This window comes from Salarias fasciatus, chromosome 4 (genome assembly GCF_902148845.1).
Source record: "Salarias fasciatus chromosome 4, fSalaFa1.1, whole genome shotgun sequence".
Taxonomy (NCBI): Eukaryota; Metazoa; Chordata; class Actinopteri; order Blenniiformes; family Blenniidae; genus Salarias; species Salarias fasciatus.
This window is the reverse complement of record NC_043748.1, coordinates 25,088,345-25,145,929: the sequence shown is the minus strand read 5'-3', so window position 1 is coordinate 25,145,929 and position 57,585 is coordinate 25,088,345. Positions and strand designations below refer to the sequence as shown.

At 52.8% G+C, this 57,585-nt stretch overlaps 6 protein-coding genes across 7 annotated transcripts; 5 read left to right on the top strand and 1 right to left on the bottom strand.

Annotated features, from left to right (window-relative positions):
- The first annotated feature begins 5,411 nt into the window (after positions 1-5,411).
- scaf1 (SR-related CTD-associated factor 1) lies at positions 5,412-11,901 on the top strand. The gene is given in 21 exon segments (XM_030090393.1): positions 5,412-5,584; positions 6,926-7,237; positions 7,270-7,365; positions 7,368-7,592; positions 7,595-8,245; positions 8,248-8,309; positions 8,312-8,631; positions 8,663-9,535; positions 9,537-9,687; positions 9,689-9,768; positions 9,770-9,835; positions 9,837-9,938; positions 9,940-10,122; positions 10,124-10,170; positions 10,173-10,475; positions 10,547-10,629; positions 10,776-10,880; positions 10,882-11,017; positions 11,020-11,066; positions 11,138-11,266; positions 11,371-11,901. Coding segments are annotated over 20 exon segments (4,044 nt in total). The 5' UTR covers positions 5,412-5,584; positions 6,926-7,011; the 3' UTR covers positions 11,530-11,901.
- A 1,621-nt stretch (positions 11,902-13,522) lies between these two features.
- Positions 13,523-20,291, top strand: snrnp70 (small nuclear ribonucleoprotein 70 (U1)). The gene is given in 11 exon segments (XM_030090392.1): positions 13,523-13,646; positions 13,649-13,671; positions 13,748-13,810; positions 14,468-14,519; positions 14,613-14,677; positions 15,010-15,072; positions 15,193-15,265; positions 18,859-18,960; positions 19,061-19,160; positions 19,236-19,371; positions 19,373-20,291. Coding segments are annotated over 11 exon segments (1,389 nt in total). The 5' UTR covers positions 13,523-13,525; the 3' UTR covers positions 19,964-20,291.
- Positions 20,292-24,152: 3,861 nt separating this feature from the next.
- LOC115387609 (actin-related protein 2/3 complex subunit 1A) lies at positions 24,153-27,619 on the top strand. Its single transcript, XM_075410415.1, is given in 12 exon segments — positions 24,153-24,270; positions 24,685-24,764; positions 25,601-25,705; positions 25,780-26,002; positions 26,192-26,299; positions 26,486-26,553; positions 26,556-26,594; positions 26,597-26,690; positions 26,787-26,862; positions 26,948-27,138; positions 27,305-27,392; positions 27,509-27,619. Coding segments are annotated over 11 exon segments (1,062 nt in total). The 5' UTR covers positions 24,153-24,270; positions 24,685-24,700; the 3' UTR covers positions 27,515-27,619.
- Positions 27,620-29,027: 1,408 nt separating this feature from the next.
- Positions 29,028-36,529, top strand: LOC115386964 (WD repeat domain phosphoinositide-interacting protein 1). The gene is given in 14 exon segments (XM_075410413.1): positions 29,028-29,324; positions 30,630-30,712; positions 30,806-30,972; positions 32,020-32,057; positions 32,059-32,111; positions 32,199-32,296; positions 32,386-32,478; positions 32,558-32,628; positions 32,734-32,841; positions 32,923-33,105; positions 33,482-33,589; positions 33,808-33,950; positions 34,430-34,530; positions 35,656-36,529. Coding segments are annotated over 12 exon segments (1,134 nt in total). The 5' UTR covers positions 29,028-29,324; positions 30,630-30,712; positions 30,806-30,885; the 3' UTR covers positions 35,707-36,529.
- A 1,037-nt stretch (positions 36,530-37,566) lies between these two features.
- Positions 37,567-45,358, top strand: slc16a6b (solute carrier family 16 member 6b). 2 transcript variants are annotated; one of them, XM_030089439.1, is made up of 6 exons: positions 37,567-37,608; positions 42,550-42,805; positions 42,894-43,037; positions 43,498-43,626; positions 43,719-44,588; positions 44,663-45,358. In XM_030089439.1, the coding sequence occupies exons 2-6, from the start codon at positions 42,559-42,561 to the stop codon at positions 44,893-44,895; spliced, it is 1,623 nt and encodes a 540-aa protein (XP_029945299.1). In that variant the 5' UTR covers positions 37,567-37,608; positions 42,550-42,558; the 3' UTR covers positions 44,896-45,358. The 2 variants fall into 2 exon arrangements, with proteins under 2 accessions (XP_029945299.1, XP_029945298.1); XM_030089438.1 differs by lacking the exon at positions 37,567-37,608 and adding an exon at positions 40,680-40,905.
- Positions 45,359-46,998: 1,640 nt separating this feature from the next.
- On the bottom strand, positions 46,999-57,089 carry gna13b (guanine nucleotide binding protein (G protein), alpha 13b). Its single transcript, XM_030089440.1, has 5 exons — positions 56,762-57,089; positions 51,763-51,992; positions 51,355-51,405; positions 50,249-50,449; positions 46,999-48,384 (listed from the first exon to the last, which is right to left on the bottom strand). Exons 1-5 carry the CDS (start codon positions 57,045-57,047, stop codon positions 48,013-48,015), a joined length of 1,140 nt encoding a protein of 379 aa, XP_029945300.1. The 5' UTR covers positions 57,048-57,089; the 3' UTR covers positions 46,999-48,012.
- Positions 57,090-57,585: the final 496 nt, after the last annotated feature.

Genomic DNA, 57,585 nt, shown 5'->3' with positions numbered 1-57,585 from the left:
TGTGTGAGGTGTCATTACTAAAACAAACAGCGCTGACTTGTGGCCTGATGTGAAAACTACAGAATTTCAGAATTTCAGTTGTCAGGATTTCATGTCAGCATCAGTTTGAAGGGCTGCAGTCCGGTTGAATGGTATCTACCAATGACTCCTTTTCACACAGCAGAGGCAGTTCAAGAGCTTTACCTGGACAAATGCACACAGATATTGATGAGAATCTTCATACTGCCCTATGTTGGTTATTGGATCGTGGTTATTTCTTTCTGCCAACCAAAGTTGCACCTTACACTGACATATATGTTTGATGAAATACATAAGTGTTAACTTTCTCAAGAAACTACATATTGTCATTAGAAGTAGACGTTGAAGGGGAAGAGAAACACACAGAATACTCCTGATCTATGGAAAAATGGGATAAAGACCTGTAATGCATACAAGTTCTCATGAGAAAGACAAATTACAAGACCAAAAAAAAAAAACCAACAAACAAACACTGGTTCATTCAGAGGAGGAGAGGTTATCAGTAGACTGACAGTAACACAGATTGGTGCAGGTGTGGACACTGTGGTGATGAACAGCGATGTGAAGTGGTGTGTGTGTGTGTGTGTGTGGGGTGTGTGTGTGTTGTGGTGTGTGTGTTCTTGTATTTCTATCCTTGTCGGGGCCAAATGTCCCCACAGGATAGCAAAACGTGGAACGACGTGCCTTGTGGGGACCTTTTTTCCGGTCCTAAGTAGAGAAACAGTGTTTCTTGACCATGTGGTTGTTACTGAAAAAAGTAAAGTGCAAAAACATTTCTTTAGGGTTAGGCTTGTTGGTGTGGGGTTAGGGTAAGGGTAAGGGTCATGGTTCCCCACAAGGATAGAAATACAAGACTGAGGCGTGTGTGTGTGTGTGTGTGTGTGGTGTGTGTGTGTGTGTGTGTGTGTGTGGTGTGTGTGTGTGTGGTGTGTGGAGATACATGAAATACAAAAGACTCATCCATGCCGTCGGTTCAACCTGAATCACCCGAATCTCACAACCCTGAATCTAGACACAACACTTCCAGATGTTTTACTCTTAACACACACCAGGACTGAGGGCTGAATCCTTGGTCTGACCAATAGCTAGCAGGTGTATGATATATTGTGGGGTCGCACAAAGATCAGATGGACACAGGAATAGAGTCGAGTGGGGTTTATTATCCACACACAAGTGACAGCTGTCATTCCAGGAAGCAACCCCCTGACAAACCGCTTCCGCCCTTTTAACCCCACCATCAGTGTGCCACACCCCCCCACGTGACTAAACCCCGCCCCTTCTAATGTGAGGCAAAATCCTCTTCCAGCAGACACCACAAGTACATATATTTAATGTATACAAAAGTACTCTGTAATTATGCTGATGACCTCCTGTTATTTACAGTATGTCTAACCCAGCTGCCTCCCTCCCCGTAGTTCTAGATATATTCGACAAATCTGCGCTATACTCAGGCTGTAAACTTAACCTCCACAAGAGTGAGCTTCTTCCTATTAATTCTCTGGCTAAAAATATTCCACCATCCTTTTTCCCTTTCAAATATGCTACAGATGGTTTTAAATATTTAGGGGTGCATATTACAGATTCGATCAATTGTCTTTTCTTCAAAAAATTTCACGAACCTCTTAGGCCCTGTCCACACGGAGCCAAGCTCAGACAAATCCGCACAAATGTTTGTACTAAGTCACCCGTCGTCCACACGGAGCCAGAGTCTCAGGGCTCTGAAAACGACAAAGTTTGAAGCCGGGTCCCAGAGTGGAAAAATCTGAAGACCGCCTGAGACGTTCTCTGCCGTTACGCCTTTGCCGCATATATTTATTGGGAGGATTGCGTCATCGCCCCGCTTCTACAACAGGACGCATGCGCGGAAGTCCGACAGAACCACAACAACAATGAAGCTCTACAGTATCGTGTACGTGCTTCGGACGCTCACTTCGCTTTTATGGCTATTGATGCAGAATCTCCGTCTGCTACACCACCACCGACGATCGTCCGTCCACACCAAACTTTCCTTAACTTTTGCTCCGGAGGTCGCCGTCTTTTGTGTTGCACTGCAGCGCCTTGGCATATGTATTACAGCGTTTACATGCGTCTTCAGTTCACTAATGTGGACGCTTTTTTTTTTTTTTTGCTGACTCCGTCTTTACGCAATTCATTTTGTAAAATATGACCGTTTTGGCTCCGTGTGGACAGAGCCTTAGAGAGGTGTAAATTAGACTTTGATAGATGGTCTGGTCTCCCACTATGCCTAGTAGGTCGTGCTAACTTAGTTAAAATGGTTGTTTTACCAAAGTTCCTGGATCTGTTTTCACATATCCCCATCTTTCTTAAAAAGAATTTTTTCAAATCACTCGATCAGCTCATTGGTTCTTTTCTATGGGTTAATAAAAATCCACGTATCAAAAGATCAGTGTTACAGCTTCCTAAACATCTTGGTGGTTTAACGTTGCCCAATCTCTGGCACTACGACTGGCCATGTAATATTCAGAAACTTTTGTACTAGATCACCGACATCAGATGAAGAGCGCCCTGCATGGGTTGTTGATATGGAGTTGGCATCTTCCAAACTTTCTCTTAATTCCCTGGTCTGCTCCCAACTCCCGCTGACTGTCTCCAACTTTCCCTCAAACCCAATGGTAACTCTATTAGAATCTGGATTCAAATTAGAAAAAACCTGGGCCTCCACAGGACCTCAGACCTTTCTCCTGTTGCAAATAATCACCTATTTCTGCCCTCTTGCACCGATTTAACCTTCCAGATCTGTTCTGAAAAAGGGATATCTAAATTTAAGGACCTTTACAACCAAGGGACCTTAATGTCTTTTTCAGAGCTCTCGGAGAAATTTGATTTGCCTAAGTCTGACCTATTTCGTTTTTTTTTTTTTTTTTTTTTCAGATCATACATTTCATTCAGAATCAGAACCCCAAATTCCCTAGTCGCCCTCCAGAAACTCTAGTTGACTCACTGTTAACTTTCGATCCTGAACAAAAACGACTAGTTTCCAGCATTTATAACCTCCTCAGTTCTACTTCTGACAGTCCAACTACTGGCCCCAAGGCCTCGTGGGAGCAGGAGCTTGGAATTATGGATTATTGGCAGCAAGTTTTACGGTTGGTTCACTCTTCGTCAATCTGTACTAGGCATGGCCGTTTACAGTGTAAAGTTGTACACAAAACTCACTACACTAATTAAGACCATCTCGGATTTACCCCAATGTAACTGATTCCTGCAATAGGTGTAAACAATCTCCAGCCGACCATTCCCACATGTTCTGGTCCTGTCCCAGGCTTGCCACATTCTGGTCTGAAATCTACAGAATTCTCAGGGCAGCATACAACATTACTATCTCCCCTGAACCTCTCTTGGCTTTGTTTGGAACCCCTCTGGAGCCTCTGACTTCTAAAGTTATACAAACTGTTCTCGCCTTTACCACCCTACTAGCTCGGCGACTCATACTCCTCAACTGGAAAAACCCTCACCCCCCGTGTCATGGCAGATAGATGAAGGAGGTGTCAGGTTCTTTTCCGTAAAGAAAATTAGGACACGAAAACAGAATGAAACAGGCAGAAATCGAAGACACTTGCAAGGACAGGAGAATCCGTTCGCTCAAGAGCTCACTTCATTTCACTCTGCCTGAGCTCAGTCTTCTCTCAGCTTTTATTCACAAACTCAGGGTGGGGCTTACAAGTGTTTGGGATAACAGTGGTTTCAACATCCTGCTTGTATAGAAACAATGCAACAGATGCATCAGTGGCAACAGGAAAAGGGTAACACACACTCTGTCAGCACAGATAAGATGCTCTCAGTCAGCATTCTGGAGAATGCAGGTAAGTCCCTCATCCTGCTGAGTCCACTTTAGCTTCCTGTGCAGTTCAAGACAACATTTAACAATGAATGCATTTAGCAATGATAATCAAACAGAATATTTCCAACAGGAGGTGTTACTGTCCATTTTCTGTTCATGGTTCCCCATATTTGTTTGAGAAGACTTGGAGACCTCTCTTAAAATACACTGAATCATTGACATCCATGCCTGATCGTGATGACTGAGCCCTCCCTTCATTTTATGCTAAGTTTATTTATTTTACTACTTATTTATTTTGATTAATTTATTTGATTTTTTTAATGTCATCTAGGCAATCTTTGCTGTTTTCTTTTGTTTTTGTATTTGTTGAATATTCTGTGTTTACATTGGACATACACATTCATTGAGAACCTCTCTCCTTTGGGGTGGGGCAGGGGGTGGGTGGATGTTTAAAAATATTGGAAAAAAATGATATTCTGGAAGTTCTGTCAATCACACTGTATCATATGTTTTATTGATATTGCTTCCAATAAAGATAGTTAATAAAAAAAGTACTCTGTAATGATCATCCTGCTCCCAGCCAGGGACAGGATTATGTTTTTGTTTTGTTTTTTGTTTTGCAAGAATTCTGTAAGACATTCCGTAAGTCACCCAAATTGTGCCTCATACTTACTTTTATTAAGCCAAATTGTGTGTTGAGGGGAACTGTACTTTGTTTTGCGTGTTCTCAGCGCCTGAAGACTGCCCTGGGGGCAGAAACGTCGGGCGGCAAAACACGCGATTTAACTTTCACTTTCATTTTTGCCATATTTGCGCTCCTTATTTCAATTTGTGCCTCATACCAGCCTTTCCCCCGTGATTTTTATGATAATTCGGCCTGGTTTAATATGGCAAATAATGAGGAATGGACCGTGTTTCACTGCTGAAAGCGCCGTGGCCTGTGTGCTTTTCTGACGCTCAGCTGGAGCGCGGTGTGGAATGTTTGCTGGCGTTTCTGGAAGCAGTGCGTTAACGTGCCCAGCCCGACAATAAATAATATATATTTAAAGAAGTGACAAGGTTTTGGGGAAAAAAGTAAGGAGTATAAAGTATCAATATTTAGATTCAAAATGTAGTGAGTAAAAGTAAAAAGCTGTCAGAAAAATAAATACTTCTAAAAGTAAAAAGTACCTGAAAATTTTACTTCAGTAGAGTAACGAGGTATTTGTACTTCGTTACTTGCCATCACTGGAGATGATTAGAGTGGACTTGTGGACCCGGTTCCTCCTAGCAGGACCAGGACTCCATCCTGATGGTATTGGTGGACTATTGCTGCCGATGGGCTCCCAGTGTCTGGAAGAGTCTCATGAGATCTTCACCACTGGGAGTCCCCACGTACCTGGACTGGGATCAGGGTCATGTATGAGTCACCTGGTGTCCCAGATGTGTGAGGACTGACCCGAACACTCTCTAGGGCAAATCACCCCCTTCTTCTTTTAAAAACTCCTTTTGCTTCAGTGCTTCACCTTGTGCTCCCAACCTGCTGAACCCTGACTGTCGATGTTCCTTGACCGGGCCTGGACTCAGTTTCCCACAATGCTTTGCAGTCCGGCTTCAGGGGAAGGAAGATGGCTGCCACTGATGGAGCACGGCGCGAGCAGCGATTTTCAGACGTCTAAAACCATCCGGCGCTCCCGGTGCTCCCCGATCTGACGTGTGAGAGAGCAGGTTTCAGTTCATGTGCGCCCCGGGCTCGAACCTGACGCGGAGATCCCCGGACTGAAGGTACTCCCGCCCGCACTCCGCTGCTCCGGCTGCAGGCTAACTAGCAGGCTAGCTAGCTGGACTCCTGCTGCCGGGAGTGTTTTCGCTGTTCGAACCTCCGTTAAAGCACCAGATGTCTCCGTGAGCGCCGCGAGAAGCGGGGGGCTGCAGCCCGGTCGGTGGGCACCGGGAGAGCCGCGCACCGGGGGAGGCGTGGAGCCGGGATGCGTGAGGCTAACCGGGAGGCGTCAGCGGGATGCTAGCAGACACAAGCAGGGAGCCTGGCTCAGTGTGGGGCAGAACCAGACCTGCTCCGGCCCGGGAGCGGGCAGCTGCACGCTGCACCCCGGGAGCTGCAGCAGCTCTGCGGGACGCAGGCTCAGGTAGAGGCAGGGCCGGGTCAGGACCGGGTCAGGACCACCTCCTCCAGCCGGAGCCAGACTCAGGGCTGCTCTCTCAGCCAGCTGCAGACATGATGGTGATGATGATGATGATGATGATGATGGTGTTTAGGAAGATCACTGAGGAGCAGGTGGGAGATGTAGGTGACTTTGACAAGCATTGGAGCTTCTGGGATGGTTTGGTTCTGGGCTGACAGATGAAGAGCCTGGTTGTTCTGATCAGGACGGCTTCAGGTTCCAAACCCTCTGGGCTGTTTTCTCCCGCCTTGCTTCTTGTAGGAAGTCAGTGGAGTTCTGTACTGAAGCCAACCTGCTGCCTCCTACTCCTCTTTTCCTTTAAGCACTCAGAGCATCGGCTCCACCAAACCACAGCTTTACGGTCACCAAATCCAGCTCCACTCTGCAGGAGAGGTTTTCTGAAGCCTGGTCACAGGGTGACGGGAAGAATCACCATGATGCATCAGACAAACTCAGAGGGATGAAAATGCTTCCCGAGGACACATATAACCAGGAAAAACCACGCAGAACACCATTAGGACTCATTTCTACTTATGCACGCTGTGGTATTGATTTCCTGTTGCCATCGCGGGGCGTTGTGCAGCTCCGTGTCTCTGAACACGTGAGGCTGTGATTGAAATCGGTTTCATGCAGTCTACCTGTTGTTTTACTTGACTTTCTTCATTTTTCTTTTCACATAAATCGTGCTTGTCGGAACGCTCTTGTGTTGGTTAGCATCGCTGACATTTGCTGCCTGGAAGAAGTGTGAGTTTGATGCAGCGTGGGGATCTCTCTTCAGATGCTCCTTACTGGGGTTTGTGGAGAACAGTTTGCTGTTATTACATTTTAATTCTAATAGCAGACAGAGTGGGAACTGTGAAACTCAGACGTGAAGCTGCAGGTTGAGTCGGCCTCTGTGACCAGGATGCTTCTCAGTCTTGCACATGATGTTTTGTCTCCCCAGGTCTTCCCCTGGACCCCCTGGACCCCCTGGACCGCCTGCTTCCCGGTGCTCCACCCTCCGCCTGCAGCCGCCAGCCTTTCTGGCCCATGGACTTGATCCCAGCGCCGGGCTTCAAACGGAGGCCCGCTGCCTCCTCCTCCCCGCCGGGAGGAGCCGGGGAAGCCGCCAGGAGCCCCCCTCCTCGCTCGCCCTCCTCGTCGGGGTCGTCTCCGTCGTCCTCGCCGTCCTCGCCGCTGTCCACCTCGTCCTCGGTCTGCGGCGTCGCGGCCGGCCGGCAGAACCATGTAGCCGCCGGAGCAGAGGTGTCGAGGTGTCGTCCACGTCCCGCCTCTCTGAACACGCAGCCCAGCACCCCCCCCTCAGACCGCTAACCCCCCACACCGCCATGCAGCCCAGCGCCGACTACGACGAGGGACGACAGAGAGACATGTACGATCCCTTCATCCCACCGAGGGAGAGAAGGAGTGTCGGGGGACGGTGGAGGAGGAGGTGGAAGGGGAGAAGTACGACCCCTTTGACCCCACCGGCTCCCCCGCCTCAGACGCAGACGACGACTGTGGAACAATGGAAGTGTCCCTTAGAAATGCTTCAAGAGAGGACGATGAAGAGGAGGAGGAGGAGGAGAAGGAGGAGGAACCTCCCGACTCCACAGACGCCCTGAGCGAAGCCCCCCCCCCTGCCTGCCCGCCCCGCTGCCTCTGAGGAGGAGGGTGGACTGCTCGGCCCGGGCTGGGGGGAGGCGGGAGAACGACTCGGAGCACTCGGAGATCGAGGAGGGGGAGATCGTGGGGGCCGCCGACAGAGACCCCAACAAGAAGCGTTCTGCCGAGGACGGCCTGGCCCTCAACTCCCCCAGCGTCACCTTCTTCGGCTCCAAACCCGAGCGCATCCTGCGCGTGCTGGACGGCGACGGGTTCGTGTCGGTGTGCACCGAGGGCAGCTGGGAGGCGGAGCGGGAGCTGGAGGACGAGCCCGTGGTGGGAGTGGAGGACCTGAGGAGAAAGCTGGTCAGCAGGAGGAAGGAGAGGTACCTCTCCTTCCCTGCTTCCTCTCCTCTCTCTCCTCAGCCGCCGCCGCCCGCCCCTCATCCCCCGGCCTCCGCTTCCTCCTCCCCCCTCACGCCTCCCGCTGAACAAGGCGGCAAGAGCCGCAAGTCCTCCAAAAGCTCCAAAGACCGAGACCAACGGAAGAGCAAAGAGAGGAAGGTCGGGGACAAGGAGTCCCGGCGGAAGAAGAGGAGGAAGGACAAGGAGGGGCTTCCGGAGAAGAGCAAGGAAAAGGAGCGAAGCCACAAAGCCGGGAAGGACACGAAGGAGAGAGGAGCAGCAGGAGCAGCAGCCGCAAGAGGAAGAAGAGACGGCACAGCAGCCCCGAGGCGTCCCGGTCCGCCACCTCCTCCGCCAGAGGACGACGTCACGACGCTCCTTCTCCAGCCTGTCAGAGGAAAGACACAGAGACAGGGACAGAGACCAGGACCGGGACAGACACAAAGACAGGGACCGGGACCGGGACCGGGGCAGAGACCGAGACCGAGACCGAGACCGAGACCGAGAGAAGGAGCAGAGTCGCACCAGCAGCCATCGAAGAGAGGACCGCGACGGAGACTCCGGCTCCAGGAAGCGGGAGCGGGAGCGGCGGGGGCGGGGCCGCTCCAGCAGCCGGGAGCAGGGCGCCGCCAAGAGGGCCAAGAGCAGCCACGAGAAGCGGCGGCGACCGCGACCGGACCCGAGCGGGACCGGAGCGGGAGCGGGACCGGGAGCGGGAGCGGCGGAGGGACGGGCGTCCCGTCGTCCCTCCGTCCATCCAGGACCTCAACGGCGCCGACCTCTTCGCCATCAAGCGAACCATCACCGTCACCACCACGACCACCACCACCACCGTGCCCGGCTCCCCCCGCCTCGCCCCCGCCTCGCCCTGCCGGCCCGCCCCGGACGCCGACAAGCCCCACAAGAGGAAGAAGAAGAGGAAGTGGCACTCAGGCGGAGAGGAGGAGGAGGAGGAGCGGCGGCGGCGGAGCGGCGCCAGCCGGTCGCAGTCCCTCTCGCCTCCCAGGTACCACAGCTACGAGTCCGACCGCTACTCCGACAAGCTGGAGATCGACGTCCTGTCTCTGGACGGCGAGGCTCTGGACTCCGACTACCCGTCTCTGGAAGACACGCCTCCCGCCGCCCTGCCTCCGGAGCCGGTCGTCCCCAGCCCCAAAAGTAAAGCCGCCTCCAAGACCGGGCAGCATCATCCCAAAAAGAAGTCCCGCACGCTGAAGAAGATGGTGGCGTCCGAATCCTCCTCCTCCTCTTCGAATCGGACTAAAAGCAAATGCCTTTCCTCTCTGACGGTGACTTCGGGCTCCGCCGCCGTCCCACCCGGCCTCCAGTCCACGAAGAGGGCCAGGAAAGCGGGGAAGGAGAAGGAGCGGGACAAAGGCGGCAGGAAGGAGGTGAGCCGCACGGGCAAGTCCAAGAAGGAGGGCGGAGCCGGCCGGAAGGGCAAGCTGCAGTCCAAAGTGTCGGTGCTGGTCCGCGAGGGCGTGAGCAGCACCACGGGGGCCGCCGTCGGCTCCGGGAAGCTGGGGATGGACCTGCTGGGGCCCGGCGGGGCGGGCGCCGGCGCCGGGCTCGGTGGTGGGCGGGTCCATCGCCGTGGTGTTCTGCAGGGACAATGAGAGCAGGTCTCCGTTCCTCAAGCCGTGCGCCGAGCCGCTGTCTCTCGGCGGCCGCGGTAAAGAGCTGAGCGCTCTGGGGAAGCGGTCTGGCCGCTCCGCCGCCGCCGCCATCTTTAGCCAGTCCCGCCGGACTGAAGGCCAAGAAGGCCAAACCCAGCTCCATCACCTCCACCTCGTCCTCCCTCCTCCCCCTCCTCTTCCCTCGCCACCAAGCGCCGCCGCCGCCTGGCCAAGAAGACCAGGGAGAAGGGGGGCCTCGGCGCTGGCCGCAGGAGACGGCCAATCGAAGGGCACGCCCGACGGCTGGACCGCGGCTGCCGTGGACGTCCAGTCTGGAGTCGGAGACGGCGGGGTCCGTCAGTCCTCATCCTGGCCCAGTTGGACCCCCTCCCTGTTCGTCCTCCTCCTCCTCTCCTCTCGTCCACCAGCGTGCTCCCCCCTCCTCCTCGCCGCCGCACACCCCTCCACCATCCGCCGCCCCTCTGAGGGACGCCAGAGAGTCCTCCCCCGACTCTCAGACCGTGGACAGCAGCTGCAACCCCCGATCCCTCTTTCCTGGGGGACTGTCCCACTCAGACCAGCCCCCCCCGCCCACGTCCAGTCCGTCCAGCCTGTCCACCCCGCAGGGCGCGGGACTCGGCAACGCCTTGTCCACGCCCGCCGCCAAGCCCCCGCCTCCGGACGACACCCCCAAGTCGCTGGCCTCGCCCCCCTGCTCGTCCTCCTCGGCCCTCTCTCTGCCTCTGTCTTCATCCGACCCCTCCTCGTCCTCCTCCGTGTCCTCCTCGTCTGCCACCAAGCCCCTGCCCCCCCGCCGCCCCCGCCGCCCCCCCCCGCCCTGGAGTCTGCAGACGGGAGTGGACTGCACCACCGGAGGCGTCCTGGCATGTGAGTACCTGCTCGGCGGCTCCTGGGGGATGTTTCTGTGTTGTTCTAATGTCCTGGTGGGTTTCCCTCAGTGACCGCCCTGCTCTTCAAAATGGAGGAAGCCAACATCGCCAGTCGAGCCAAAGCACAGGAGTTCATCCAGGCTACGAGCCAGGTGACGCTCCCTCCGCTGCACTCTGCCTTCACTGTCCTAAAACGCTCTGCAGCCTTCAGGCTGATGCTTCTCTCTTCCACCTGGTTCTGTGCTTGATCGGGGTGAAGTGCCGACGGCGCCGTGACGTCTCGTTTCTCCCCCCGCAGATCCTGTCGCAGGCCAATCAGAGCCAGTCTCAGCAGCTGCCCCCGCCGTCCTCCGCCTCCTCCTCGTCCTCCTCCTCTCAGATCCCTCCCCCTCCGTCCCTGCCGCCCCCCCCCCGGGCTGAGTCCGGCTCAGTTCCTCCTCCACGGCTCGCTGCCGCCGGCTCACCTGCACGCCTCCATGGGCGGCGTGTGTGCGCAGACCCCGCCCCCCATGCTGCCGCCGGGGCTGTCGGGGCTGGGCGGGGCTCGGGCGACTCCGGCTGGGACGGCGAGAGCAAAGACCCCGATAAGGTGAGGCGAGCGGCTCAGAGTGAGGGCTGCGAGCCGCGGGTCTCCTCTAACGCCTGCGCTTTGTCGTTCAGTACCTGAAGAAGCTGCACACGCAGGAGCGAGCGGTGGAGGAGGTGAAGCTCGCCATCAAGCCGTACTATCAGCGCAAAGACATCAACAAGGACGAATACAAGGACATCCTGAGGAAAGCCGTGCACAAGGTGAGGCGGGGGGCTCGGATTTTCCTTCAAAATAAAATACATGATGTCTGTGTCTGATACAGTTTTCAAACTGAACAAACATAAATCTGTCTTCTCCGTTTCAGATCTGCCACAGTCGCACCGGAGAAATCAACCCGGTCAAAGTCAGCAACCTGGTCAAGCTGTACGTGCAGCGCTACAAATACTTCCGGAAACACGGCCGCAAGATGGACGAGGAGGAGCGGGAGGACCGGGAGCCGGGCCCTCTGCACTCCTCCTCCTGATCGGACACTCTGCTTTTTTAATATATATAAAATGAATATATTCCCAGCACCCAGTGCTCCAGACGCGAGCCGCTCGTTCGTTTTCTTCTCCTTCTGACTGTAAATACGTCTCCACACTCCACAAAACAGGCCTGCAATAAACACAACCTGTGTTCACACACATCCAACAGCTGAACTGTGACTGAACGAGTGCACACACACTCCTCCGTGTGTCTGTGTGTAAGTGTGTGTGTGTGTGTGTGTGTGTGCTGTGAGCTGATCGTCTGCATTTCGCCTCTCAGTCCTCCCCTGTGTATTGTGTGTGCATGTGTTACGCAGGTTGAAGAAGTTGCTAAATCTCTTTATTAAAACGACCAACGGTATAAAAGTTCATGCGATTTCTTCAGTTTGCTTCTGTTTGTGCTCTCTTCATTGGTCTGTAACATTCTGACACCAGTCCTGCAGGGGGCGTTGACGAACCCTGATCTGCTCAAGTTAAAGGATTTTGAGACTGCATTTCCACAAGTCAAAGAAAGCAGAACTGCTTTTATTCTGAAAGCTCCTGCTTAATGTCAGTATAAGGAACTTTTTTAAATTCTCATGGTCTAAAGGAAATATAGCAGGAATGTATAGCTGACATTCTTCCACAGTTTAGAGTCAAAACTGAAGAATGTATCAGCATGTTGTTAATCAAACCCAATAATTGTTTATTTGAAAGCCCTCACAATGACAGGAGTTCTGAGCATTAACTTGATAAAAAAGGAAAACAATTTTTTATCACAGTTATTTGAGGGTAGGATTTTTCCGCAGTCGATGTGCTTGTAAAATCAGAATTTAGATGAAAAATGTTTCCAAATGAACAAAAACACCCACACTGACGCCCGAAGGTTAGAAAAATTGATGCAGTAAACTTCTGTGCCGCGAATTTATGAATGGATGTGGGCGTGGCCCGCTCGTGCTTTCTTCTTCCGGTTTACGTCCGCTGTCACGGGTTTACGTCCACCCGCCATTTTCTTTCTCAGGAAGCCGAACACGTTCAGCAGCGACTCTTCTCGCGTCGATAAAATACAAGCTTTTTAAAAGTTTTCAGCTGTTTTTTCTGCCCGAGCGAGTTGGTCCAGCAGACCCGTGTGAACCGTCCGCCTGTTTTTCCAGTCCATGGTTTAAGTTTCAGCCCGCCCTGGAGGAGACAAGGTGAGGCTCCTTGTTAGCATCGTTAGCTCGGTGGCTAACTCGCTGTGTTTCGTTTAGGTCTAAAGTGAGAGGCACTTTATTGGATTTATAGCAAGCAGACTTCACCACTCACCGACCAAATCCACCCTCGCAGTCGTCTGTGCGTTTTCTGTAGTGTTTGTGAGTGAGGGAATAAAATGCACAATAGGGGAAGTCGAGTCAACATAAGCTAACTATGTAGCATGCTAACAGTTCCGCTAGCCTCGGGCTGCCCTTTACCGTGCCTGCACGATTTATCTTCAACATTCTCTCTTATTTACCTAGAAAGATTGCACCAAAACATCTGTGGGGTTTTTAGACAATGTTGATAAGCAGATTAGATCCCACAGTCTGACCAGCGTTTCAATTCCTTATTGAATCTGTGATATTAAGAAAGTCCACTCCGATTCCTCCAGGTAACCACAGAATGAACAGATTTTGTTTTAAACATTCATGCTTTGCACGTTAACATTTTCTAATCAAAGGTAGACATGCTGCATGTTTCTTGACCATGATTCACATCATGATCACAATAATTTCCTCAAACCTGGTGGCAACAGGCCAGAACTAAAAAGCAACAGAGAACCAAACCTCAAACAAACATGGTTTAAAATCAGAACATCCAGTTTTATCTTGTTACAAAAGGGGAGCAGTGTAATTTTGAAATTCCAAAGCGGAGATGTTGGCATGTACGAAAATGATGACAGCCCTCTGGAACATCCTCTCATGTAACGTCTTTTCACTGGTCCTCATGGTGCTTGCTTGATACTAAATGGCTTGGTGCGCTACTTTGTTCAGGTGAAAGATGACACAGTTTCTTCCTCCGAACCTGCTCGCCCTGTTCGCCCCGCGGGACCCCATCCCCTTCCTCCCCCAGCTGGAGAAGCTGCCCCATGAGAAGCATCATAACCAGCCCTACAGTGGCATCGCCCCTTCATCAGGCACTTCGAGGTGAGCGCCTGCTCCGTTCTCCGGTTAGCCTTCTTACCGTGGCGCGTTTGTTTATTTAGCCTGTGTGTGTTCCCAGGATCCCAGAGATGCTCCTCCACCGCCACGAGCAGAAACCCGCGAGGAGCGGCTGGAAAGAAAGGTGAGGAGACATTAATTACACCATTTTGAGGAGTTAACACACATCAGCACAGTAAAGGTTTATTTTCATTATCTGTGCACATTTCCCACCACCTCCAGATCTTCTTGCTGTAACTGTCCATTTCTTCATTTTTCAACTCGGTCCGAAACACTTCTAATTAAGTTGGACTCCATTTGTTCCCTAATTTTGTTGCTGACTTCTTTAATGTTGGCAGTAGTTCCACCACGGAGCTTTCCTCCTCTGAGTTTTGCTTCTATCTTCAGAGAATCAAGTGTGGATTGAAGTGGGGCTGCTGCTCCATCCTGAGTGGGGTTAATGCTAAACGACTGCTTTCCATTGGATCCACTTATGGAAGTAAAGTAAATATTGGATTATTTGCTAAAGATTAGTCTGACAGACATCTGCTGTATATGGATTTCTTCCCAGGTGCAGTGAAGTCAGCTGATGTAAATTCAGACCATATCATGAGGTGGTCTCAGAGTTAGTCTGTACTTGCAGTCGCTGTCTGTCAGGGTTCGTTTCTCGAGGGTGATGTCTTGAGAGGTGTGTTGTTGGCTCTCTGGGCTGCAGGTGGGTCAGCCCTCCGGTTCCTGACCTGCTCGCATGACCCAGCTGTTGTCTGTGACTGCAGAGGTTTCACTTGTCTTCCTTTTGCAGAGGCGAGAGAAGATTGAGAGGAGGCAGGCCGATGAGACAGAGCTCAAGCTTTGTAAGTCCGCCACATTTTGAAGACTTCACTCTGTATCTGCTGTATTGGTTCAAATTGACCCCGTTTTTTTTTTTCCCCCTCTCTTGATTCCAGGGGATCCCCATAATGACCCCAACGCTCAAGGAGATGCCTTCAAGACGCTGTTTGTTGCTCGAGTGGTCAGTTTGCTGACATACGACCATTTTTACCTCCAGCACTGCACTCATGCAGAGAGACGTTCCCTCATCAGAATTCTAGCTTCTAAATATTCTTTGATTTGTTTAATTTAACAAACGGCTTCAAACTGGACCTGATTAGCAGAAACTATGACGTGTTTGGGAACAGTTTAGAAAATGTTAGACCGCTAATTCAGCAGAACTCTGACGCTACTCATCAGTTAGTCGCCAATGCTTTTAAAGATTTTGCATGAGTCGCGTGTGAAAGGAGGGAGATCCTCCCCCGCTGCTGTGCGGTCATCAGAACCAGTAACTGAACTGTGTCCGTCCTGCAGAACTACGACACCACCGAGTCGAAGCTTCGCCGTGAGTTCGAGGTGTACGGCCCCATCAGACGGGTACGTTCAGCCGCCGAACCCTGAAAACCGTCAGAATGTCACCAAGAGAGTAGAGATGGACACGTTCAGGAATATTCCCTTCGGTGTGTAGTTGATTTGTGCTGCGTGTGTGTGTTGCAGATTTACATAGTGTACAACAAGAGGACGGGGAAGCCTCGGGGCTATGCCTTCATTGAGTACATGAACATGCACTGAACCTGACCTGACTGACCTTTCCTTTTCTCTGTGTGTGTGTTTTTGTGCGTGTGTGTGTGTGTGTTCAGTCTGAACGCTCACATTCAAGATGGAGCCTCAGTCGAACCCACATCCCTGTTGTTCCCGTGTGTTTGTGTGTGTGTGTGAGCGAGAGAGAGAGACTGTTCTGTACTGTGACTGATGCCAGGGTGGAATGGGTGGCGCTTCACGTGTGTGAGGCATGCTGGGTAAGTGGGAGGAGCCAGAGGGAGAGCTTTGTGTTGGATGTGTGGAGCTGAACATGTCGGCCCGTCACAGGGCTCATTGTCTTTTAACTGTCAGGCGTGGTAGCTCGGTGGAGAGCAGCTCCGCCGGTCGGACTCTCATGGTAAGCAGCAGGAGCTGAGTGAGGGGGGGTCCACATGTGTCCACGCCCACTGACTGTGTGACTTGGTGCGCAAGTAGATTGTCTACATTTCCATTGGTGGTCCTCAACCCTGGTCGTGGCGAGATGAGTTTAACCCTTTATTGGACAGCTGACGGTTTGATCGGATGAGAACTTCTCTCATTCATGTCAGTATTAAAACCTTTCTGTTCCACTTAGAGCAAAAGTTCCTCAGAAAACAAGAGGTGATAGACTTTATCTGAAATGCCACATTGTTTCAGGACAGTCGAGGCTTATTGACTTCTTATAGCCCCACAATGAAAACATTTCAGAGCTGAAAATCATGAAACAGGTGCATTTTTTGTCAGTCTTACTCTTTCCTCCTGAAGTTTTTAACAGAAGTCAGTGGTGCCTCGTGTTAACTTACATGGCATATCAAATTTTCACTTTAATGGCAGCTTTTTCTTTTAATTGATCAGTTATATGGACTCATTACACTTTACTCTTGTTTAGGGTAAAGGAGTGACGTCTCCAGAGTGCTCTCTAAAGGGTTAACGGCCACACACTGCTCGGTGGTTTGAGTGCGCAGTGTGTCGCTCTGAGTGTTTTTGGCAGAGCGGGCGGCTCCTCAGGACCAGAGTTGCTGAATCACAGCTGTGTAGTGACAGCAGGGGGTGGACTGAGGGGGGATGGGGCTAAACGCTATATTAACTGTGTGTTGTTCTCATTGCCACTGCAGCCGCCAATCTGTGATGGCTATTGGCCAGAGCTGGCTGGCAGATGATGATGGTTATGATACATCTACACCCTACTACCACAGCTCAGTATATGGTTGGTATAATGGGTTTGTATGATGGGTAAGATTTCTTTCCACCCTCCATCTCCTACATAGGGACGAGGCGATACGTTCAATGGGTAAAGCATCTCAATGCAGGCCCCAAAACAGAGTCCTGGTGGAATTCCAGCCACTTGCTCCTTGGGCTTTGACCATTGAACGCAGCCTTGATCACTAGTCTGACGAACAGCTGCCCAGTGATTCTGCCCTTTGTGTTAAAGCCACCTCATGCTACTCGGGGCACGTTGGCACCGGGTCAGATCCAGACGGCGTGGAGCTGGAAACGTTGAGGTTCTTTAAAATCAAGCGTCATGAGACCGATGGTGACGATCGCTCCGTATTCTTAAATGTGAAAGGCAGATTGAAGATCTGCAGCGTGTGAGCATCAAGTGTTTAAACCAGCGACAGGTCCGCAAAGTTACAGACGAGGCGACCAGAAACTTTCTTCACTTCCACGGTTGTTTTACTCCAATATTTAATGTGGCGAAAACATGAGTTTAGATCATAACTTTTCATTTCCTTTTTGTTTTTCTAGCAGATTCAGCACATGGCTGAAAATAATCATTAAAATCCAGAAAGTCTACCTATTTGATCAGAAGGGCTGATCAGTCTGAGCTGGCTTTAATAGAAAAGGCTGATGAGGGGAACTCTTGGTAATGTTGCTCCGGGCTACTCATACATTTACAACATAATTAATTGGAGACTCACTGAATCTTCAGATATCAAAGCACTAGTTGAGAGGTCTGCAACCAGCAGCTCTGGAGCCACTCCAAGGCTCCAGTAAACTGCTGAGTTTAGATCCAAATAAAGGCACAGAGAGTTTCAGTGACAGCCTGCTAGCACCAAGAGGAGAGAACAGCTGGAAGAGGACAAAAACGGTCAAATGGCGAGTAAAGGTTAAAGAAAAACGAAGGTAGAACGAGCTCACACGGCTAAAAACAGCTTAAACCAAAGTAAAACAAGTGTTGAAATAGATGAAATCACTGGAAAAGGGAACAAACTCCTGAACTTTACTATATTTTTGTACATACTTTCAACTTGAGGATTGTTTTTTTTTTTGATGAGTATAAATGAACCCTGTGTTCAGTGGCTCCAGCCGAGCTGGACGCCTGGACAGGTTGCAGACCTCTGTAGCAGCTCAGTGTCAGATGTGAGTGTGAGGAACACGACTCCATTGAGGGCGGCGGGCCGACGGTCCGGCCCCCCGTAGCAGAGGAAGCCCCACGCTCCGTCTGTTCTGTCTCCATTGACCTCTCTGCTTTTTGTTCTGTTTGTTCTTTTCACCTGGTGTGTTTTGGTAGGACTGGTGGGGGTTTGGTAAGGCCCTGTCATTGGAGGGGTTGCTGCTGAGTGAGTCCAGGGAGTGGGGGGGGGGGGCGGGGGGGTTCCGGTAAGGCCCCCGGTAGAGCTGTGGTGACAGCGCTGTGGCGAGCAGGTAGAGACGTGTGCCCGTCGGGGACAGAATGGTAAGAGCAGCCACTGTTCGGTGGGGGGGGGGTGTCTGACAGGGGCTGGTAAGGCCCTGGACGGGGAGGTGTGTGTCCCTGTGGGAGCGGTCAGGACAAGCCCCCCCGGATCGGAGTGTGTGCTGGAATGGGCTCAGGTGTGGGACGGTCTGAATGCACTCCATGACTGCTGCTGGGAGCTTCATGTTCTTTCCTCTTGAGCACCACACACACCACACACACACACACACACACACACTGCAGTCACAGGGGTCCAGTGAGGGTCGGACCAGCTGCTCCTCACTGGTCCTCTGAGACACCGCCACTGAGCAAGGCAGCTGCATCCTAACAAAGACCCTCTGTTTGTTTGACTTCTGCTGTGGTAACGACACATGCTCTCATTACAAACATGAAAATGTGTCTGAACGCTGAGCATTTAGGATTTAGTAGCACTCTAAACTCAGAGATTCATCAGTTCTCGGGTCTCTGGGAGGCCAAACTGATTAACGGCCCTGAAGTGGAGCCAGAGAGACTGGAAACAGTCGCTCTTTATCTTTTGGAGAGTAAAGTCTGAGTTTTTAACCAGATGATTACGTGGCAGACGACACATGAGCAGGTCAGCTGATATCATGGTCCAGATTAAATGATCCATATAGACTCCGTCTCCAGCTTTGACAGACTGGTAGAAGGCGGAGGTCAGAGGGCGTGAGAGCTGCTGCAGCAGAGCATGTAGAGCGGTTAGCCGCTGCGGTCTTATTAAACGTGTCAATCAGTCGTCGGGTGGAAGGAAGTCTACTCCCGTTATCCCTCGGCTTTTACCCAGAGAGCAGCCATCTCGGCCTCGCCTGCTCCTGGTCAGTATGATGAAGCACCGTCTGTTTGCTTGGCCACACGGATGCAGCCGCCGCCGCCTCACGGCCGTCTTCCCTCTGCCCGTTCCTCCCCAGCCGCCTACAAGCACGCCGACGGCAAGAAGATCGACGGCAGGAGGGTGCTGGTGGACGTGGAGCGAGGACGCACCGTCAAGGGATGGCATCCCCGCAGGCTGGGTCAGCTGATCAGTCCTCACCTCAACACACACACACAGCTGGCTTCCCCTCCCGGTGGAGCTTCAGTGTGACTGTGTAGTGACCTTTGACCTGTGTGCAGGTGGAGGCCTGGGAGGAACCCGGAGAGGAGGAGCCGACGTCAACATCAAGCACTCTGGACGAGACGACGCTTCACGCTACGACGACCGTCCTCTGGGGGGGTGAGGACGCCACACACCGCCTGTCTGTCTAAGTGTGTGTGCGCATGTGTCTCACGGTGTGTTTTCCTCCCGCAGTGGTGACCGGGATCGTGGCGAGCGGCGGGAGCGGAGCCGGGAGCGCGACAGGGACAAGGACCGGGAGCGCCGCAGGACCAGATCCCGTGAGCGGCGGCGCCGCACCCGCTCCAGAGAGAGAGAGGGACCGGGAAAGGCAGGTGGCGCCCGGGGAGGACGGCACGCCCAGCAGCCGGCGCCGGGAGAGGGAGCGGGAGCGGGCGCCGGTGGCGGGCAGCAGGAGCAGGGAGAGGAGTCGGGACCGCAAGAGGAGGACAGGAGCCGAGACCGCAAGAGGACAGGGACAGGGCCAAGGGCCGGACGGGGAGGAGGCGGGCCCCGGAGACGGAGCCCCCGACGGCGGGGACAGGATGCTGGAGGAGCACGAGGGGGAGGCGGGGGAGGGCGGGGACGAGCGTAGAGACAAGGACAGGGAGAGGGACAGGGACAGGCGGCGCAGCCACAGGGACAGGGACCGGCGCAGAGGGGACCGGGACAGGGACCGGGAGCACAAGAGGGAGCGCGGGGATAGGGAGCGGGGCGAGCGACGGGAGGAGCGCCACGGACCCCCGCGAGACGACGCGCCCCCCCAGGACGACGGGGGCCCCGAGGACGACGGAGCGGCGCCGCCCAGCATGGAGGAGTACAGTCAGGACGGGATGATGGACCAGCAGTCCCTCCCGTCGGGAGACGGCTACGGCTCCGGGGAGAACGGCTACAAGGTGGAGGCCGCAGGAGATGAGTATTGAGACGCCCCTCCCCCGACTGAAGACCCCCACACACACAAATAAGTTGTCTGTTGTACCTTGACCCCACCCTCACTCTGTTGGCCCGGCTGGCTTCCTGTCTGTCCCCCGGGTCAACACTCAGTAGGACTGTAACGCTCATTCTGGCCCTGCAGTAAAGTTTAGTGTGAAAGAATGTGAAGCTGAAGGAACCGTAGTAACTGACAGGTGAGGACTCTTCACGCTCCTTAATCTGGATCTGTTTTTTTTTTTTGTTTGTTTTTTTTAATTTGATGGGCTGTTTGTATGTTAGATTTGCAGGTTCATTTAATAAAGATGTGACTCAAAGCCACAGCTGCTCTCTGCTCTTTATTTCACACCACCTTTTACTCTTTAAACACTCTGGAGTGTCACAGTAACCATGTCGTCACACTGTCGGTCTGTTCCGAAGCCTGCAGCCACATGTGGTTCCATATGGCTTCAAAGTTAAAACGACCACTGAAGGCTTTAAATAATCTATCAACTCACTTTTAGAAAAAAAAATCTAACTGAAAATGAAATCTGAAGTGAAGAACTGAGGCTAAAATGACTTCTGAGGCTATGAATGTTTGATTAAACCAGAAAGTTTTCTAATGTTCTTTTGGTTTTGTTTTACAATCATTACCCATCAGATTATAATAGAAAACTTAATTTTTCCAATTTCATTCAAACGTATATTTTACATTTACTGGAAATGAATGGGAACATATGCATTAAAAAAAAAGGTTCAACATTTTGACCGAAAAGTTCTGAAAATGTTGAAACGAAACTGTTCAAATGTATTTTCCCCCTTCTACAGGAGGCCCAAATGTTCTCAATTCAGATAACTCATAAGAAAATAATGATCTATCGGTGAGAGATTTTTACCCTTCTGTGAACCAATACACCGAAGCTGAACATCAATTCAATTGAGTTCAGCTTTAAATCAAATCAAGAGCTTGAGTTAAAACTTCAACACGTTTTTGACAAACACGACTGATTTCCATCCATCCATTTTCCATGGCTTATCTGGGCCGTGGGGACAGCAGTCTAACAATAATAATAATGCATTGGTTTTATAGGACACTCGAAGACGCTTCACATTGCGTTATTCATTCTGTGGTGGTAAGCTACTACTGTAGCCACAGCTGCCCTGGGGTAGACTGACAGAGGCGAGGCTGCCAGTCTGCACCATCGGCCTCTCAAACCACCACCAACCATTCATTCACACTACTTTCATACTACATACATACACAAGGTGGGTGAAGTGTCTTGCCCAAGGACACGACAGTTTTACGCCTGCGGGAGCAGGGATCGAACCGCCAACCTTCCGGGAATGAGACGACCCACTCTACCATCTGAGCTACTGTCGCCCCTAAGCAATCTCACTTCCATCCGTCCCTCACTCGTGAACAAGACCCCAAGATACTGAAACTCCTCCACTTGGGCCAGAGTCTCTCCACCAACCTGGAGGGAGCAAGCCACCTTCTTCCGGTCGAGGACCATGGCCTCGGATTTGGAGGTGCTGATCCTCATCCTTGTCGCTTCACACTCGGCTGCGAACCGCCTCAGTGCATGCTGTAGGTCCAGGTTCGATGAAGCCAACAGGACAACATCATCTGCAAAAAGCAAAGATGAAATCCTGTGCCTACCAAACCGGACCCCCTCCGGCCCCTGGCTGCACCTAGAAATTCTGTCCATAAAGATTATGAACAGAACCGGTGACAGTCCACGGAACACATGGTTGGGCTGGTTGGGTGAACTCCCACAAACCCTCTGGCTCCCTATGGAGGGTATAGAGCTGGTCCACTGTTCCGTGACCAGGACAAAATCCGCATTGTTCCTCCTGAATCCGAGGTTCGACTATCGGTCGGATCCTCCTCTCCAGTACGCTGGCATAGACTTTCCCAGGGAGGCTGAGGAATGTGATCCCCCTATAGTTGGAGCACACCCTCCGGTCCCCCTTTTTAAACAGGGGCACCACCACCCCGGTCTGCCAATCCAGAGGAACGACCTCCCGACTGTCACGTGATGTTACAGAGATGTGTCAACCAAGACAGTCCCTGCACATCCAGAGACTTAAGGTACTCAGGGCGAACCTCGTCCACCCCCGGTGCCTTGCTCCGAGGAGCTTACCCACCACCTCAGTGACTTCAGCTTGGGTGATGGGTGAGTACACCTCTGAGACCTCAGCCTCTGCTTCCTCCACGGAAGACGTGGCGACGGGATTGAGGAGGTTCTCGAAGTATTCCTTCCACCGTCCAACAATATCCCCAGTTGAGGTCAGCAGCTCCTCCTCCACTATAAACAGTGTTAGTGGAGACCTGCTTTCCCCTCCTGAGGTGTTGGACGGTTTGCCAGAATTTCTTGGAGGCCGACCGATAGTCCTCCTCCATGGCCTCCTGAACTCCTCCCAGACCTGAGTTTTTGCATCCACAACCACTCGGGCTGCAGTTCGCTTGGCCTGCTGGTACCTATCAGCTGCTTCTGGAGTCCCATGAGCCAACAAGGCTTGATAGGACTCCTTCTTCAGCTGGACGGCAACCCTTACTTCCGGTGTCCACCACCAGGTTCGGGGTTTGCCACCATGGCAGCACCAGAGACCTTCCGACCACAGCTCCGGGCAGTTGCTTCGACAATGGAGGTGGAGAACATGGTCCACTCGGGCTCAATGTCCGAGGTTCCAGAGCTCTTGCTGTGTGTGGAGGTGAGCCCGCCTATATCTAGCCGGTACCCTCGACCTCCCTCACAAGTTCAGGCTCCTTCCCCCCAAAGGAGGTGACATTCCATGTCCCTAGAGCCAGTCTCTGTGTCGGAGGATTGGGTTGCCGGTCACCCTGCCATTGGCCGCCACCCAATCCACATTGCACCCGGCCCCTACGGTTCCCCTGGCAGGTGGTGGGTCCACCGAAGGGTTCGCCCACGTCGCCTCTTCGGGCTGAGCCCGGCCGGGCCCCATGGGCAAAGGCCCAGCCACCAGGCGCTCGCTTACGAGCCCCAACCCCAGGCCTGGCTCCAGGGTGGGCCCCGGCTGCGCCATACCAGGCGACGTCACGGACCACGATTGTAACTTCATCATAGGGGCTGTTGACCTGCCCTTGGTCTGGCCCATCCCCCAGGACCTGTTTGCAATGGGAGACCCTGCCAGGGACTTAAAGCCCAGGACAACATAGCTCCTGGGATCACACGGGCACTGAAACTCCCCCACCACTTTAAGGTGGCAGGTCAAGGAGGGAGCAAATGATTTATTTAGACAAAGTAAATGAATACAAATTATTTTCAAAAAGTTTCAAGATTACATAACAGACTGAAATAATGACATTAAACAGAAATCTGAAAATGAAGCAACTCTGTCCAGATCCAGACTCTGGGCTACCTGAGGTCCAGCCTAACATCCAGATCCAGTATTTGGACCTTCTGATCTCTTCCTCTCAGCTGCCTCAGTGTCTCACAGTGTTTCTTACTAACATCTCGAGAGAAAATCACCAGTGACGTCCTCATCATCTTCTCTTTTCTTATTATCAATGCTAATAACTGCAAGTCCACCGAGTCTCACTGGTGCCTTGATGATCTGAGGGAGGGATTTTCTGGAAAATTTGAGTTTGAAAATCTCGTCTGAGCCGAAGCAACTGATACAGGCAGGGTGCAGGTGATCCTGAGAGCAACCAGAAAATTTGGATAAAACCCACATGTGTAATTTGAACAGAAGGTAAGATGGGAATTCAAATGTAGAATACTGGAAGACTGTCCATCCCTACAGCCATCAGCGTCCGCCTCCTCTCCTCCAGTCCTCACATCTCCATTCTCTTTGTAGCATCAGCGGTGGATCTGGAAACCTCTTCTCTTTCAGTACAGCATCTGTGTTCTTCTGCTCACTCCTCCTTTGCAGACACCTGTGAATCCCCGAAACCTGTAGAATTCACTCCTGTTTTTGATTTGCTTCAACGCAACATCAAGTTGCATGCTGGCTGACCTGGAGAAGCTGGTTCGTGATGTGACAAAAAGTCTTCGACTAAAATCTGGAATCTGGTCCTCCGGTGGTCCTCCGGTGGTCATTGCGCCCCTTCAGTGGTCGCCATTCTCCTGGTGTTTCAGATGCCCCCTCCCTCCCGGCCCCGGTCCTGGCCCGGCCCCCTGGAGTTGGAGATGTAGAGCCGCCTCTGTGCAGACACACCCTCCTCCTTCAGTAAATACCACAGGCACTTCCTTCAGCTGCTCACTGCACAGCTTCATTCGTGTCGACTGCCCAGAGTCCACGAATACGGCCCTGCAGCACCCCCGCCATCCTCCACCCCCCCACACACACCGCCAAGGTAAGAACTCACTCCTTCTCCTTCATCTTCAGCATGGCACAGAGGCCTCAGAGTGCAGCATGCGTCGGTGTTTAGGACGGCGCTCTGGTGCATCGTTCGGTTTGGATTGGCTCTGCTCTCGTTCTGGTACAGTCTGAACCGGATCACTTTAACAGAACGACAGAAAACTCACACCTCTGTGCAGAAAAACTCATAAAGCAATCCAGCACCACACCTGATAAAGGTGTACTTATCTCACAGTGAAGACACACACACACACACACACACACACACACACACACACGGTTAGTGAGCCTAAACTGCTATTACCACATGTTAATGTCACAGTTTGTACTGTACTTTGTGATCCATAGTGTGTGTGTGTGTGTGTGTGTGTGTGTGTGTGTGTGTGTGTGTGTGGCTACATTCCTGCAGCCTCTCCTGCTCAGACATGTCGCTGTACAGTTTCGGCCTGGAGCCGCTCTCCTGCCACGCCTGGAACAAAGACAGGAGCCGTAGGTGGAACACACACACACACACACACACACACACACACACACACACACACACTGAACCCACTTTCAACTCGGTAAAAAGTTGTGATTTCTTCTGCTTTATGAACATATGCTCGATAACAGAAGTGGTGAACAAACTGAGAAACAGTGAAATGTCTTGCGTTCCTGCTTCATTTGGTGAATCTGATCAAAGATCTCTGATGCTGTTACTGTTGACCTCATTGCTGCCGTTGCATCAGCTCTTCCTGAAGCAGTGACATCCACTGTGCCCTGGTGGGCCAGTTTTGACCCGCAGGCCACATGTTTGACACCCTCAAGAGGAGCATGAAAAATCTTCCAATAGAAACATGTAGTTTTTTCTCAGAAGACATCAAAGATTAAATATATGTATGACGATCAACATTGAGGACTCCAAAGGTTTTCTTTTGTTCAGTGCTAAAAAATGTTCTGAAAACAATTTAGAAGATTAATTTTCTCAAGGTGAAAGACAGTGAGTAACTTGAACCTGAGTGAAGGATCCAGTATTGCAGTAATGCCAGTGGCTGTCTGTGATGGGCTTCAGGTCTGGATGGATCACTTCCTCTGCCTCTAACTGCATTAACACTGCCTGGAGAGTCTCACACAATCTCATTATAACACAGGAAATGGACTCAGAGCGCTCTAGAGCTCTAATGCACCTCAGACTGAGGGGAGGGATTTCTAATGCTGCACGACGCCAAACCACTTCTGTCCAGATTCAGAGTTCTGTCATGAGGATGTTGATCAGAGCTGTAACAACAGAGAAACTCTGCTCCTGTGGTTTACAGTCCCACTGTGGTCTGACTGTTTCCCTGCAGAGATCGCTGTGAGCCACAACAACAATGTGGCCATCGTGTACGAGAAGAAGGGCAAGGAGTGGGTGAAGATCCACGAGCTGGCCGATCACAGCGGGAGAATCACAGGTACCCAGAAGCAACGCAGTGAGACAGGTCCAGGCTGGGAGGACGACAGAATACAGATCTGACTCTGTCTGCAGGCATCGACTGGGCTCCAGAGTCCAACCGCATCGTGACGTGCGCGTCGGACCGCAACGCCTACGTGTGGACCCTGAAGGACGACGTGTGGAAGCCCACCCTGGTCCTGGTGCGCATCAACCGTGCCGCCACCTGCGTGAAGTGGTCTCCGCTGGAGAACAAGTTCGCCCTGGGGAGCGGAGCTCGGATCATCTCCGTCTGCTACTTCGAGAAGGAGAACGACTGGTGAGCCCGGCCCGGCCGGCGGGACGCTCACAAACCACCACAACCCACCGAGCACCATGCCGGGGCTGCACCATCGGCTGCACCACTGGATGCAATGCGTGTCTCAACGTGTTTTCTGAAAATGATTTCCTGATGAAGACAGACCTCTGCAGTCAGGCAGAATGAAGCTCCAGTGTCTGATTCTTCCAGGTGGCTCAGTAAACACATCAAGAAGTCTGTCCGCTCCACTGTTCTGAGTCTGGACTGGCATCCCAACAACATCCTGCTGGCAGCCGGCTCCGCAGACCTGCACTGCAGGTGAGAAAACGTCCATCTTTAGCACCCGCTGTGTCTCATCTGAGGCCACTGGAGCCGCCACATGACGTCCTTCATCACGGGGCTACCAGCTGCCTTCACTCACACTATCCTGTTGTTTAGAAGACTTTATTTTACCTAGTTAGTCCACTTTATTTTGCCGTCACTCTAACGCACCGTGTCTCTCAGGGTTTTCTCTGCCTACATTAAGGACATCGAGGAGAAGCCTGGACCCACCGCCTGGGGCGCCAAGATGCCCTTGGCGAGCTGATGCTGGAACATAAGGACTGTGGAGGCTGGTGCATGACGTCTCCTTCTCCCCCAGTGGAGACCAGCTGGCCTGGGTGTCCCACAACAGCAGCGTCGCCGTGGCCGCCCGCCGCGCAGGGCAAGAGTGAGTCCTGCAGCCGCCACGCAAACCTCCCGAGGTGTACTTATGAATGTAGAAATGATTATGCTGTGTGTTGTGTGTGTGTGTGTGTGTGTTGAGGGTGACCCAGCTGACCACGGACCGCCTGCCCCTGCTCAGCGTCCTCTACGTCAGCCCCACCGACATCGTGGCTGCGGTAAGTGTCTCCGGCCTCGTCCTCCTCACACTGCCGGCCGGCGGGCGTCCCACCCTGACCCGTCTCTGTCTCGTGTCCACGTCAGGGACACAACTGCTGCCCCTACCAGTACACCTACAAGGGTCCGGGCTGCCTGGAGTTCGTGAAGAAGATGGACGTCCCCAAGCAGACCTCCAAGGGCAGCATGTCGGCCATGCAGCACTTCCGCAACCTGGACAAGAAGGCCACGGAGGAGGAGGACAACGAGCTGGACACCCGGCACCAGAACAGCATCACGTGAGGACGGCCGGCCGAATGACCCCCCCCGTCTCATTTCTCCTCATCAGATCTCTGACCTCCTGATGTGGAGGAGTCCTTCAGGACCCCCTCCTCCTCCCGCCTCCCTCTCTTGCTGAGTGGTGGAGGACGCTCTGACTCCACCCTGTCGCTGCTGTTTCTGCAGGCAGCTGCGTGTCGTGTCGGGGACAAAGATAAGTGGAAAGTACAGCAGCGTGGGTCTGGACGGAGCCATGGTCATCTGGGACTTCAAGGTATTCCACAGTGTGTCATTTCCAGTCCTGATGGAGAACATGTTTTGAGCGGCAGCTCCTGCTCCTGTCCTGCAGGAAGCTTTTTCTCTCTAACAGGAGTTCACTCTGTCTTCCAGCACTGAGGCTACACAGTCTGCCTCTTCAGGAGATGAACCCCTGTGACTGGAGAGTAATGAGCACATCTCTGTTCCCTACAGATCATTCAATAAAACAATGAACTGATGAAGTGCTGCTTGTCCTTCTTGTTTCCACATCGCGTTCCTTCCTGTGAGCTTTCCATCCTCTTGTTCCTGACAGATTCCTAATGTGTTTGCAGCACCGTGCAGATGATGATTTTCTTTAAAGGAATACTTCCCCAAAAAACGATTTGGCCTCATTTTCCACTCACCCTCATGCTGAGCAACGCTCTGGAGCACCTTTTTGATGTCTCAAATGCAGCCGGAGATCCGGGGGATTTTGTTGTCAACAAACGTCATATAACAGGGACCGTTAGAGCCCGAAAGAACGGTCCATAAGTCCACAAAAAACGTGCCTATTTTCCTTCATACTGCTCGTCGGCTGTAATCCAAGTGTCCTGAGCGGGTAACGTCCATAATTAATTCTTAACGAGGTCATTTAGTACATTTTAAGAGCCTAAACTGCTCTCGTACTTCCCCAGTGCACGTCTGCGCACACCCTGACTACAGAAGCCCGCAGACCAAGCCAGACGCTTGGCGCTTTCAACGACTACTTTTCTAAATTGCAAGCATAGAAGAAGAAGTTCCGCTGTTTATATTCTGCTGTGAGTGACCGAGCTGTGGAACACACGAAAGTGATTGCTGCTGTTTTAAAGCTTTGACTTCGGTGTCCTGCTGATAGGCACGTTTTGTGGACTTTAAGGCCCTTTTTCTTTCGGCTCTAACGGTCCCTGTTATATGACGTTTGTTGACAACCTCCTCCGGCTGCATTTAGACATCAAAAAGGTGCTCCAGAGCGTTGCTCAGCATGAGGGTGATGGAAAATGAGGCCAAACCGTTTTTGGGTGAAGTATTCCTTTAAAGCACATTTTAATACAACAACACAACATCATGACACAGGATTCTCACATGATTCAAACGCAGCTCGAACATCAACCGATGAATTATTGCAGCACTCCAAACTTCACAGAACTCAGTTTAAATCTTCATTTTACAAGTCGCTAGTTTTGTTTGTCTCATTAATTTACTTTAGAAAATAACTGACCAGAGATTAGTCCAGGAGAGTTAGGGATCTGGAACTCATCCTCAGGTGGAGATGGTCTCTCATTGAAGGATTTATGAGCTTTGACCTTTTTAAATGTGTGTAAAGTGAAAGCTTGAACCCTCGGGTTTGTTAAAAGATTTTCTATTCTTAAGACGTTAAAGTCATTTCAACAAACCGCCTTGATGTTAGTTTTCTCTGCTTTTGAGATGTTGTGCCTTTAAATAGCCCAGTGTGGAGTTTTTAAATGAGTTCTTAGTGAGTGAACAGCTCCTCCTGCATCAGCTGAATGGACGGAGACAAACGGAGAGCGGCCAGCCAATAGGAACGCGGCCTGCAAGGAAGGAGACACGCGCGGCGCGTCGTGAGCCAATCGGAGATGCGCTGGGGTACGTCACGCCGTCTGTTCTTGTTTTGCTGCCCCTCTCCTCTCCTCCGGATCCGGATCACCGACCTCCGGATCTGCGCCGTCCCGCCGCGGGGCCCGGATCACGGATCACGGCAGCGGGGAGCGCCTCCGGCCCGCCTCGGGTCTCGCCGCCGACATTTCCGCCACGTTGGAGCCGTCTTCCGCCGACATCGAGCGACGAGGTGCAGCCGATCCCAGGCCTCCGATCCAGGCGGAGGAGGGAAGGAGGTCGCTGGGACTCGGGATGGGGAGAGCGGAGGGAGCGGGGGTCCGCCGGCTGGCTGCGCCTTCAACCAGGACTCCACGTAAGCCGGGCGGAGGGTCCGGATGGTCCGGTAGACAGGGACTGAGCTGCCTGCCACAGCTCCGGACGGGTGTCCAACATGCGGGCCGCGGGCCACCTCCGGCCCGCCGGAGCTGCGGAGACAGGCCTGCGTCTTTTCTAAAGCTGCTTTGAAACGGTTTAAGGGTTCAGTGGATGGTCGGTCCTCTGCGTTAGTAAAGATCCAGTAAAGATGGCGTTGGTCGTCTGTTGAAGGGGACAACGGGATCTAAACTGTCCTGAAATCACTCCAGTTGTCTGGGGAGCAGGAGAGTGGAGGCGGCCCAGATTTTATAGATTTGACATCATTTAGATGAATTAATAAACCTGAAACTGATGTATGGATGAGGGTTTGAAGTCTGCTCGTCCACTGAGCGTCCCAGAGGACGGACGTCTTCTCAGGTCTGACACACAATGACAGAAACAACCCGTCACGATGGTAAAACCAGCCAGTGGGATCTTTAATGTCACGCCCTCAGGCCGGTCTGAAGGATGGAGTTTTCCAGCGAGTCCCTCACAGTCGCCTCAGGAAGGCGAGAGACAGCGGCTCTGCAGCTCTTTTCAGGGATGGCTGGGTTTCGTCATGTTAATCTGCTGCTAACGCTCTCCTGCCACAAGAGTGACGGCAGCGCCTCGTTTTCCAACTCAGTGTTTCCAACCCTGCTCTTTATTTAGTCACACTCACTTTCTAGCAGTTTAAGACTGACTGTTACCCGAGTCTCCAGCATGCCTCTGTACAGACTCAGCTCTCTGTGGCTTTCTGAGCTTCGGAGGTGAAAGCAAGCGGCGTTTCCTCTGCAGATGGCCACAACAGGACCAGGCAGGACAGGAATGTGCAGCATGGCTGCTCTGAATATGACGGCTGGCAGCAGTGGGGCGTCCTCTCCATGCTGCTGTAGGAGCTCCGGTCCAGATCAGCTGCTCTCAGGAGCAGGACTGTGACGAGCGTCTCCAGCCGGTCGGCCTGGTGTCAGGTCAGGTCGCCCATATCTGCACACTGACCTCCAGGTTCCAGCGTTCTCCTGATTTCCTCAGTGGCAGTGTGCACCGAGTCAGAGGAGAGAAATGCTTCAGGGAGACTTTGAGGAGTGGACTCTACCTGGAAATGTCCCAGATTTAAATTTAGATCGAGCTTCTGTCAGATAAGAAACATCTAAGAGCCACAGATCCATAGACTGTCCTCCTCACAGCCGCCACAGTACCTGCTCCCACCGCTAGAGGGAGGCCACACACACTTTAACACAGTCAAGGCATCCTGAAGGCTTCAACATGTGTGTGTGTGTTGCAGGTCTCTGGCTCTGGGGACGGCGAGCGGCTACAGGCTCTTCTCTCTGACCTCGGTGGATAAACTGGACTGCATCCATGAGAGTGGTCAGTGCTGCACGTCTTCCTCTCTCTCACTCACACACACACACTCACACACACTCTCTACATCACGGAGCTCCGTGTCCGTCTCCTCAGCAGACGCCCCGGACGTCTTCATCGTGGAGCGTCTGTTCTCCAGCAGTCTGGTGGTGGTGGTCAGCTCCGCCGCGCCGCAGCGCATGAACATCTACCACTTCAAGAAGGGCACGGAGATCTGCAGCTACAGCTACCCCAACCACATCCTGTCCGTCCGGCTCAGCAGGCAGGTGAGGCGGTCAGGGGGTCAGGGGTCAGAGGGGTCACTAGAACACATTCGAGGAGTTGTTTCTCCAGATGTTCTGTTTTCAAACCTGACTGACCTGACTGAGGTCAGAGGTCAAGCCTGACTGAGCGTCGGAGGACGACTCTCTGCTGAAGCTGGTCTCTCTCTCTCTGTGTGTTTTGGCTCCTCGGAGTCGTTTGTAACGAAGCTGAGCTGGTCTCACTGAGGCGCTGCAGACCTCCTGCTGTGACTCCACGGCAGCCTGCTGATGGAAATACGACCGCTGAACGTTCCTTCAGTCTCTGGGAACCTTCGACTTTCCCACAGGCCTGTTTCACCGAGCAGCAGACTCAGAGTCTGAGTCCAGAGCTGCTGCAGGAAGCTTGTTGATGTGGGGGAAACTCATCAAACTGGATGATCAGTATTTATTCTCACTCTCAGTCTGTCAGCTTGTTATGAACTCATTAGAGGAAGTCATGGAGGCTGGCTGTGACTTTAACCCTGTCTTGTCATGTGATGTCTGTCAGCGGCTGAACCTGCAGCAGCGTCACTGGGAAAGACTCCAGAGGGTCTTGAACTGCAGATTTTGTTCAAAAGAAAAGTCTGATCTTAAAACTAGAGACTGTGTGATCTACCCTTCTTTCCATTTGAGCTGATTTTGCTCTTTTAATTGTTACTTTCTTTGTTTTTCTCTGTTTAACTTTAGAAAAGACCCGAGCTGGGTTTATATTTTCAAAGGTTTTAGCTGTTTTACATGGTTTAGCAGTTTTAGTACAGTATCAGCCATTTCTTCTGCTGGAGGTATTTTTCTGTTTTTGATTTTAGTTTTAAGCAGTTTTAGCCACATTAGCAGACTCCTCCTCCTCTGCTAACAAACTGTCCTCACACTTTCTTAGTTTCTCATGACTTTCTCTCCATTGAATTCTACACGCCCTGCAGCTCCGCTGGCTGTGTTTTCATTCCGTTAGCCTCAGTGAGTGAGCATCGTGGACGGACTGAGGTCCAGCGTCGGTCCGGCTCCATGTGGTTCTGATGCTGCTGCTCCCTGCAGAGACTGGTGTGCCTTGAAGAGTCCATCTATATCCACAATCAAAGACATGAAGCTGCTGAAGACTCTGCTCAACACTCCGTCCAACCCTGCAGGTGACCCGTCCCGGTGGACCGGCTCCCCCCCCCCCCCCCCCCCCCTCCTCCCGCCCGGCCTCACCTCCTCCGCCTCTCTGTCTTCAGGTCTGTGTGCTCTCTCCATCAATCATTCCAACTCCTACCTGGTGTACCCCGGCAGCGCCGCCATCGGGGAGATCCTCGTGTACGACGCCAACGCTCTGGTGAGAAGAGTCTCCCCCCTGCAGTGGGCGGGACGGGGGCGCCCGGTGAGGCTGGAGGGGCTCCGGTAACCTCCGCCGTGTGGTTTCAGGACACGGTGACCATGATCCCGGCTCACGACAGTCCTCTGGCGGCTCTCGCCTTCAACACCTCCGCCACCAGGCTGGCCAGCGCCTCGGAGAGGGTGAGGGCGACCGCCGCGCCGGGTGACCGCCTGGTAACCGTGGCAACCCCGATAATCAGCTGGCTCTTGGTCACCGCAGGGCACCGTCATCCGGGTCTTCTCCGTCCCCGACGGCCAGCGCCTGTTCGAGTTCCGCAGAGGCATGAAGAGGTGAGAGAGCTGGCCGTCCCTCAGCACTGCCCCGCTCCACGACCCGGAGGAGTCAGCCTCTGTGTGTGTGTGTGTGTGTGTGTGTGTGTGTGTGTGTGTCTGCAGGTACGTCAGTATCAGCTCCTTGTCCTTCAGCCCTGATGGTCAGTTCCTCTGTGCGTCCAGCAACACAGAGACTGTACATATCTTCAAACTGGAGCCACTGGGACCAAGGTACACACACACACACACACACACACACACACACGCCCCGCCGTGTTGGCTGAGTGCTGGGTGTTGTTCTGACCGCTGCAGCGGAGCGGACGCCGCCGCCGCCGACGGCTCCGCCGCCACCTGGACGGCCTACGTGGGGAAGATGTTCTCGGCGGCCAGCAGCTACCTCCCTGCTCAGGTGTCGGGCATGATGAGCCAGGACCGCGCCTTCGCCACCGTCCACCTCTTCTCGTCGGGCCAGAAGGTCGTCTGCTCGCTCGCCATGTGAGGCTTCCGGCTGCTAGCGTCTCGGGTTCCCTCCTCCGCCCTCGCTCTCACTGCGGCGTCTCGGAGATTTGTTGCCTTCAGACAGGAAACATGAGCTTGTTTGCATTTGCAGCCACTGCTGGAGGCCTCAGCAGGTAGATCTCTGTGGATCAGCTGGTTTCTGTCTGCACAGAGCTTCAGAGCAGCTTCCTGTTTTCCCAGTGGTGTCACTCTCAGACCTGAGGCGCTGCATAGTTTAATCACCAAGGTCTCGTTTCTGATGAAATGTCCTGAACTTGTGTTCTCTGCTCGTGGTACGTCTTTTAAAATGAGTGGTTGTGTGTGTTTGTTTTTGTGTGTTTCTGCTGACTTTGAAAGTGACTTTGTCGTCCAGAATCCAGAAGCTGCTGCGGCTGCTGGTGGCCACGGCCGACGGCCAGTTCCTGGTCTACGACGTGGATCCGCAGGACGGCGGCGAGTGCAGGCTGGCTCACAAGCACAGGTGAGCAGGGGGGGTGGCCCGGCTTCACCGGCCGATCGCAGGCTGACAAGCAGTAGTGAAAGTGACAGGTGGAGCCGGCGGCTGCGTGACAAACAAACTGTTTCCGTGTGACGTTGTATTATTTTCGACCAGTTCAGGTGACGAAAAGTGCTTCAGTGCCTTTCTGTGTCATGCAGATGGAGTGGGCGGAGTTAACCTCTTCCTCTTCCTGTCTACAGACTCTTTGGTGCTGATGATGAGGAGGATGAGGAGGCGGGGCCTCAGGCCTCGGACCCGTCCTCGCCTGCTCCCAGCTGCCCGTCCTACGCTCAGACGGCGGCCTTGCCGGCGTCGGCGGCGCCCGTCAGCGCCACGCTCACCGGTGAGGACCCGACACACTCATTCTGTTCAGGCAGGACCGGAGCCACCAAAAACATTCACACCCACCCTAAAGCACAGCTTCTGTCCGGTTCCAGGATTCTTTAGACCTTTGACCAGTCGTTCGGTTTAAAATAGCTCAAATGATCGCTTTATTAGATACTGCCTGTCAATAATGTCATGTTGGCCTTTTTAAGTGTGATATCTGCACTAATATAATAAATACATAAATAAAACTGCATTTCTTACAAACAAAAGGTTTTTGCAGTTTTGCTTCTGATCAAGATAAGTCAGATTTCATAGTTGCCATATTCATTCATTGAGGAAACAAACTGAGAGCTACTTTTATTGTTCTATTTTATTTTATTTTTTACTGTTTATTGGTCGTATTTATTGCATTTTATAGTCTTTCATCAGAAATGCATGGAAGATAAGCTTGTTGTAAACTGAGGAGAGTGTGGGACGTCTTCTGCTTCCGTCCAGGTTACTCTGAGGACGGCGGCGCCAAGAGAGGCGAAGTCATTCCGGAGCACGAGTTCGCCACGGGGCCCGTGTGTCTGGACGACGAGAACGAGTTTCCTCCCGTGAGCATCCAGAGGTGTTGAGTGTGGTCTGAGGGGCGGGGGGCAGGGGGGGGCAGGGGGGGCGGGGCCACTTTGACTAAGACAGATTCGTCAAGCAGTAGTGGAAGTGACAGCAGAGTGCTGAAAGTTGCCATGAAATTAATTCCACACAATCAAAACCTTGGATGAGCGGCAGCGAATAATCTTTTATCAGGACACAGAGAAAAAGCCGTCCGACTGTTTTTACCCTGAATGGATCCGATCGGTCAGGATGGGACTCTGCTCAGGCTGCTGCTGCCTGCTTCTGTCTGTGTGTCAGCAGTTTGTGTGTGCTGCTCCTGGCGTCGGGCAGATTACCAGCGATCGCCCTGCAGACTTCCTGCTGCTGCTTTCTAATGAACCCAGAGGAAAGACTGATCAGGGAGCCACAAAGAAAAACTTCTTTTTTAAAATTGTTTTAACTTACATTCATGAACCATACATGAACAATTTTTTAAAACCATTTATCTTCTGTATATTTCTGTGTGTGATAATTAATGTTTTTTTTTTATTTATTTTTAGCCATTTCATTCATATTGTGACTTACTTTTATTTAATTTCTTTCCCATGATGATACGAAGGCCTCATGCTGTTTCTGAGCGGACTGTGCAGTTTATTCCCGGCTGGAAGGGGTCTGCTGAATGTCGTGATGACCTTTGACCTCCTGCACAGGTTCTAATGACGGAGGATGTGTTGGATTTAATACATGTGTGCCTTCAATTCAAGGAAAATTCCGGTATTCAGGCAGAACATTTTCCTCTGAAGTCCCACTTCAACATACTGAAATATATATTAAAGGATTACAGAATAAGATGCCTTGTAATTTTAAAATATTCACCGCATGCCTCCTTTATTTATAAAAAAATGTAATTATATACCAAAATAACACCTCTCTGTAATCCAGACTGACTTTATTCACCTGAGATAACCTGAAGTCTGCTGTTGCCTTCACAACGCGCCGTCCCGCTGAGCCGTCAGCTGATTGGCTCTCTGGTTTATACCAAGTCTGGAGGAGCTCCGTCAGCCGTACCGGAATTTTCCTTGGGCCCGAGCGGCGTGCGACGGCCTGAGAGGGGAACTAACGGCTGTGTTGGTGTGTCTTGGTAGATTAAATGGTGCCGCGACGGGACGGGAGGTGTCCGGGCGAGCCGGCGGTGAGAGGGACAGACAGACTGACTGGGTTCAGACTGACAGGAAGCCCTAACCTCCACTAACAGTAACGCCAGCCTGGGAAGAGAAGCACTCCGAGTGACTGACTGCTAGGCTTTTATTTTGAAATAGCACTTCCTCTGGAGACTGAGCCGACGCCTCAGAGCTCAGAGTCCTGAACTTCCCCTCTGTCTGACTTCCTGTGTTAAACCCAGGCCGTTCTTAGATGTTTCCCTAAAACATGTTTTTCAAAGCGGCCTCAGCCTGACTGTGTGGCGGCCATCTTGGATGAGGACCTGCTTCTCCTCCGGTACATTTCTGTCCATTTAAAGAATGAGAGCACCGTTCAGCCTGTTGGTTTACTGCAGCAGACATGAAGTTCAGGTCCCTGGTTTGTTTACAGCCTGTTTTCAGCTTCCCTCCATAAACACGGCGTTTCTTCTCCGCTGCAGCTCGTAGATCCTTCTCACTGCAGTCTGAGAGAATCACATCGCTGCAGGCTGAATCATAACCAGTTTTCATAGCGTCGTTACTTGACAGATATTCTACTAAGTTGCATTGTTGTAGCAACGGTTTTATTATTCTCATTAATGTTGTATTAGTTTCTAAAAGCAGGTGTTCCTCTTCATACTCTGTACTGTATGCGTGTGTGTGTGTGTGTGTGCGCGCGCACGCGTGCGCAGCCTCCTGGAGGCGGACATGTACTGTATGTTTGTGCCTGATTTCATTTGTGGAAGCAAGTATTTTGCAAAATGCACAAGACCAAAACCCGTGGCAGAAATAAACTTGTGAGACGGAGCGTCCTGAACCTATGCAAAGCAGAGACCCGGCCTGGTTCTTCGTGTTCCGCATGCCGTTTCTTATCCCTCCATCCGAGCGTGAACCTTTCAAAGTCCGCCGGCTGCACGCCGTTATCAGACAGGCCGTCGTTCCTGCAGCCTGTTGCATCACCAGACCTGCTGACCGTTTAGAGAACATCACATAAACCTTTATGGCTTCTCGTCCCGCAGCGACTCTGCTGTAGTGGAAACGATCAGCTCCGAGTCTGACGAGCTGCAGAGCAGCCGGCCGTCCGGAGGACAGAGCAGAGCCGAGCCAGGCCTCTGGCGAGACCGGAGATGATCGCAGTCGCTCCATCTCGGGTGAACGTACCAAAGCAAGCTCCGTCGGCGTCCCGCACGGCGGAGGACGTCTGCTGGAGTTACATAAGCTCTGATCGCACACCTGATGGACTTCAGACCCGTCTCCTGTGGTTGTATCAGTGAGTGAAAAGCAAACCAGGAAGCATCTCCACACATTTCAGGGACAGAAACTAATAAATCTGCAGCTGCCAGTCAGTGAGCGGTTCAGAGTTTATTTCAAACCTCCAGGCTGAACACAGGAGCCTCTGTCTGTCTTTCACACAACGTGTAGCACAAACAGGCTGTAAAAGGATTTGGCTTATGTAATAATTTTACCTTACACACACACTGCACCGGGCCAGAGGCTCGTAGCGAAGGTCACCGTGACACCTGACGGGTGAGGAGAGACGACCCGCTCAGTCCTGTCCGTTTAAAGTCAACCCAGCTTCACCAGTGGCCCTTTGAACCACTGAAGAACCAGGACCCAGACGCAGCAGGACCCGGTTTCTGTTAGCGCTGGTAAATAAAAACTATTCGGGTTCAAATTAATATCCTCTGCTGCAGATTTGCATTCAGAGTTTTTGCGGAGTAGGATCGCCCTGAAGCCAAACCTGCTGCCACGCCTCCCTGCATGGGCTGAATGTATTCCCCATCAGAGATGTCACTCTGCTCAGAGCTCCTCAGGTCAGGGCCGAGCCGGGCTCAAACACACCTGTGTGTGGTCACCTCAGGCTCAGGCAGGGAACCTGTGAACTTTCACCTCAGTCAGAAGCTCAGCGAGAACCAACAGGTGAGTCACGACTTCGGCAGGTGACAAATCCTGATCAGGACGGGTGGAATCATCCTGATCACACCAGCGATCTGAAAACCTACGATTCACAGACATGGAGGGCAGCAGTGTCTGGTTCAAGATGAACATTCCTGCGGGATCTTCATGTTATGAGAGGTGGAGGATGAGTCCGGGGGTCGTACCTGAGGCTTTCTCTGCTCTCCTCTTCACTTCCTGCTCTGAGACGATTTGCTGATTTTCCAGACATGAAGGACTGACCTCTGTTTGCCAGAGGAGAGTCGCACTCGATGATTGGATTCAGTCTGTCTTTGACGTCAGCACATCGTTCTGATAGGAATAAATACGAGGAGCGTTCCGTTTAAACATGCTTTACCACCTCTAAAACACTGTTCTTAGTTAGTTCTGATATCTTTAAATAGAAAATGTTCAGGTTCATGGAGAAGAGAAAGAGGCCTGTTTCACTTTATGGTCTTTATATTATAACAAAATGAATTCAAATAGATCTGTTTTAATGGTGCATTAGTATTAAAGTTAATATCCTGAATTTAAATCACATCACAAGTAAATACAGATTGAAACATTTAAAGGTGCTGTAGGCAGGATTCCGCATCTCCGCCATGCGATTTGACCCATCTAAGATGGCAATTTGAAACCCAGCGCAGCCAATCCTGTCCTGTTTTCTCTGACATCACGTCCTTACGCAAGTTAAGCCCCTCCCACAAGAACGTGCAACGAACGCCCCTCGACCAATCACAGTTCGAGCCTCAGGGGCTCTTCTGATTGGTCAAAGATACCTGGAGCTGTCGAGATTCCTTTTCAGCTCAGAACAGAGACAGATGGAAACGCTGCGCCCTCGCGGTAGAGCAGTTATGCTGCACTCCTAAAGGATTATCAATGGATACTCTAACATTTAATCCAAAGACAAACACAGAAAAATTAGCATTGACTAGCAAAATCCTGCCTACAGCAGCTTTAACAGCAGAAGATGCAAATAAATGAACAACAAGAAATTAGAACAAATAGAGCAGAAAATATTATTTTTGCAATAATTTATTCAAACACTGTCACATTCTGTTCCACGTCTTTTTCTGCATCAGATCCAGAATAAAACATTAACATTTAGCAGTTCATCAGTTAGATTAAAGGTGCATTAAGGAGTTTTACAACCTTAAAAATACTTATTTTCCACCATAAATATGTTCCACATTTTTAATGATGTGTACAATGTGCCCTGACATATTCATTACCAGTACCTCTAACAGCGCTAAATTGTCACTTGAAAGTCACAGTGCCGGTCCGGCTCCAGAATTTTTTGGGGGAGAATTTGAAAGGAATGACGTAATGCGCACTCCGGCTTGTTAAGTTGCATTTTGTCCGCCATTACTCCACCAGATGCTTAGTGAGCAACAACTGAGCAGGATCTTCCAGAAAGTCAGAACAGACTGGCTTCTCGCACTGCCACAGCTCCACACAGACTCCACCAGGTAGAAGACACTTAAATCTTACTTGAACGCTGCTAAAAGAGCGAGGAAGGAGTCCCCCTCTTCCGTGCACGGGAGCCACAGGGACGAGTTTTTCACTAAGCTGCATTACGCCCAAGGCCTGCAGGGGGCGCTGTTTCGCATAAAACGTGCAAACTCCTTAAGGCACCTTTAAAACAAAAGGTCCTAATATGAGTGGGCAGACTGATCTGACTGACGTGTTCAGGCTGTGGTTTGGTTTTAGCTCGTCGACCCAGAACCTGGAGTTACTGATCGTACTGGACGGTTCTGGTTCTGCAGCTCCAGCTCACTTCTCACGCGACAAAATGAACGAAGAAATAAATGAATATGTTTGAAGGTTCTTTCTTTCTCTAGAATTTCTTGCTCATGAATAATCTGCCTGACTGTCATTGGTCGCTGAACTTTGACCTCCAGATGTGGTACACAGTGATAAATCATTTTCTCCCCAAACCTGAGCTGATGGTGGTCAATCATAACGCACACCATTTCCAGCCCAGTGAAGCAGTGTGTGTGAGCAGCTGATGTAACTTCCAGCGTCAATGAGTAATCAATTACCTTCAGTGATTGTTCCTGCTGGAATTCAGCAGAGTTTTGTTTACGGGATCTGGACTAAATGGGTCCAGGCGGGTGAGGCAGCGGGAGGAACGTCCGTCCTCCTGGCGGCTCAGAGCGGTTCTCACCCGGCAGACACATTCTGTAACCGTTAAGCAGCAGGTCTCACTGTGGATTCGCTGCCACACCTCTCATCAAACACAACCTGCAGGAAGGACAAGTGTGAGGATGAAGGCGGGGTGAGAGGATCCAAACGTCTGATCGACCGGATCAAACCAGTTCGCCTGACACAGCAGGATTTCACACCATCAAAACAACGTGAAGTGATTCTCACCTGCTTTGTTACAAACAAGACATTAATAATTTTGTCATAAAACACTTCATCAGGACAGAAACAGTGCTGGTTAATTTAGCAAAGTGATTGTACAGTACTATCTGTAATGTTTTCATATAACAGACATGATCTTCCAGAAAAACTTAAGTTTTTTACAAACGTTGGCTGGATGATGACTTCAAGCAGAGTTGAAACAGGGGAAAACTGACAAATTCCTGTTTAATTCAAAGTAAAATCATCAAATGCATGCAAGTTGGTTTATTTGGTTATTTTCAATGATTTAGATGCAGAACGACTCATAACTCTTCAGAGGGAAAGTGCTCAGTCAGAATTTGGCCCTCAGGTAGTGAGAATAATAGGAGCTTTGTGGCCACTACAATAATGAAAGGCCCTTCGGTCTGGAGGACACTTCATCCAAGTCCTCCAGTGATATAAGTGTTATTATTTTTAGGTCAAATAAAAAAAAACACGTCTTATAATGTGGTTAAAATTAAAATCACATGCGATTATAATTGGAATGTTTCCTCATAAATAGCTGGCTGGGCTCCTAATTGCCGCAGACAGGCTTTCCTGCAGTGGGAATAACTAACCCGGCTCGAAACCCTCCGTTAAAGCGGGTTTCAGTCACATTTCAGATGTTTGCGCTGTGGCGCGGCGGCGCGCGGCGGCGCCTCAGAGCCCTGCGCGTTCACGAGATGCGGAGACTCTCTCTCTCGCGCGCGCGTGCGTGCGTTTGAATACCGGCTTGAGCCGGTAGAGAGCTGCCGAGCCCGGCAGGAAGCGACCGGAGTCCCGGACAAAAGATGCGCCAGGCGGCGGAGGAGCGAGAGTAGAGGAGGACCAGAGAGGCTCCGTCCGCCACCGCCGCTCCGCCGCCGCTCCGCCCCGCCGCCCCGCTCCGCTCCGCCGGTGAGTGAAACCCGCAACCCGGGCCAGACCGGCATCCCGGGACCCGGACCGGCTCCTCACACCGGCTCCGCAGCCCCGTTACAGAGCGGGGAGCGGGCTGCCGCAGCCTCTCTGGAGGAACCGCGGCGATGTTTAGTTATTCAGCTGCTTTTTATTTAGACTCGTCCGGTGTCTCACCACCGGGAGCGGGTCCGAGATCCTGCCGGTCCTCGCTCCACTGCACTGCGGATAACTCCGCTCATGGCAGCCGGAGGGGGGGGAAACATCCCACTAAACGCCTTTTGTCTCGGGAAAAAAGAGAATTAATCAAGAATGAATTGAAAAGCGTCATTCTCCTGAAATGAAAGATTTAAATGTAACGTGAGTCTCCTGCAGAGCAAAGCGAAGGCTAAAGAGGAATATTTAGTTTATCTCTGCTAAAGGAGAACAGGAAGCGCCAGAGAGGAGCGAGTCCTGCCTTATTAATGATTAAAAGTTGAAGAATTGGTTTTCGCTCATATTGATCTGTTAGAATTAAAGCAGGTAACAGGAGGGGCGGTGTGCTGCCCCCTGGCGGAGGGTGGAGGAGTCACGTCTGGTTTCCAGCCTGGAATAAACGTGGAGAAGCACAAGAACAATAACAGCAGAAAACAGAGACTGGCTTCTGTAATTCAGTCAGAGCTTTAATTAGAACTCAGTAGCGACCCTGCTTTCCAGTTCACGGTGTCTGTTTTGTGTTTGTGGACTGTGTTACGACAGCTTAATGTTAGAAAGTGTTTTTATTCAGCTTTCTTTGTGTGAATCTGGGTTTTCTACTGTAAAATGTTGTCCAGGTGTTGGAGGATGACATGCATGTCTTCTCTCTTCACAAAGTACTAGTTTCTGATGAAATGCTGGATTTTCTGACCTTTCTGTCAGGATGAGATCCAATATTTAACAGCCGCTCAAATCATTGGAAGTAAAAACCAGAGCTCTTCAGCCACTGAAAGACTTTACTTATGTGATCGGTCTTCATCCACAGACTGTAATTAGTTGTTCACCTTAACACGCCTTTAAAACAAAAAGCTCGTGGCGGTTGTGTCTGCCGTTGCGGTGTGTGTGCTGATTCAGGGCCGAGCCCTGAATCAGGATGCTTTTGTAAGTAAACCTCAACCAGATCAGACCTGCTGGACCCAGAAAGACGTCTGAAACCCGTTCAATGACTTGGAAAGTAGGTCAGCTTCACAGCGGAACCGGTGTGAGCAGAACGACGCCTGAACACACAGAACCAGAGTCCTTCTTCATATTCTGTAGCAAAAACAAGCTGCTGTTTATCAGCTGAGGAGGGTTTATCAGCAGAAGTCTGTTTCACGCTCTCACACAGGTCTCTCAACCTATGAGTTGAAACTGGACGCAATATCAGTAATATAGTGATAATGTGAGTGTAGACGTGCAGGACTGAGCTGATGCAGCGGTTTGACTCTGTGGGGTGTGAGGAGGACGTTGATGACTCAGCAGACAGAGTGATGGAGGAAAAGAGGAAAGAATGCTGAAAACAGGCTGAGCAGCAGGAAGCAGCCCCAGGGAGGCGTCAGCCCCCAGAGGGGTGTGTGCCGGTCTCTCCTGCCCCCGCGTGGATCCGCTCTGAGCTGCGTGTGTGTGTGTGTGTGTGTGTGTTCCCTGCAGGCTGAAGCCATGAGGCCCTCCTCGCCCTCCTCCCCCTCCGCCCGCCGCTGCTGGGGCCCCAACGTGTACGCCGAGGTGCCGGACGGCGGCTGGGGCTGGGCCGTGGCCGCCGCCTTCTTCCTGGTGGAGATCTGCACCTACGGGACGCTGAAGAGCCTGGGGGTCTTCCTGGAGGACCTGATGGAGGACTTCCAGGAGAGCAACAGCCGCGTGTCCTGGGTCATCTCCATCTGCGTCTTCGTCTTCACCTTCACCGGTGAGGCTCGCACACGGCTCGCACTCCGCCCGCTCCGTGAGGGGAGGCGGTTGACGAGCGGTCGTCCCTCTGTCCTCCGTCCCCGCAGCGCCGCTGTCCACCTGGCTCAGCAACCGCTTCGGCCACCGGCCGGTGGTGATGGTGGGGGGCTTCCTGATGAGCCTGGGCTCCGTCACCTCCGCCTTCGTCAACTCCATCAGCGAGATGTACATCACCATGGGCATCGTCACAGGTACAGCCAGGCCGCGCGCGTGTGTGCGTGTGTGTGCGTGTGTGTTGAAGGGACTCCTAGCAGGTGTTTCTTCCAGACGTGTCCTCCGGTGCTCCGCCTCCTGACGGGGCAGAGACGGAGGAGGCTGCTGATTGGATGATGAGAGAACACACTGCTAGCTCTCCCTCCCTGCTCTCCATGACTGCCTGGGACCCTAACGTGACCCCCCCCCCTCCTTCTCTCTCTCTCTCTCTCGCCTTCACATGCCTTTTGTCTTTCATCAGCAGCTGTAGTGAAGCGGAGTCGCCTCTGTCAGCCGCCATCTTTGACCGAGGAGCCTCCTGACAGCTTCAGTCCCCCCCTCCTGTCCCCTCCTGTCCCCTCCTGTCCTCTCCGTCCCCCCCCCCGTCCCCCGGCAGTGTTGCTTCCATGCGGGCCAGTGGCTGTCACGTCCCCTCTGCTCTTGTCCCCGTGTCTCCAGGCCTGAGCTACAGCCTGTCCTTCCTGCCCACCCTCACCCTCCTGGCGCAGTACTTCTCGCGGCGGCGGGCGCTGGTCACGTCCGTGGCGTCCTCCGGGGAGTGCGTGGCCATGTTCGTCTTCGCTCCAGGTACGGCGAGGCCTCAGTCAGTTCAGCGTCGTGGCTCCGCCTCCTGGGTGTGGTTCCGGGCAGTGAGACTCCGCCCCCCTCTGTGTCCGCAGCCCTCACCGCCCTGAAGCAGCACATCGGCTGGCGCGGCTGCCTGGTGGTCCTGGGCGTCGTTCAGTCCGCCGTGGTGGGCTGCGGTCTGGTCCTGCGGCCCATCGTGGTCCGGCCCGCCGAGCGGTGGGAGGAGGACGGCTCCGCCAAGGAGGCGCTGTCGCTCAAGCAGATGGAGGCCATTTACGAGCTGGAGAACGAACAGACCCGGACCTCCATCAGCTCCGGGGTGTCCGGGGGGTCGGGGGACTCGGGCGTCACCTCGCTGCAGGGCTCCAACCTGGACCTGAGGACCGCGGCGGCGGCGGAGGACCGGCCGGGAGAGACCACGCCCGGCCCCCTCAAACAGCAGGGCGGCGGCGAGGAGGCGGGTCCTCCGCAGAGCCCCGCCCCCAAGCTGCTGGACTTCTCGGTGCTGAGGGACCGCGCCTTCATCTGGTACTCGCTGTTCGGCCTGTTCGCCACGCTGGGCTTCTTCGCCCCGCAGCTCTACATCATCCAGCTGAGCAGGAGCCGCGGCGTGGCGGCCGCCGCCGCGTCCGGCATGCTGTCCGTCATGGCGGTGGCCGAGTTCCTGGGCCGGCTGTCCATCGGGCTGGCGCTGAGCCGGGCGCGCTGCCGCAAGACCCTGGTGCTGCTGGCCTGCGTGGTGCTGCTCAGCCTGGTGCTGGCGGTCTTCGCCGCCGTGCGGGACTTCTGGGGCCTGGCGGTCTGCGCCGCGCTCTACGGCTTCCTCTTCGGCACGGTGGGCTCCACCCACATCCCGCTGCTGGCCGAGGACGACGTGGTGGGCATCGCCAAGATGCCCTCCTGCGTGGGCGTCTACGTCTTCATCCAGAGCTTCGCCGGCCTGGCTGGGCCGCCGCTGGGAGGTGGGACCGCCGCGCTCAGAGTGTGTGTGTGTGTGTGTGTGTGTGTGTCTCACCGCCGTCCCCGTCTCCTCCAGGCGTGCTGGTGGACCTCACAGAGAACTACGGCGCCGCCTTCTACTCCTGCGCCGCCGGCATGGCGCTCAGCGCCGTCTGCCTCGCCCTGGTGTTCCCCGCCAAGTCCGGCGCCTGCTGCCGGCAGCGGGCGGCGAGCGAGGAGGAGGAGGAGCCGGACTTCCTGGACGTGGACCTGCTGCCCGATGACAGTCCGGCGAGGCGGGCGAAGGATCCGGACCTCGGCACGGACTGAGCCGCCGGACCTCCGTCCACATCGGGACGGCGGCACGGCTTCAGGGCCAGGAAGAAAGACGGCGGCGAGCCGACGTCCCAACGACCCGCCGTCTCTCCTCCGAGACCAAAGACTGTCCGACTCCAGCCGGCTGGGGGCGGAGCCGTCTCAGGAACCCGGCCGTCACCCGACCGTCCTCCTCGTCCAATCAGAGTCTGCATCTGCTGCGTCTTCAGTACGGCGGCGAGCCCCGGCGCCACCTCGCCGCGATGTGAGGAGAACCCAAACCCAGACGGTTTACACTTTAATCACACGCCTCAGAGGACGGGCGGGCGGGCGGAGGGACGGGTGGAGCGAGCTCCTGAAAATGACTCAACACTGACCCTCTTTATTTAAACTCTTGGTTTGATACGTCTTTTTTCACTTTGGATCGTAGGAGGGGGAGGCCGAGACACTTGAAATCATTTTTTAAATAAATTCTACAAACAGCTGTCTGTATATTTCTGTGTGTGTGTGTGTAGGTTCATCCAGAGCCGTCAGTCATAAAGGAAGTGTGTTTACTGGGCTCTTATTGTGAAGGGCCTGGCGCTGGCGAGGTGAAGATGAGCACAGAAGCAGCAGAGAGGCGGCGGTTTACAAAAACAGCTGGATTTATTGAGTAGAGTAGATGTTAAGACAGTATAAGTTAGACTGTACATTGAAAGCTTGTCTACGTGAAAAAAAAAAAAAAAAAAATTCCAAAAAACGTGGACGAGGCAACGGACCGGTGGGCGTGGCTTCAGACTGGCACAGTGTGGAGGCGGAGCTGGAGGAAGAGGCACTCCCGCTCGTCTGCGGGTCTGAGGCAGTTCGGTAAGACACGGAGGAGCGTGGTCAGTCGGCGAGCTCCAGACGGATCGGGTCTGGACCCGTCCCGTCCTCCCGGGGGCGTCTGGACCCGTCCCGTCCTCCCGGTCGTCCCGTCTGGGAGGAGGAGCTTTGTGCATAGTTGGACTCGGTGAAGGCGGCGCTGGTCTCCTCTCGGGTGACCAGTTCATTAAGTGGATCTAAGAAGGTGACGGTAATCAAACCGGCCACCCGGTAACAGAGGCAGTTACACACATGCGTGTGTGTGTGTGTGTGTGTGTGTTTTAATCCTGCATTAGTCCAGCAGGACGAGGCCACGGCAGCTCACAGTGGGGGGTTTAAGGCTGGGACATGCAGCTTGGCGAGGACGCTTCAGGCCTACAGTAAGACTATCGAGGCTCGTTTCTTTAAAAGACAAATACAAACACACTGGTCGAAAAAGTCTACAAAACTTCTGGAAAAACTGCTTCAGGATTCAGACTTCCTGTGAAAACCAACCGATCCGGACTCGGCCGAACGCCCGCCCAGCTTCCGACAGACACGTGTGTGGGTCTTCAAACAGATCCGGTCTGGAAGAGACCAAACCGGCTGAGCAGAGGTCAGTCCGGTCCGCCTGGGGGGGGGTCTCTGGGTCTGACACTGAGGAAACGCCCTGTGGACGTGCGTCCAGGCGTGCGGTGACGGGCGTGGCTGTCGGAGCTCGGCGGGGACGGCGGAGGGACCGCGGTCTCACAGGTTTGGGTTTAAAGTGCAGCGGTGGAACAGTTCAGTCGATGGAACCGGGTCTCCGAGACCACAGCAGACGCAAAGAGCCGGGAGGCCGAGCGAGAGACGTCACCGCGGCGCTCCGGGGTTCATGAGACGCTACAGAGGCGTTAACGGGATCTGTACACCAACTTTATACAACGACGAAAGCAGCGGCGGCGGCGGCGTTCTGCCGACACAGGCCGGATCTTCCCTTTTCCCCCGACACGGACCGGAGGCTGGGCGACGGGTACCTTTCAGAGAGCGGAGGCGGGATCGGCTGAGAGGAGAGGAAGAAAAACGGCGTTCCCTCCTCCGGTGGCGCGACCCAAACATCCGTCTGGCCATTTCCAACCTGGAGACCGTCAAACGGCGAGTCTTCCCCTCGCACGCCGCCTCAGCCGGACACGGCAACAGCCAGCGGGACCGGGGTTCAGGAGACTGGATGGGTCTCCAGTGAGGTGTACCTCTGGGGGTACGTCCCGTTTCCAGGCTGTGTTCAGGCAACTCGTACGGAGCTCCCGGGACTGGAGAGCGCCGAAGTTTAGCATCATCACTGACAAAAAGCTGTGGCTTTTTTTTTTCTTTTTTTTTTTTGCAGATGTGATGAAACTTAAGGCAACAAAAGGGTTTCATTACAATCAGGTGTGCAGCTAAAGGCGTGAGGTCAAAGTTCACTGGGTCCAGGTGTTCCCTCGCGGCTCGGGTGCGGTCCAGGTTGAAGATGGCCAGACTTCAGACACACAGGTTCAAACCAGGCGACCGGTGGGGGAGCAGGCGGCGGCGCCACACATCAGAGCAGCGGGCCACGGCGTGGAACCCGGCGCTAGCGCGGCGGCGTCAGCGTGGTCTCTACGTGGCTGTGTTCGTACCCCCACCCCCCCCCAAAAAAAAAGACATCATTAAATAAGTGGGACAGTCACACAGACTGACCCCATCAGACATAAGTTACAAGGAAATGCATAGGCGTGGTCATATATTAGAGAGAGGATCAAGACGATTAGAAAACTACAATTAAGTGGATTTCAGACGAGGAATTCCTATGTGTGTGTGTGTGTGTGTGTGTGTGTGTGTGTGTGTGTGTTTCCGTCCCTCTGTTCTCAGAGGAAACCCGGCTGCTCAGGTCATCACCAGGCGCCAGGTCCAGAACAAAAGAGGGAATATTTCAGCTGAAGGACGACAGAGACGAGCTGCTGCCCCCCCGAGCACGGGGTGTGTGTGTGTGTGTGTGTGTGTGTGCTCGGAGCAACACGCAGGAAGTAAGCATGATAAAAGGTGTTGGGGGGGCAGAGGTCATGTACAGTGGTTCTCGGAGTCGGGGGGTGGGGGGCGGGGGGTGGGGCGGCTCTCCGCCAACCTGCAGCCGTTATAAGTCACAGTGAACAAGCTCAGTAAGGCGGCGAGCAAGCGTGGGGGGGAGGGGGGGCGGTAGTGGTGGTGGCTTCAATAAACAGTCAGTCAAGAGTTCGGTGGGGGGGGTGGGGGGGTCTGGCGGTAGGAAAAAGGAAGGCACTCTCCGGCCGCCGCCGCCGCCCCCCCCCTCGGGTCTTACTGGAGCATCAGCTGCTTGAGGTTGTCGTGCAGGATGGTGTCCTTGACGTCGCGGAACACCAGCCGGATGTTCTCGGTGTTGATGGCGGTGGTGAAGTGGTGGTACAGCGGCTTCTGCTGCTGCTCGCGCCGCTTCTTGCGGAAGCACTCGACCAGGAAGCGCTGCACGTCGGCCAGGCTGGAGGGCTCGCCCGAGAACTCTGGGAAGTAGTCTCTGATGGACACCTGCTTCACCTTCTCCTTCAGCAGGTCCTCCTTGTTCAGGAAGAGGATGATGGACACGTTGTTGAACACGCGGTTGTTGACGATGGTCTCGAAGATGTTGAGGGACTCGCTGAGCCGGTTGGTCTGCCGGTCCTCCATCAGCACCTGGGGGGAGAGGAGAGACGACCCGGCTGCTCAGGAAGAACATGCAGCCCTGAAGACATGGGAGCATGGAGGTAAAGAGGAGGAAGCATCATGGCTGGAGGCTGCACGGCGGTCTTTACTAACAGAGGCGTGTCTGTGTTGCTCAGTCTGCAGGATTTAACCAGATGAACATCTATTACACCACCTGCTACACCATAAACTACACCGCTCACTACATCATCTACTACTGGGGTCAACGTCTACAGGGATAATAAATCATAACCGTTTAGGAAAATCAATAACATTAGCTGACTAAATGCTCCCTCCAGTGCAGTTATCCACATACAGAATAGATATATGTTATGTTCATTAAAAAAAAAAAAAAAAACTGCAGCCACAGCGAGTGTTGCGTTGAAGTTGACTTGGAGACGCGATGGCAGCTAACCAGGAGCGCAGTGGAGCGCTGTGTGGCCGCTTTTCTAACACACTGGAAATCCTGCTGGGAGGAGGCCGAGTCAGGAAAAGCTGGTTTACAACAGCAGAGATCAGTCGCCATGGAAACACCCCAAAAGAGCTGGAGGGAGAGACGCTGCCGGTAGCATCGGTGCTAACTAGGGCTGGGCGGTATAAACGGTATAAACCGTATGTGATATAAATTTGGGCCACGGGAGGGATTTTGGTCATACCGCCCGACCGCGAGAGCACATTACGTCCTCTGGGTGGCAGTAATGCAGATTTTTAGATGCCCGGTTCCCTGAAGAAGTAATACACAACAACAGCGACGGCTGCTTCACTCAGGCAGTAACTCCGTCCATTAACCTGTGAGTTTCCTCCTAAACCTCCTTCATTACCTGTGAAACACCTGAAACCCTCTGATTCAGAGAACAACCTGAGCTGCAGCTCCTGCTGCCTTCAGGGACGCTTCGTAAAAGTAGCCTGCTGATAGACGCTACCGTGCCTCAGTCAGCTGTTAGCTTAGCTGTTAGCCACCGACTAACGGGAATCAGTCAAAAAAAATTGGCACGATGCCAAATCAAGTTGCCGACCCCGATCTGTAATCTGGACCTGGTTTGGATTCAAAGTAACTTGACTTCTGTTATTTAATAGTTTAAAAACTACTTCCTGCTTCCATGCTTCCACCATGTGCCATGGTAACCAGTAAAAGACTGTTATGCTGAAATGTATATATCAAATTATACCGTGATATAAATTTTAGGCCATATCGCCCTCCCCTAGTGCTAACGCTCGCTAGCTAGCTACTGCTAGCGGTTCACGGGCTAGCATGAGGGATTTCAAAGGAATCAAAGAAATGCAAAAAGTGAATATATAAGCAACTGAAAGCAGAACTATGCAACTGTTGCTCTTGCGCTCCCCCTACTGGTCTCCTGTGAAAGCTCACTGTCGTAAACGGTCTCCGCGCGTGCAGAGAGCGTCCCATTCCCGTTTCCTTTTTTTCTGCTCGTCAGACTAAGGTTTTTTGTCCTTTTGGTTCTGCCATCCTTAGCACCTAATGGTGGCGTTGCTAACGCTAGCGAGGGTTTCATGTTTGTTTTACGCGCTTTTATCCTTGTACTCGAGTATGAGTGCCATAAAGCAGGTTTGTTCTTGCGAGATGTGGTCGGGTCCGACATTTATTGAGGTAAATAAGATACGTAGTTCTGCTTTAACAGCTGAAACGGCCCTTTGGTCTGATAACTACTGGAATGTCTCAGATTGAATGGGATTATGAGGGACAGGATGTCAGTGGAGACAGAGCCCTCTAGTGGTCATAGAGTGCTGCTGTGATAGAAAAACATCACTAATCTCTGACGTCACGAGTAAAGCCGGGTTTCCACTTGCACGATTCTGTGGCACGAATCGAGTCGCAAACTACTCGTACTCTCACCTGGTCGTACTCTGAGGACGAGACGAGGAAGAGGATGGAAGTGACGGAGTCGAAGCACTCGAACCAGCGCCGCCGCTCAGAGCGCTGGCCGCCCACGTCCACCATCTTGAAGGGCACGTTCTTGATCTCGAAGTCATACTCATGGATGCCTTTGGTGGGCTTCCTGGCCAGGAGGATGTCCTGCTGGCTGGGAAGGTAGTCCTGCAGGGAGGAGGACACGCCCAACCTTTAGATGGAGGCGCTAACATCTGAAACTGGTCCCAAACAAAGCTGGAAGACATGAGCACAGACAGGACGGACATCTCCCCAAAGAAATCCAGTGCTGTGTCCAAGTCTCCGTCTGCGTAACACCGTCTGCTGCGATTCAATCATCCGATTCTACTGAGGCTCTCTGGTGGCTCCGCCTTCAGAAGCGCTGTGGTAAACCAGGGTAAACCGGAATAAACCAGGGTAAACCGGAATAAACCAGGGTGAACCGGAATAAACCAGGGTGAACCGGAATAAACCAGGGTGAACCGGAATAAACCAGGGTGAACCGGAATAAACCAGGGTAAACCGGAATAAACCAGGGTGAACTGGAATAAACCAGGGTGAACCGGAATAAACCAGGGTGAACCGGAATAAACCAGGGTGAACCGGAATAAACCAGGGTGAACCGGAATAAACCAGGGTGAACCCGGGTAAACTGGGGTAAACTGGGGTAAACCGGGCTAAACCAGGGTAATGAGTGCAGGGTTAACGGCTGAGAGCGGAGGTGAAATCAGCAGGAAGTGAGGGAAACCAGCGACCGCGTCTGATTTCCTCGGCGCAGTGAGTGACGGGTTAGCGTGGGCGGGTGAGCTCAGCGCCTGCGTCACCGTCACATGTCGTGCGTCTGTAAATAATTCAGTCCACGCCGCTTCCTGACGGCGGAGGCGCTCTGCTGGTTGGTCTCTGGGACGTCAGGCTGTGAAACCACAGAGCGGTGACTTCCCGCCTCGCGTCGCCTCGCCTCGCCGGCGGTTTGAGGAAGGTCCCCGAGCGTCACCAGGACAACGTTTCACTTCTCCTTTCGGCTCATCTGTTCCGTCAGGCGCACGGCGGGGCTGCAGGTGGGCGGGACTTACCGACTGTCCGAGCCGCTCCAAATTGTCCAGGAAATACTTGACTGACTCCCCCTGAGAGAGAGAGAGACAGAGAGACAGAGAGAGAGAGAGAGACAGAGACAGAGAGAGCAGAGGAGAGGTCAGTCTGAGGCAGAACCAAACGCCACACAGCAGCCCCACATTCCTGCTGAACACACACACACCCACAACGCACCAGTGTGTGTGTGTGTGTGTGTGTGTGTGTGTGTCTGTCTGTTCTAACAGGACGCCACTTCCTTTGCTCTAAATCACATGTTTCATGGATTTCCTGCGTCCCGGTCAGCGATGGGCTGCAGCCGGCGGATCGATACCCTGACATGTGCGGCGTGAACGCTCGGCGCGTGGAAACGTGACGCGACGGCGTGCGAGGGCTGGCACCGGCCGACTCACCAGCTGGAACTCCCGGCGGCGGTCGTAGGCGTTCTGGATGCCCTGGTCGGCCCACAGGGCCCGGATGGAGGGCAGGTAGTGCTGGAACACCTTGGCCTCCACCATGCCGTGGCCCTGAGCCATGGCCGAGCGCGTGTCGAACGCCATCATGGTGTCGCCGTGCCGCTGGTTGGACGGGTTTCCCCATGGGATGTGCAGCTTCTCCCGAGCGTCCACCAGCACCCGGATGCCTGGAGGAAAAAAACCAACACGGAGTCGGCTGGAGAACGGCTGCAGGAGTGCGTTTCTTGTTCCGATGGTCCGACTGCGAGCGGCCGGCGGTCTAAACGCTGCACTCAGGCTACTTGAGGAATCTAAATCAGAGGTCGGAGGTCAGAGGAGGCTGGGAAACGCTGCAGTAATCCAGTAATGAGCCGTTTCAGTCTGCGGCGGCACAGCGGGCCTGAAGGCTCAGTGGTCCGCTCTAACCGCCCTAAATGAGCTTTAAAGTACTTCCTGGACTCGAGCAGGCAGTGATTTCAGGCTCGTGTTCGTCTGGAACACACAGCTGTGGTCAAACTAAACCCTCTGCTTACTTGCTTTGCACCTGTTTTCACGACTGTTGGAGTTTTCTATTAATTCTTATGTGAAAATCGTCGTGTTTGTTGGCGCCATACGAGGCGAATATTTAGATGTTGGTCAATAATCAGGCCAGATGATCACTGACACTTGTACAGGACCAGCTCTAACATGAAGTCCAGAGCTCACACACACAGGAAGCAGGTCTGTCTTCGACTTTCTATAATCAATACAGTTTCCTTTAATTCGCTGAAATGTAAATGAATGAGTGGAAAAAGCCTCCAGACATGAACTCCATCCCATTACAATCAAATCTGATCTGATCTCTGCTCCTGGAACCGTCCAAGCCGTCTAACTTCCAGCTTCAGGAGCAGTAAAGCTAGGTGGTGTAAAGTCGTGACGGCCTGCAGACTGAAGATGAAGCTGGCTGGCTGGAGGCTGATGGAGGGAATCGGAGTGTCTGTCAGGACTGAACAGCTCCTCTGTCATCGGCATTCAGGCGCTGGGCGGACCATGAAGACCCAGACACATCCTGCCGCTCTCGCAGCGGTTCATGAGAAAACGGCAGCAGCTTTCTGAAGGTTTCTTCCTGTGTGTTCGGTGATCACTATCAGCAGTCTGACACAGCTTCCGGCAGACTGTTCTGCTGTGAGCCGAGCCTCGGCTGCGATGTCTGATAGTGAAGATACCGCCGCTCGGGGATGAGTGATGGGAGACGACGTGGACGGCCTGAGACGCCTCAGCCGACCGGCTTTCAGTGCTTCCACCATGAAACATAAACCGAGCCTGTCAGGCTGTCTGAGGAGCAGAAACAAAGCCCTGATCGATAACCCTCAGTCGGCCGATTCTACTGAAACATCCACAGAAACGTCCTTCCTGAGGTAGAGGTATATGAAATCCGTTTTATTTTTTCCCCAATTCCGTTTTATTTTTTCCCAAATTCCGTTTTTTCCGTTTTAATATTTCTGAATTTGGTGTTTTGTTTTTATGCTCATTTTTACCATAAAAAAAAGGTGTCTGGTAAGTGGAAATGAATAAATGTCCACAATTTAATAGGATATAACAGTCCACTTAGTGTTTAAAGTCCTGCAACAAATAAATACTTTTCAATTAGTCGCATGTGTCTCTGTGAGTCCAGTCCACGGTACGTTAACAGTGTTTACAAAAAATCTTTTCCCCTGAGGCATAAAAGTCCGTGTACTGTTCTGCTCTGTATTTAGCGCTTAGCGTGGAGTTTCATAACTTTCTTGAATGTGTGAGAGGGGAGGGAGCAGCTCGCTTGTACATCGTGTTGTTGCGTCGCGTCTCGTCGCGGCTGGAACGCACGTTCACATTTGTTTTCAATTGTATTTTGACGCAAAATCGCGGAAAGCGATTGTGAACGCACCTTTAGCATGTTAGCAGCGCTGTGGAAGTGACGTACACGTTGCAGCAGCTCGGGCGGTCCCCCCGGCATGTTTGCTTTGCACTATAAGGTTCCATTTTCTCCCGAAAACTGAATTTCAGACCAGATTAGGACGAATTCCGCAATATTCCACGTTTTATTCCAATTCCGTTTTTATTGGTCATTTCCGCAATTCCGTTAACACGGATTTCATATGGCTCGACCTGAAGGGCTTCCATTAAAAACTGTGTCTGAATCAGACTGAAGTCTGAGCTGAGCGTGGATTCAAACGGAGGGAAACGAAACACCCTGAGCTGGGTCCACAGCTGAAGCCTCTTCACTGTTCTGATGACTGAAGAACCGCTGATCTGACCCCAGAAGACCGTCAGGAGCCCGGCTGAACCCGGCCGTGACCCGGAGAGACCGGTTCACATTACTGCCCCGTGAACTCTGCCTCACCCCTCACAGCAGGCCGGCCGCCCCAGCGCCGTGTGTGTGTGTGTGTGTGTGTGTGTGTGTGTGTGTGTGTGTGTGTGTGTGTGTGTGTGTGTGTGTGTGTGTGTGTGTGTGTGTGTGTGTGTGTGGTGACCGTTCAAGGATGCGTGCTGTTGTGTCTGACCACATATCTTCTGTTCCTGTGGACGTTCAGCCTCCGTGTGTTTTCAGGGGAGCTCTTCTGTCTCCACAGTTTGGACCCAGTAATGAGAATCAAGACGAAAGGTTCCTCCAGGACAGAGCAGCCTCTCATGTCTGCAAAACACTGCAGGTGTCTCCAACACTCACAAAGTAATCAACCAAAACAAGGCTGAGCAGAAAGACGAGCGTGTCAAGAAAATGAAGAAAGCAGAGGAGCAGGAGCGCTGGAGAGAACCGACCGCTCCGAAACAAGGAGCAAGAAGAGCTGGATTCTTCTTCTGTGGTGAAAGTCTGAAGCGGCTCCAGCCCTGCACCCTGAGGCGGAGGTATGGAGCAGCGACGCTCGGTTCCCGTGGCGTCGGCACTGCTCCGTCTCCATCAGCCTCCTTCAGCGCCGAGGCGCCGCAATCCCACCAAACCCAAGGCGTGCGCCGCCTCCACTCCCTCTGCTGGCCGAGCCTCTCCCCCCGTCCAGGTGAGCGTCCTGCTGGCGTCTCTCCAGGGAGGAGACTCCTGCCAGACTCCAACATGTCAACAGTCCTGGTCCAGCTGATCCAGATACCAGCTGTCCTGCTGAACGACCACCTGAGGAACCAGTCCACCCAACAGGAGCTTCAGCTGAACTCCTGCAGGAATCAGGATGCTGCAGGGCCTCGTGGCGTTTACCTCAACTTCATCCCTTTAAAGGCTTCTTCAAGTTATTTCTAATGCCTTGAATTTTTTTTTTTTAAAGCTTTGTTAAAAAAATATCTGCGATCTTCCAGTAAGATCCCGGGGTTGACGATCCGTCTGGACAAATTAACTCTCCAGGAAAGCAGATTGAAGAATAATCAGAGCTCCACCTGCGTCTCTCCGCCCAGAGGACAGGAAACAGCAGCTCGTCCCCGCCGCCCTGCCAGGTGGCTGCAGGTCTGACGGGTGCTGCAGCAGCCCTGCAGCGACCATCAGCCTTCACAGATGTGTTATTGGGACACAGTATTGACTCCTGACGCAACAGAAGCCCAGCAGCGGCCACACAGCAGAGAGCTGTGAGCCGAGTTCTCATCTGACCGCCAAGAAATTCATTCTACTCATTCTAAAGACGTCTGAATTCAAAGTGACTGAACTTTGACCTCTTTCAGTCCAATAAGCTGAAGCTGGCAGCTCTCTGGTCTGTCCCAGAGGTGCTTTCAGGTTCTAGCTGATGAGAGCCCGCCCTGCTGCTGTTCTGGAGGTGGAACTGGACTAAACATCACGGGCTTTTCCAGCTTACTCATGTTAACCAGAGCAAAATGCAGCAGATCAGGGGGAAAACCCACCAGGGCAGAAGTCCCGGAGCAGTACTGGTTAAAAATCAGAGAGCGTGCTCAGCCTGGGGGGGGGGGGGGGGGGGGGGGGGGGGGGGGCAGCCTCGCTGCTGATGGAAATAGAGAAACTGATGCTGACATAACGGACAATGTTCTGCTGGAGAGCCACAAGAAGAGACAACACTCCAGCGCCAATGCCAAGCAAACAGCATCACAGCCTGCACCGCCACAGCAGAGCATGGCTCCACCGGGGCTCCACCACCCACCACACACACTGCAGATCCACCCTCTCCATGTCAACATTTCAGATGTACTCCATCACTTCAACCCTGGCAGCAGCAGGAGAGGGCAGAGGCACCACAGTGGCTAAAAACAAAGTTCACAACAAAACACAGCTCAGTGTGGGTGAAATCTGGTCCAACAAGAGAGAGAGAGCAAACACACATCTGGAAACTCACAGACCAACAATTCAACAAGTCACCGCGCAACATTACAGCAGGTTGGACACACCAAGCAGAGCTAGATGATGAACAGGTGAATGATGTGCACAGCAACAGAGTGAGGATAATGTTCTCACACACACACACACAAACGATTGATTCCTCCAAACTTTGTGAAACACATCTGGATAGAGGCTCAGGTGAGAGGACACACCTCTGTGCTGCAGGCTTCAGGTGGAACACAGCTGACTGCTGTGTGTGTGTGTGTGTGTGTGTGTGTGTGTGTGTGCGCCCCTCTGACAGGGTTTCACACCACAGGACAGTTAACCTGATCTGACTTTCAGGCTGTAACAGCTGGTTGATCACCTCATACCCGTTAGTTACTGGATGATCTCAGTAAAGAGACATAACAGCCTTCAGGAGGTTTTGTGTTCCTTCCCTCGTCCTGGGCTCACGGCAGTCATGAGCACAGAGCCGGAGCTTTAACCCGAAGCGGCGGGGAGCCGGCGCTGAGCGGAGGCCATGTGGAACCGGAGTTAGCTGGTTACTTGTTTAGTTCCCCTCACTCACATGAGCAGCATGGGCGTTTCTTAACCAGCTAACCAGCCGAGCTCGGCGGCAGCTAACCGGGCTGTCCCAGCCTCCCATCCCGGGGCCTCCAGCGGCTCGTTCCCCCCGGAAAGCCCCCCCTCCACCCACCTTTAATACGTTACTAAAGATCGTGGCTCTGAACTCCTCTCTGGCCTTGTGGTCGAAGTCCTCTCCGTGAATAATCCGCATCTGCTTGAGGAAAGTCGACTTTCCGCTCTCCCCCGCCCCGAGCAGTAGGATCTTCACGAGCCTCTTCGCGTACGTCTTGTCCCGTTTAATACCCTCATCGATCTCCTTGGACTTCCTCAGCTGCTCCGCCTCGCCGCTCGTGAGGAGACAGATCGGGAAACAAACGGATAAAACGGAGCGGGACGGCAGGAAATCCGCCATGTTTGTAACAGCTTCATGGACGCACTGAGGGGCGGGGCCAGGCTGAGCCCTGCTGCGTTCAGGGAGGCTCGGAATCTACGAGAGCCACTACTGAGGGCGTTCAGGGGGACTCGGAATTTATAGCTTCAGCGCTGAAGGCGTTCAGGGGCCAAGATAAACTGAAACACATGAGATGATGGTTGAGTTAGTGTTAAAAATAAACTAAAGCAAACCTGCTGAAACGAATATAAACCTGAAAATCCATGTATTAGTTACATAATACAGCAAAATGGACGTTGAAAGCTTTGGGGCTGTACTGTAATACTAGTGTGTTGTTGAACTTGGCTTGTCTTTTAAGATTATGTTTTTCAAAGGGCTTGAGATGTCTAATATCTTGTTAAATAATAATTCCAACGATGCTGCTCACTTCCATAATCAACAGAGGACACTGGACCTGTCTTGGTCACACTAACTATGGATAAATATATTTCAAAACCCATAAGCTTTAGATTTAGAAAGAACACTTCTTGCTGATTGTTGTCTGACAGTGATAAACCAG

Excerpts from the sequence above, each read along its gene's own strand:
- slc16a6b (XM_030089439.1), top strand. The coding sequence starts at position 42,559 with ATGAGGCCCTCCTCGCCCTCCTCCCCCTCCGCCCGCCGCTGCTGGGGC. Across the intron at positions 42,806-42,893 it reads CTTCGTCTTCACCTTCACCG|CGCCGCTGTCCACCTGGCTC; the intron begins GTGAGGCTCGCA and ends CCGTCCCCGCAG. Across the intron at positions 43,627-43,718 it reads CATGTTCGTCTTCGCTCCAG|CCCTCACCGCCCTGAAGCAG; the intron begins GTACGGCGAGGC and ends CTGTGTCCGCAG.
- gna13b (XM_030089440.1), bottom strand. The coding sequence starts at position 57,047 with ATGGCGGATTTCCTGCCGTCCCGCTCCGTTTTATCCGTTTGTTTCCCG. Across the intron at positions 50,450-51,354 it reads TGGAGCGGCTCGGACAGTCG|GACTACCTTCCCAGCCAGCA; the intron begins GTAAGTCCCGCC and ends TCCTCCCTGCAG. Across the intron at positions 48,385-50,248 it reads CGTCCTCAGAGTACGACCAG|GTGCTGATGGAGGACCGGCA; the intron begins GTGAGAGTACGA and ends CTCTCCCCCCAG.